Here is a 67674-nt window from a genome sequence, read left to right as displayed (position 1 = left end):
ACGGCCTGCTCAGAGAGGAGGTGTGACAGAGAGATGGGAGCCATCCTGGAGGTTAGGGTCAGGGTAGGGGTTAGGGTCATGGTGGGGGTTAAGGTCAGGGTGGGGGTTAAGGTCAGGGTGGGGGTTCGGGTCAGGGTGAGGGTTAGGGTCAGGGTGGGGGTTAAGGTCAGGGTGGGGGTTAGGGTCAGGGTGGGGGTTAGGGTTAGGGTCATGGTGGGGGTTAAGGTCAGGGTGGGGGTTAGGGTCAGGGTGGGGGTTAGGGTCAGGGTGGGGGTTTGGGTCAGGGTCAGGGTGGGGGGTTAAGGTCAGGGTGGGGGTTAGGGTCAGGGTGGGGGTTAGGGTCAGGGTCAGGGTGGGGGGTTAAGGTCAGGGTGGGGGTTAGGGTCAGGGTGGGGGTTAGGGTCAGGGTGGGGGTTAAGGTTAGGGTGGGGGTTAGGGTCAGGGTGGGGGTGTCCTCCATGCTGTGTGGGTGGTGTTCCCAGCTGTTTAGGTCCACACCGGAACTCACAGTTCAACATGATTTTGTGATGTTTTTCACAGGTTTGACATCAGGTGAGCTAGTCGTGTCTGTGGAAAGTACCGTGGATGTGTCATCAGCCTGTGTCCCAAGTCATGGGCAGGGCTGTTCTCTGGATACCCAGGTGAATTCCACTCACACAGTGGGCAGGGCTGTTCTCTGGATACCCAGGTGAATTCCACTCACACAGTGGGGAGGGTTGGTGTGTGGGCTGAGGGCATGACATCAGTCTCTCTCTCTCCAACCTCCCCCGCTTTACTTATCAAAGTATGAAAACAATGTTTGATTATACTGACACTAACAACTCTAACATAGAGCACCACCATGAATCTGAACTCTGTCAGAGAACTCACAACTGATGCTACAGGACACAGGGGTCTACATGACACAGGGTCTACAGGACACAGGGTCTACAGGGGTCTACAGAACACAAGGTCTACAGGGGTCTACAGGACACAGGGTCTACAGGACACAGGGTCTACAGGACACAAGGTCTACAGGGGTCTACAGGACACAGGGGTCTACAGGACACAGGGTTTACAGGACACAGGGTCTACAGGACACAGGGTCTACAGGACACAAGGTCTACAGGGGTCTACAGGACACAGGGGTCTACAGGACACAGGGTCTACAGGACACAGGGTCTACAGGACACAGGGGTCTACAGGACACAGGGTCTACAGGGGTCTACAGGACACAGGGGTCTACAGGACTGACAGTGTCAGTCTCACTCTGATGCTACAGTCTTAGGACTGACACAGAGGTCTGTCTCACTCTGACCTCCAACTCAAAGTCCCTGTGCTGGTTAGACCCCAGTCCCCCCCCCTCTCCACCCTCACCCCCACCCCCCCCCCCCCCCATCCCGCAGTGTGTAGAACAGCATAGACTGTGTGTGTGGAACATGTGCCCTTTGCCCTGACGTGTACTGATCCCATGACAAAGCTGCTCTTTCACACACATACACACACACACGTTAAAGACAGAGCACAGTGGAGCACAGTGGAGCACAGTGGAGCACAGTGGAGACAATATGAGCCCAGGTGCAGTCATCGTTATGATCATCCTTTCAAAAGATGATCAGAGAAGAAAGGAGGAATTCAGGTGTCGTTTCAAATGGAGCCTGAGGCTACTCCTCAATCCTTCATCCTCCCTCCCCCTATCCTCCATCCTTCCTCCCTCTATCCTCCATCCCTCCATCCCTCCATCCCACTATCCTCCATCCCTCCATCCCTCTATCCTCCATCCTTCTATCCTCCATCCCTCTATCTTCCCTCCCTCCTCTGTGTTCCGGTAACTTCTCTGGGGGCCCAGGAGGCGATGTGTCAAGGGCCTAGCATGCCAGGCATTCCAGCGCAGACAGAGGATACTTTATGACATCTCCCAAGCCCGGGGTGGGGGGGACAGAGAGTGGTGTGTGTAAGAAAGGTTAGATGATCAGCGTGTGTGTGTGTGTGTGTGTGTGAGAGAAAGGTTAGCTGATCAGTGTGTGTGTGTGTGTGTGGTGGTGGTGGGGGGGGGGAGGCAGTCATGAGCACAGCCTTTCTCCTAGTCTGACATCTTGGTTAAGAAAAGGGGTGAAGGGGTGGTAGGATCATATTTTCAGGAGGGCTTGTATCTGTGGGTTATTATTTTGGAACACATTTATAGCAACAATCGGATCATCTCTTGGGTAAGGCTTTAAGAACACATTTCCTAGGCCATGCTTAAAGACATAAATGAGGACTGAGTGCAATGTGTCTTACTTAGTCACATGAAGAAAAAAAACATGTAAAGATTTATACTATTTGGAAACAGTTTACACTCAGCATTGTGTGGTTACTGATCTCAACGGTTTGAGATTTTCCCATAATACACGATAGAACTTCAACATCTACTGAGGTACATGAGAAGAAGCACTGGTCAGATGGCTGAGTGGTTAGGGAGTCAGGCTATTAATCAGAAGGTTGTTGGTTCGATTCCCGGCCGTACAAAATGACATTGTGTCCTTGGGCAAGGCACTTCACCTGTGGAAGAAATTGCGATTTCCTGTGTGCTTACATTATTCACTAATCAATAGAACTAGTCATTGGATACTAGTTAGTATGTTCTCATGTAAGCTTGCTATTAATAAGAGTAGATTGTGTCTATGTGTCAGGGTTAATAGATGTTCGGGGTCAGGAGAAAGTGCTGGCTAAATGTTCCTTGTTATGGCTACAAGGAGAGCTCCAACTATGAACTCTCTAGGCTGAGTGGTCATGTGTTGGGAGCTGTGAATCTTTTCCTCTGAGACTGTTGTAACGTCATTACTGCCTGACTGTCACTATCTATGTTTACATTCTTGTGCCCTATAAAAGATGGTCCTCCAGCCTTCAGGGCTGAGAGAGACATGATTGAGACCTAAGCCTGGTGTTGTGTTGTCATTTATGGTCAGAGGTCCGATTTTCTCTCCCAATCTGCAGATTGATAATACTTATTGAAATCCAGAACTCAACTGAACTTAGTCACTCCGTTTATGAAGAGACGGACAAAACACTTTCTTCATCACACCCTTCTTGCCTTGGGGAGAATGTACCTGTACTTACTGTAAGTCACTCTGGATAAGTGTCTGCTAAATGTAAGAATTAGCTCAATGGAACTGATTGTCAAATTGTGGCACAATCTTGACAAGCTGAACAGAACGACTAAGTTTTACGAAATTACAGAGACCTACAAACATGCACGTTGTTATCGTCACAGAATGAGTGATCGTCCTGAGTTTCAGCATAGTATGCTAATTTACAACCACTACTATACCTACCGCATCAAAACGCAAGCTATCACAACTGTTTGAAAGTCGTAAAGTGTTATCGGTGAAAAGTGATAAACTGCTCTCTTTCCCCGTCCAGTCGCTACCACTGCCGTGACTGACGGGATGAGGGGAGGTTGGGGGTCTTCCAGAGGGCGGAGAAACGTCAGGAAGGTTTGTGTGATTGGACGTGGCTCCCAGACCACGCCCGTGGGTGGTCTCCCGGCTGTCTAGAAGCGTCGCGGCCGCTACGTGGTCCACAACGACGGATCATCCTGCTGGGGCGACACGCTCAACTACCGGACCAGCCAAACTAACAGTTAGCTAGCCACTCATTCTCTGAGGGGTCAGAAGCCTAAATTCAGCCTCTTTCACCGTTGGATACACACCGTTGGATACATACCGTGGAGCTGGATTAACTTCAAACTACCTTTGCAGTTTTCCTTTTCAATTTTTAAAACCCTCAATAAAAGACGATGGGATCCCAGACGTCCAAGGGAGGAGTAGCTGTGGAGGCGAACGCGGCTGCCGCGGATGCTGCCGCTGTCAAAACTAATGGACAGGTATGTTTACGCTCACTTCAATATTTTCTAACTCAAACAGAAAAGAATAAGTAGTTTGGTTTTAATTGTGTGTCTGATAATTTGTTATTATTGAGGACGTTGTTTACTTTTGTCGGTAAACGCTGTAGTAGCCTAGACGTAGAGGTGTGGGGTTGTTTGGGGTGAGTGATAGCCACGCTATCCACGAGAGGATTAAATCACATCAAGCGTAGTATTGCGAATCAAATGTATTGATTATAAATGTTGTAAGTAGTAGATATTTAGTCATGTCGAAGCTAAACAGGATGACTGGCTAGCCGCTGAGGTGACCGCGGTTGAAGTCTGCCCGGGTGCAGAAGCCCCAGACACGCCGGTCAACACGCTCTGAGGGGACAGGTGTCCCCGCTTAAGACCCAGGACGGATGCATACACAATCATTATGCATTTGAAGTGTCCAATTGTGAAATTAGTTTATCATAGTTAGTAATTAAAACGGATTAGACTTCGAATTCAAGCAAGTGTAGATTGCAGCCACACCCCTTTTTATCCATCGAGTCTAGACAGATGTCTAGCATTGGTAACGCACGTCTCATCACAACCAAGACATGCATTGTATAAACAGATTTTTTATTTAGCTCATACAGCGGTTGAAAGTTCCCAATTGAAAGTACCGTCGTTTTCATTAAGAATTGTGAAGTAAAACACAGCTTTGCGTCGTCGCCTTTGTTGAGAGATCATGATGCTCCGTCTGTCTGGAAGCCGCTTCACACGTGCTCATGTGGAGTGATCGCCGCCAGTCGGTTGACCGTGGTGCTGCAAGGCGTCACCGTCGAAGGAGACGGTGGTTAATTGATGAGCGCGACGATGTTCTGACGGATTTAGATTGATCTAGAGATTCGACTAAAGTCCCTAAATGTATAAAATCAGTGTAACCTACACTTTGAATGTGAGGAATATTTTTCACCGTTCTTATTATAACATGTTGACAGTTGGTAATTTGGTGCCATTTTCTCTCCAACGTTTTTCCAGGAGAACGGCCATGTTAAGACCAACGGAGACGTTTCTGCCAAGCCAGACAGCGACACCGCAGCCACCAACGGTTCTGCCGAGGCAGCCAAGGATCCGGAGGTGGGAGCGGGCGGTGACGCCATCGAGCCAGCGCCCGCGGCGGACGGAGAGGCCAAGCCCAAGGAGGTCGCCAAGGAAACCCCCAAGAAGAAGAAGAAGAAGTTCTCCCTGAAGAAGACTTTCAACTTCAAAGGCCTGAAGAAGAGCAAGAAGTCTGGTGGGGAGGTGAAGGAGGAGAAGGAGGGGGTGGAGGAGGCAAAGAAGGAGGAGGTGAAGGAGGCGGCTCCTGCTGCTGAAGCTCCCAAGACGGAAGAGGAGCCTGCCAAGGAGGAGGCGCCGGCTGCTGTGAAGGAGGAGGTGAAGGAGGAGGTGAAGGAGGAGGTGAAGGAGGCCGCCCCAGAGGCCTCAAACCCTACAGAGGAGAGCAGCTCGACCCCGGCGCCCTCTGAACAGAAGGAGTGATGCTCCCTTCAGCTCACAACAAACTGCCTGAACTGTTTTTCATGAGAGAGAGATAGAGTATATATATATATTTATATATATGTGTATATGTATACATATGTATGGATATATGTATATGTACATATATACACGTCATGTGAGACTCCTCAACGTGCCACTTTCGTCATGGTAACAAGACGACAGACTAGATTCACTAGTTCACTTCCCTGGTTACACCTCGACATCTGGACCTTTCGAGTATTATGGGCTGGCCACTGTGGAGCTCAGTGAACGGAGACGGAGGAAATAACAACAGCTTTGGACTGAATGATGAATTTAGACCCTAAACATCACATCCACGCGTCTGAACAGAGATAGATAGATCACCACCACCTGAACTGACTGTTAGATTATTAAAAAATCTATCTGAAATTTAAAAGAGACTTGCCAACTTTTTACACTCCTATATTCTAACCCAAATTTGAAGTATTTTGTGGTGTATAATAGAGACCCATCTTAATGATTCAGAGAAGCTATGTTTTGTTTGTAAAAAAAAAAAAAAGAGAAAAAGGCAATGTTTGGTTTTTATCTTGGCTATTAAAAAAGAGAAGTCATGAGCTTGCTACGTTCACTGTTGAGGTTTGAAATGAAGTTGTTTGTCCTGTCAGCCTCGATCTGCTTATGGCTCTGTAAATACATTGGACTGATTTATGTTCATTATTTTGCTAATGTTGACAGATGTTACTGGTTTTATTGTAAAGTTGATAATGATAAATAAATGTTGGTTACCTGCCTGTTGATGCGTAAATATAGTTATTTACAGAACACCACTCAATGATGCATGTATAACACAATAATAGACATTCATATCATCATATCATCATCACTTTATGGAGTTTAATAAAACTAATACACCACCACGGTAACACCTAGAGTCATTTACTTAATTCAACAAATCTACTATAAAATGTATGATAGGAATTATAGATACACATACAAATTTTGTGATCTTGAGTTGTAACATCAAAATGCAAACCTTTGATAATAAAAAAGTACATCTGGAGAATGTTCTGTGTAAGATTATAATGAGCTCAATCTGCAGTGTCGATCACAGCAACATGTAGGCTTTCCTTCCCACAACTCTGGAACACATGACAACGCCTGGTGGTTTGAAACAACTTGACCTCAGGGAAGGGGAGGCATGCATAATCTGTCTTTTAGCTACCTCATGCTATCCATCTACTCTTTAGGATGATTACATTACAACACTCTTTAGGAGGACAAACTATGAAAGAGAAGAAAATGGAGCACCCCTCTTGGTATTATGATGAACCCTGGCCATGTGGCCTCTGGCTTTGCATGAGTACCCCTTCAGACCAGGAACATCTGATCAGTACCCCTCAGACCAGGAACATCTGATCAGTACCCCTCAGATCAGGAACATCTGTGTGTTTATACATCCTAGTTCTCCTGTTCTGGACATGGGGTAATGTTATGTTTATAAAGTTATCCTGATCCTGTGGAATCCAGATCAAGAACAGGCTGATCTGGATGAAATTGAGAAGATGCTTGACCTGGTTCCTATGGTGATACGCTGAGTTAAGATCAGAGCTTTTTTTAGATTCAGCCTTCCAACAATATACATTATTTAAACAAGGCCTGAAGCTCTCGGTTGGGGTGAGAGAGGAAATGTAATAAAAATGCTCTTTCATATAAAATGCTGAACTATTTTAATGAAATACTAAAAACAAGTACTGATTGTCCGTCTCTATGAGTGTATATTTATTATGATCGAAACATTTCTAAACATCCCAATATTGTTCAGAGGTGTGGTAGGTCCAAATGAATCAGACACAATTATGGGATGGGAAACGCGTATGGTCTAATTATTTATTGTTCAAAGGTGAAGTAACCTTCGATGAGGGGGGGGGGGGGGTGTTCCCCATCATGCACGTCCGCAGCAGCCGGCGGTCACAGCAGACGAGGACTGGTTTAAAATGGCGCTGTCTTCTGCTCAAGGAACAAAGAAGAAAGTTTGCTATTATTATGATGGTAAGTGATAGACTCAATAGACTTGCATTTTGGTATCAGATGTATGGTGTATTAGTGCACGTCGTGGGCTCACAACAATTGTATGTATTCTAGTTTTAAAAGGGGTGTTGAACATGGAAGTTTGGCTAGCGCTAACGTTAGCCAGACAGCGGTTAAATACTACTAGCAAGCAAGCTAGTCTAGCAATTCAACTAACAAGCTAGCAAGCTAGGGTGCAATCAAGAAATGGTTGTCCCGATTACTGTAATAAGTTAGCTAGGCTAGCAGTTGTGATTATTGCTACAGTCAACATGCATATGATCAAGATGTTTTGATATAAATAATAGACTAGTTTTTGCTTCTATATAACGCGGTCTAAGTCAATTTTTTGTACGATTATTTCACAAGACAAATAGCAGGATGGCATTAACGTCGTTAGCTAATTTGCTAGGTTAGTTCCACTATATTGGTGATCTAGTTTCACTAACACTGTCTGGGTAACGATGGACACAAGTTCGACTCGTGTGAATCCTGCCTGTCAGCTGCTGTGATGGTGTGTGTTATCACCTCTGTCCTCCTCCTAATCCAGGAGATGTAGGGAACTACTACTACGGCCAGGGACACCCTATGAAGCCGCACAGAATTCGCATGACACACAACTTGCTGCTAAACTATGGACTGTATAGAAAGATGGAGATCTACGTGAGTAGACAACAGGACTGGGATGGGATTAAATAATGTGTCATTATATCACTGAGGGAATTGGGAGGATACTGGATTCTTTATTCTGCATAAATACTACTAACTCATCTTCAACCCGTATTTGTCAAAACCAAGATGTCATCATGTTGCTAGGTAGATTTGTAAACCCAGGTTTATTCTTTCCTCTCCTCCCATTGGCTGTTGCGTGTGTTACCTGGGACTGCAGAGACCTCACAAGGCCAGTGGAGAGGAGATGACCAAGTACCACAGTGATGACTACATTAAGTTCCTCAGGTCCATCCGGCCAGACAACATGTCTGAGTACAGCAAACAGATGCAGAGATGTGAGTTAGATGAGCCCTTCTGCACTCTCATCACTGGACTCATGTCATGGGAGTCATTTGATTGTAGGAATCACAGGGAACTCAATAGATCACAGGTCTTTCATACTGGGGGGGTGTTATTGGATGTGTGTGTATGACAGCTGCAGTAACATGACTTCTGGGTTGTGACCTCATCATGCTTTCCTCCCTCAGTCAACGTAGGAGAAGACTGTCCTGTGTTTGACGGCCTGTTTGAGTTCTGTCAGCTCTCAACAGGGGGCTCTGTCGGTAAGTCTCTCTTTCCCTCTCTCTCCACTCCCCCCTCTTTCTCCCCCACCCTCTTTCTCCCTCTCTTTGTTTCTCTCACTCCCCCTCTTCACTCTCTCCTCCTCACCTCTCTTGAGCTGTTAGCACCAGTAACAGCCCTGTCTCCTGGCCTCTCTCCTGTAGCGGGGGCAGTGAAGCTGAACAAGCAGCAGACTGACATTGCCATCAACTGGGCCGGAGGACTCCACCACGCCAAGAAATCGGAGGCATCCGGCTTCTGCTACGTCAACGACATCGTCCTAGCTATCCTGGAGCTTCTCAAGTAACAACACTGTCTGTGTTTCAGCCTGTCTGTGTTTCAGCCTGTCTGCCTGTCTGCCTGTGTTTCAGCCTGTCTGTGTTTCAGCATGTCTGCCTGTGTGTTTCAGCCTGTCTGCTAGCCTGTCTTCCTGCCTGTCGGTCCTACAGTGTGTGTGTGTATCAGTCTGGTTGAGCATGCTCAGTAGAAGCTGTCCTGCTGTTCCCTGCAGGTACCACCAGAGGGTACTCTACATAGACATCGACATTCACCATGGCGACGGGGTAGAGGAGGCCTTCTATACCACAGACAGAGTCATGACGGTGTCCTTCCACAAGTACGGAGAGTATTTCCCCGGGACAGGAGATTTGCGGGTGAGAGAGACAGAGAGAGGTGTGTGTGTGTGTGTTTCAGGATATCTGAAGGTGTGTGTGTTTCAGGATATCTGAAGGTGTGTGTGTGTTTCAGGATATCGGAGCAGGGAAGGGGAAGTACTATGCTGTAAACTATCCCCTGAGGGACGGCATCGAAGATGAGTCCTATGAAGCCATCTTCAGACCGGTGAGTCTCCCAGGACCAGCACTGAGTTTCCCTGCCCTTTTGATGCTGGGGGGGCCATGTCTCCTAACAAGTTCAGTGAAACATGAACAACATGACCTCGTCAGGCCCCTTTGCTGGGCCAAAGCAGAGGGGTTAGAATTAAGGTTAGGGTTTAGTGGTTAAAGATAACATCATTTTTAATGGGAGTGAATTGTTAGGATCTTTATGATAGAGACACAAACCTGTGTGTGTGTGTCAGATCATGGCTAAGGTGATGGAACCTGTGTGTGTGTGTGTCAGATCATGGCTAAGGTGATGGAGATGTACCAGCCCAGTGCCGTGGTGCTGCAGTGTGGAGCTGACTCTCTGTCTGGGGACAGACTGGGCTGTTTCAACCTCACCATTAAAGGTACTCACACACACACATGCATTCACACACCTATCTTGCTCCTTTCAGAACAGTGTTAACGTGTGTGTGTCTGGTGGTGTGTGTCCAGGCCACGCCAAGTGTGTGGAGTACATGAAGAGCTTCAACCTGCCCCTGCTGATGCTCGGTGGAGGGGGCTACACCATCAGGAACGTGGCCCGCTGCTGGACCTTTGAGACGGCTGTGGCTCTGGACAGCAGTATTCCTAACGAACTGCCCTACAACGACTACTTTGAGTACTTTGGGCCGGACTTCAAGCTGCACATTAGCCCGTCCAACATGACCAACCAGAACAGCAGCGAGTACCTTGACAAGATCAAGCAGCGTCTGTTTGAGAACCTGCGCATGCTGCCCCACGCCCCTGGAGTCCAGATGCAGCCCGTCCCTGACGATGCCCCACACCCTGACAGTGGAGATGAGGAGGACGACCCCGACACGCGCATCTCCAGTACGCACACACTCTCACACACAAATGCTAATGTGTCGTCACCAGGCCTAGCCTAGTGTGACATCACCAGGCCTAGTCTAATGTGACATCTCAAGGCCTAGCCTAGTGTGACGTCACCAGGCCTTGTCTAATGTGACAAACAGGCCTAGTCTAGTGTGACATCACCAGGCCGTTTGTGTTTTCAGTCCGCGCCCACGACAAGAGGATCGCGTGTGACGAGGAATTCTCAGACTCCGAGGACGAGGGTCAGGGGGGTGGGCGCAGGAACGCAGCCAATCACAAGAAGACCAAACGAGTGAAGAAGGAGGAGGAGAAGGAAGGGGAGAAAAAAGGTGAGGTCTCCATACACACACACGCTCATTCATTAATGGTTCACTGAATGATCACTTGCTTTTGCCAGATGTGAAAGAGGAGAAGGAGGATGAGGAGGAGAAGATGGATACTTCAGGGTAAGAGAAGCTGCTGACTGGAAGAAGCAACTTAACCTTTGACTCTTCTCACTACGGTGTCTGTGGTGGTGTTCTAACTGACAGTTCTTTCTGTCAGGCCAAAAGAAGAGGTTAAAACCACCTGAGATACGAGCAAGACGTCTGAAAGGAGGGCTGGTCGGTTCCGACAGATGTGCGATGCTTGAGGACTAACTTATTTCCCACTGATGTTCATGTCTAGATTCCTGGATAAAGCTGTGAAGTTAAGAGTTCATGTTCCTGTAGCGCCTCAGATAGCCAGGGTCAGAGGTCAGCCAGGGTCAGAGGTCAGCCAGACCGCGGACACCAGCTTATTCTTCTGTTTGGTACTTTTTCATTTTTTATGATGTATGCTCAGATGTTTCCAGTATTTCGGCACACTGAGGGATTGCGCAATGTTTAAATGTTTTGTTTAAATGCAGATGTTTTTCTGACCTGTGTGTGCTAGGTCAGAGGGTGTTGCTGGGTCAGTAAGACCTTGTTTTAGACTTGATATTTTGTACTGTTCTCCACTGACAGGAGACACCTCCAGCTGTATGGGAGTGTCAGGTGGTTGTAAATGTGCGTCTAACTTTGGTTACAAAAATAAAGATGTTTACTGTCTGCACTTACTGTTTCACTGGGTAACGTGAAAGTTATTCAATATGTTACTTCAAACCTGTCTCTATACAGAATGAAGGAGCACATTGTTTCTGCAGTGTACAGGGTTCCCATGCTTGACTTGAAAAATCATTCCATGCTACCTCCAGATTTTCCAGGGATCATATTAAGTGATGATCTATATGCCCCTGAAGCTTTCCTCCCCCATTCGCACCCCCCTCCCCTCACACACACACACACAACCCCCTAGGACACCTGATTACTTTAAAATATGTGCCAGTCATAGATTTTCTTATTAGGTGTGCGTGTGCTCAAACCTTCGGCGAGAGCACAACCTTTGTTCTCTCACATATCTTGATATTCTTTTTGCCCGCCCTAAGAGTCAGTCAACATTTGGACTACATAGACATCGTCAGTGTCAAAAGTTTCGTCTTGGTAGAGATTGAGTTGCTTGTAATTTTATTTACGTTCCGTTGCACGGTTTAGGCTGAACAAAAGTTTTTGTTTTTGTGGCAAAAAGTGCCTTGTGTCAACAAAGTCACCGTCGGCACATGTTAGCAACGACGTAGTATTAATGCATAGAATCAGTCTGGTTATGATCAATGATTTTTCAAAAATGTCTCACCCAATGTCTCATGTTCCTAGTAGTAGGGGCATATAATTTTTTTAAAGAAAAATAAAATAAAATCACAAAATGGCTAAAAGTAGATATAACAAAAAATGTTACAAAATTGATCAAGACTAGACTGGTCATGTCAACTAGAATAGACGTATCTAATGTCAGACTTAATGTCACATCCTAATGTGAAAATGTATTGGTAGTTAGCTAGCATCGCAAGCTAGCCAACACTAGCTAGTTAGTTAGTAGCCTAAGCTGAATGTTAACTGAACGCTAGCTAGCAAGTTGCAGCTAGCTAGTTAGCAAGATTGCACTGGTTACTAACTAACGTTGATAAACCCAGGTTTACCACAGTTAAACACAGCTACTTACATTTGAGGATAAACTTGCACATTAAGTTTCAATGTAGGTGTCAAGGCTCTCGTGTTGGCTGGGAAGTGCATGTACTTGACCCTTCTCGAGATCGCGAGTAACGTTTCTCGTTTATTATTCCCAACATCCACCAATCCGAAACTACAGGCCTACTTTTAAAGTCCATATCACCAGGTTGCCTGCATCAAATTCCAACATCCAATATACCAGATATGATGCAAAGAGCATGCTCTACAACATGGGATCATTTATATCTACAGTAAAAGCTGTTCACATGTAAAGGGGTTTTATAAACTCATCTTCTAAAACTGGTTGTTCCCATCCTTGATTGTGATTGGCTATATCGCGTTCAATGCCGTTGTAAAATCCAGCATAACCTCACAGGTTGTCCTCATAACATTCTTTAACATTCCATATTACTGCGCATCGAATATTTCAAATTGAAAAAGACGGCAAAGATGTCCATCTGGCTGTTGCGTGGCAACGATTTATGTAGGAACTATATTTTGTAGTAGCGGAAGAATGACGGTTTATTATTAAACTATTTGTTTCTAATTGTTTTTATTGATGAAACCATATCAAATATTTGTAGTAACAGTTTTAGAAAAGCGATAAACCCAGCGAGTCCGTGGTTTACGCTGATTTTAGAACAGGTAAGGGGGTTTTCGGCACTCAGCTTCGCGAACAACTCCCCTTACCTGTTCTAAAATCATCGTAAACCACGGCCTGTTGGGGCTTATTGCTTAATTAATTCTGTGCTCGATAGTTTCATTTTATAACTTTTTTACCCTAGCCTGGCTGCCAGCCCAACTTCGCCCCGCCCACAAAAAAAATTGGTCGGGAAGTTGGGTCTGGAGGGTCTCGTATTGGGAACAACTATATAAAACCAGGATCTGGGCGGACCAATGAAATTGCCAGGGCGGGGTTTATATGATGGACAGATGATCAACAGTAACGTAATCAACAACGTCACGAAAGAGCCCTTGGGTTGAATTCGTTTTCAACAAACAACATATTACGTTGCTCTGATTGGTTGTAGGTCTATCCAATTGAGCGAAGAGGCATTTGTTTTACAAGTTCGGTTGAAAGACGCCCCATAGTCACAGCCCAACGGAGTTTTCAGACTCATTCTGACTAGAATTATGAGTATGACAACGTCAGGCTAATTTTACACATCATCCAATAACATTTTCCAGGACAACCGTTTCAATTTCCATGTAAGTGTTCACTTTTTCTCAGTTTCCATGATTTGGAACCTGCAAAATGGAAAATGAAAAAATAAATTCCATGTTTTGGAGGTACCGTGGGAACCCTGATGTAGCGTCAGGGCGGCAGACACCATCCTGACTGACGTGCGAGTGATCTTAAATGTTTACCTCATGAACACAAACCTAAAACTCAATCTGAATTCAAATTCCATTTTATTCAGATTAAATACACTAATCCTTGGGTGTTGAGTTATGCGAGTCATTTAAATTGAATACAAAATATTTATTTCATGCTGTCAAGGAAAAGTGCCACTGTAGAGGAGAACCTTGGTGCAGGGGCCAGTCCACCTGCAGCTCCTCTGACTAACCCTAACCAGGCTCTGGAACACCTGGGCAGGTGACAACATCATGTTCTGTTCAGCTGTGTGTTTAGATTAGAGGAGGAGACTAGGGAGGCTCCTGGGTTGTCAGGGTTACTGGGTCTGGTGGTGAGTTGATGTTGGAATGGTACGTTTTTTCCTCAAGCCTCCAGCTCAAAGTCAAAGTAATGTGGGTCGAAGTAGTGAATCCTTGTGTATCCATCCTCTCCCCCACTGCTGTAACTGGAGACATTAACCAGGGAGGGAGGGCAGAGAAAGAATCATGTGAAGACTTGGTTTCATATAAAAGATGTTTTAGTTTGTTTGAAGTGTGTCTTTGCATCTGTCATCTCTTACCTTTTGCCATCAGGGTGGAAGGCTACACAGTTGATTGGGCCAAAGTGACCTTTGACCCTGCCAAACTCCTCCTCATAGGCCGCGTGGAAGAACCTAGAGGAAGAGTCGGGGGGCGTTGGGTCAGAAACGAACATCTCAGACCATGTACCAACATCTCCCCTCAGACAATGGTTAAACGAAGGGAACACGTACCTCGCTTCAAACTTGCCAATCCTGGTGGAGGTGGTGGTGACCTCCATAGCCTCCTGTCCTCCTCCCATCACCACCTGGAGACGCGCGGGGAGCGGGGGATAAACGTTAGCCAGTGCTAAGTACACAGAGAGAGAGGAGCATGCACAGGGGCCCTTACGTGGTCCATGATGGGCGAGATGGCAGCAGAGTTCACAGGTCTCTCAGTCTTGAAGGTCTTTATGTGATCCAGAGATGTGGAGTCAAACAGCTGTCAGGACACACACGTACGTACATTAAAACCCAGCAGCTGGTGGTTGGTTGACTGACAGATAAGTGGTCAGTAGGGAAGTGAGGGCTGTGAGCCCCCTGTTGGCATGGTTACCTTGGCATGGTTGTCCTTGGAGGCGGTGATGACCATGGTGAGATCCACAGACGTCTGAATGTCGTTAATCTGCTTGGTGTGCTCCTTCACCTTCTTCAGGACCTCCCCCGACTGCAGGCACACAGAAACACTTTATACCACAACCTGACCACACCCTGAACAAGCTAACCATCAACACCACACCCTGAACAAGGTAACCATCTACACCACACCCTGAACAAGCTAACCATCAACACCACACCCTGAACAAGCTAACCATCAACACCACACCCTGAACAAGCTAACCATCAACACCACACCCTGAACAAGCTAACCATCCACACCACACCCTGAACAAGCTAACCATCCACACCACACCCTGAACAAGCTAACCATCCGCACCACACCCTGAACAAGCTAACCATCCGCACCACACCCTGAACAAGCTAACCATCCACACCACACCCTGAACAAGCTAACCATCTACACCACACCCTGAACAAGCTAACCATCTACACCACACCCTGAACAAGCTAACCATCAACACCACACCCTGAACAAGCTAACCATCAACACCACACCCTGAACAAGCCAACCATCCACACCACACCCTAAACAAGCCAACCATCCACACCACACCCTGAACAAGCTAACCATCCACACCACACCCTGAACAAGCTAACCATCCACACCACACCCTGAACAAGCTAACCATCCACACCACACCCTGAACAAGCTAACCATCCACACCACACCCTGAACAAGCCAACCTGTCCTTTCACCCTTCTTAGTTCCCTGTGCTCTGAGAGGTGGCTGGTTGGCTGGCATACCTTGGCACTGAACTGGTTGATCTCTCCGCTCTCATGTCCTGCGATGACGTACTCCCCCAGCGGTCCCCACACAGCGCTGGTGATCTTGGACTCGCTGCAGGGCACGGTCAGGTAGGGCTGGTTGTCCTCTACAGCCCAGGAGGACAAGACACACGTCAGCCAGACAACAAGCAGCTTCTGAGGCTCACTCAAGAGCCCTGATCCACAGGACTGCCTACCTATCTGCTGAGGGTCTCTCAGGTCAAAGTAGTTGAGAAAGCACTGGTAGCCCATCTGCTTGTCTGTGGAAAACATGATGATGTTGCCACTGAAGTCGAAGCCACATGTCCTGACAGCAGAGCTGGTCTGCAGCAGAGCCAGCTGTTTACCTGGGACAGGAAGGGAGATCATTAACCTCTGTTCAACCAGAAGGGGCCCTCAAATAAATATCCTCCCAGTGAAATTGAAATGTAAAGTATGCTAGTGACTGGACTTGACAGGGGCAGAGAAAGAGAGCGGGGGGGGGGGGGGGGGAGAGGTAACATGGGGTGACGGGCAGCACTGCAGGTAATGACCAGACACCCAGTGGGTCTCTAGAATCTTCTGTGCCCTCACCAGTCTCACAGTCCCACAGTCGACAGCTGTTGTCTGCGGATCCAGTCAACACATTCTTTGTGTCCCCTGAGAGCACCGTTAAGGAAAGACAAACACACACACACTCCGTGTTCAAGACAACATACACTGTGTTCAAGAGACAGAACACATCATTGACGTGGTTCGCTATGACTGAGAAGGATACAGTCACAGTCGACGCACCACACAGCCCCCGTGTGGCCATTGTAAGTACCAAGTCTTTCCCCGTTCACCGAGTACCACACATTGGCAACCTGAACGTAAAATAACAAGAACAAGCATATAAACAAAGATCAATATTAACGTGAGTCTTGTAGAATACATAACCGCTTACACGCCACCTATATCACGTCACCTATATCCGTTTCCCTTTAAGCCAATGTAAGATTAATTTAGACTTTACGTGAATGGTGCTTTATATGTAACATAACCAGCATGACAAAGATCCTCTTCATGTACATGCGATAGGCATATTATCACGTCACTCACTGTGTCTTTAGCAACGGAGAAGAGCAGGTCTCCTTCGCGGTTATATTTGATCTGGGTGATGGATCTCTCGTGGCCCTGCAGTAAGATGGGTTTCTGAAAAGCACAATCGTCGTTATCTGAAAGGCCCAATGTGTACGCTTGTTACCAGCATACATCCGACAGGATTCATTCATATGTTCATAGTCAACTTATTAAAAATGATAGGGTACTAGTTTATAGTATAGTGGAACAACTGAACAAACCAATATTTGCATCAGTCCCTTAACGCTAGGCTAGAGCTACATTAGCCAAGCTTAGCGAGCCAGCTAACGTTAGCCAGCTGGAGCCGGATAGTTGGTTCAGTTACTTAGCAGTTCATTTATTTGTTGTTCTGGCAGAGGAATGGATATTGTTGATACATCCCAACTAATAAACTTACCATTGTCGAAACTTCACCACTGCCAGTGTATGCCTTTTAATATTTTTCTCCCAAACGAGAAAGGGTGTTCACTCGTGTTAGGAAGCGCCGGAGTACAGGAGGAAGAGAAAGATGTATTTCCTGTTTATAGCGATGACTCTGAAATCAAAGCACGCCCTCTGCTGGCAGAGCGAGCACAGTGCTTCCCTGCAACAATCCCCAGTCTTGGACAATAACAATGAACAACAACGTTTGAACAAACAAATCATTTCCAAATACATTTTCATTCGATAGTTTATTTAGCAAGAAACCAGTTTACTGGGCCAGAAAAAAGGCAATCAAAAACAAATTAGAGGACAGAATCTTTGGTTCCCAATCAATTTTGATAAATCTCTAAACCCGTCAAGTATGTCAAGATAAAGACTGAGTCTGGCTTTCTGGGGAATAGTGAGAAAAGTTTAACATTTGTGGTCCTTGAAAACCTCTGCTGTTGATCCTGTACCACAGACTTATACAGAAGTCAAATTGAATGTAAAGGAACAAACAACACTGGTTCTCAAGCCACTCAAAGGTGAGACAAGATCCAGGAGTGTTACTGTGTTACACATGTAGACATCCATGACAGCATTAACAGAACTGAGGTCCAGTCTCAGCTGGTCCTCATCCACCTCATCCAGAGAGAGAGAGGGGGGGAGAGAGAGAGAGGGGAGAGAAAGCTTTTAAACTGAGACTGGTACCACTGAGAGAGAGGGAGGGAGAGAAGGAGGGAGAGAGAGAAGGAGGGAGAGGTGGGGAGAGAGAGGAGGGAGAGGTGGGGAGAGAGAGGGGTTGCATAGAAATATATTTAACATTTGATCACCTCACTTGATTCAAAACTTTACTAGTAGAACTAGGAGGTAATGACAATTGGTTCGCACAATCATGCACATCCACTCTTAGACACATGGATGGAATAGTGAATCTCCCCTTGGATGTGTCAGTGGCCAGCACACAGCCAGCATGGTCCCAAAGAGCTCAAGATAGAAAGAAAGCCAACATGAAAAGAAGAAGCTAGGTGACATGTGTAGAATCTAATCCAACACATTTACAGAAAACCAGGAAATACCAAATTTGGTCACAGGAAACAAATGTTGATTTAAGAAAAATAGATTTATATATATAGTGGTGTTATAGATTTATATATATATATAGTGGTGTTTTTTTTTTAGATACTCAAGTGTCCAAATAACTCTTAGATATTTGAAATAAATATATCCTGCAAAATCAGAAGCATTGTGCAACAAAACAACACTGTGTTGTGTCATGTAGAGCAGCACATATCATAAATGAACACAACTTTCACCCCCAAACAGGGTTCACAAGCGTCTATGCAGGCTGACAGACTTTGTGGGTCTCAACATTATCAGTATTTATTCTAGTCATTTATCGATGGTCTAGCTGTGTGGTCAGTGGAGTTTGTAATGAAAACAAAGGAATAAAATAAGGAATGCATGAGTATGTCCTGCTGCAGAGGGAGCGGAGTACCAGCCCAGTGTGCTGTGGGAGGAGCTATCCTGCTGTGGGAGGAGCTATCCTGCTGTGGGAGGAGCTAGCCTGCTGTGGGAGGAGCTAGCCTGCTGTCGGAGGAGCTATCCTGCTGTGGGAGGAGCTTCCGTCACCATTCTGGAATGTACTCTATGTGGTCAGTCTGCAGTCTTCGGCAGGCTGGGAAGAGATCAGCAGGATACGGCGTCTTGGTACAGCAGAGAAGCTCAGCATCTCACACAGGAAGATACAGCCATGTTGCGGAGACGTTCTAGCACGCAAGTGTACACGTATACGCATCCAGGATAATGTAGAACAGTTTAAAGAACAACAAGAGAAACCAAAAACACTAGAAGAACCTTCTGGAAGGCACAATCTTCCCATCAACATGATCATGAACCCTCCCAAGAGACCAGACAGAGGGGGAGGCGGTCAGTGCTAACGACAGGTGAAGGATCAGATGCTCGGAGTAACAGACAAGGCTAATCTGGTCCTGGATCAGTAATCAGCTCCAACATCCTCCAGCTCTGGAGCCCTCAGACACACTGCAGCAGCAGTGACCTGCAGGTCGGCTGGTCGGTGGGGGTCGGGGGGGGGGGGTCGGGGGAGCCTGTGAGCAGCACTCCCCAGCTGAGAGTCTTCACTCCTGGGCAGGGAGAGGCAGAGAGCAGGCCTGGCTCTCAGAGTCCAGCTCAGGACCACAGTGGCAAGCGTGAGGGCCTGGGGAGCAGGGGCCATGGGAAGGAGGGCTGTCTGGGTGTGGGCAGGCCTCCAGGGAGTCTGCAGGGGGTGTTGGGGAGCCCGGGGCGTCTGGGCTGGGCTCCTGGACCCTCTTGCTGAGCTGGTTGCGTTCCTGCTGCAGTGCCCTGCACAGCTTCTCCAGCTTCTGTACCTTTCCCTGAAGCCCGTCACACTCCCTGTCCCTCAGGGTCTTCTGCGCACACACAAACACAACAAGTTTTTAAATGTGTTTTTCCAACCTTTCAAAACTTGTTTTCGTAAAACTTCTTTAGAAAACATTTATTCAACATTTTTTATTCAAAAAATTTTTCCCCTACGTTGAAGTAGTGAGTCTTTTAGTAGCTGGTCTAAAAGGCTGCACTCAGGTCGGATCTAACAGGCTGGTCTCAATTCAGATTTTTTTAATCTTTAGAAACTTTTTCCAAATATTTTTTCAAGGTTTAAAAATGTTTGGTCTCAACGTTTGACCTGGTCTCAGGTCAGATCTAACAGGCTGGTCTCAGGTCAGATCTAACAGGCTGGTCTCAGGTCAGATCTAACAGGCTGGTCTCAGGTCAGATATAACAGGCTGGTCTCAGGTAAAGCTGCTCCTTCTGTGCAATACTGATCATGAGGTGTTAAATGCGTTAAAGTTCCACAGTAATTTTATGCTGTGCCTGGTGTGTGGTGGTGGTGTGGTGGAGGTGTGTGGTAGAGGTGTGTGGTGGTGGTGTGTGGTAGAGGTGTGTGGTAGAGGTGTAAGGTTGAGGTGTAAGGTTGAGGTGTGTGGTGATGGTGTGTGGTAGAGGTGTGTGGTGGTGGTGCGTGGTAGAGGTGTGTGCTGGTGGTGTGTGCTGGTGGTGTGTGGTAGAGGTGTGTGGTGATGGTGTGTGGTAGAGGTGTGTGGTGGTGGTGTGTGGTAGAGGTGTGTGGTAGAGTTGTGTGGTGATGGTGTGTGGTGGAGGTGTGTGGTGATGGTGTGTGGTAGAAGTGTGTGGTAGAGGTGTGTGGTGGTGTGTGGTGGTGGTGTGTGGTAGAAGTGTGGTAGAGGTGTGTGGTGATGGTGTGTGGTAGAGGTGTGTGGTGGTGGTGTGTACCTCCTCAGCCATATCCAGCAGTGCTTTGTTACTGCTCTCCCAGCGGGAGCGATACATCACCGTCTCCTTCTCCAGCTTCTTGATCTTCTTAGTCATCTGGAGACACACAAACGTCAATGCGTGGACCCAATGGATGGACCAGACTCTCATCTCCCTCTCTCCCTCACCTTGTCCATCTCTTGCTTGAAGGTGGTGAAGACCTCGTTGCTCTTGGACAGGGTGCTCTGAAATTCCTCAAACTTCTCTGTGTACAACGACAGCTGGACCAGAACACCAGGAGACACCAGGGTGGTTAGAGGAAGACTGAGATCATCACAAACATCTCTCTACTCACTCACACACACCTGTTGTTTTAGGTGAACCTCCTGCTGTTTCATCAGCTCACACATCCTCTGGGACTCTACTGCCTCTTTCAGGAGCTGGAGGAGAAGAGGAGAGAGAGGTGAGGAGAGAGAGGTGAGGAGAGAGAGGTGAGGAGAGAGAGGTGAGGAGAGAGAGGTGAGGAGAGAGAGGTGAGGAGAGAGAGGTGAGGAGAGAGAGGTGAGGAGAGAGAGGTGATGAGAGAGCGGTGATGAGAGAGACGTGAGGATGAAACATTGCTGGCTTCAACCATCTCACATCTCTGGCAGTCTGGCTGTGTTGGTTGAGCAGAAAGTTAGTTCAGTATGAGTCTGTGTTCAGTCTAAGTGTGTATGTGTTGAGCAGAGAGAGTTCAGGGTGCGTGCTTACAAATTCTTTCTCTCTGTGATGGCGTTCTTCTGACTCCTTGAGCAGCTCCTGTGCCTGGTGCAGCTTAGCATCTACCAGCTGCTGCTGTAGGTCCTTATGCTTGAACACCTTGTCTATGTGCTGAGGGAGGAGGGGGAGAGAATGTGGGTTAGGGTGCGTCTCTCTCTGTGTCTCTCTGTGTCTCTCTGTGTCTCTCTGTGTCTCTCTGTGTCTCTCTGTGTCTCTCTGTGTCTCTCTGTGTCTCTCTCTCTTCCCTCACCTCCTCTCTGAGCTCATACTGCTGCAGAAGCTTCTTCAGCTTGTCAGCCAGCTGGCTGTTCTCCTGCCTCAGCCCGGCGTTCCTCTCGTTGTGCTGCTCCATCTGGGCCTGGATGTCGTTCAGTGTCACCTGGAAGTGACACGTCACCTCCTTCCTCTTCTCCTCCTCCACCCGCGCACGCTGCACACCATCCTCCTGGGGACAAACAAGCGCAGAGGTTCAAATCCCACCTGTACTGTACACCTGGATGAAAGCGTCTGCTGAGTGTGTATTACAGCTCTATTAAATATAGTGTTCTAATGAGTAGATGTCTCTCTGCTGTCTCAGCTGGCACAGTTGATAGGTGGTTGAGAGGTGTCTGGTGTGGTTGTGGTCACCTTGAGCGTGCGGTTGTGTCTCTGCAGCTCTCGACAGAGACTCTCCAGCTTGCTGCGGGCCAAGACGGCCTTGCTGTGCTCGCTTCTCAGAACGTCCTTCTCCTGAAGCAGCTGTTTCTGCTTGTTCTGCAGCGCCCGCATCTGCTTCTGAGAGCCACGCTGTTCCTCAAGCTAACACACACATACACACACACAGAGGTGAGGTCTGCACTGCGTCACTTGATGTGTGTGTAACATAGATCTCTGCATCAGCAATTGATCCATAAGCTGGCGGTATGTCAACATGCGCCCCAACAGCCCTGCTGGCTGAATGATGGCCCAGGCTGACCTGAGCAGTAGGAAGCAGACACTCACCAGTTCAGCATACTTCTTGCAGAGGCCGGCCAACTTCTCCTCTGGGGTGCTCAGCGTGTTCAGGGTCTGCATCAGCAGGGTGATCTCTTTACCTTCACACACACAGGCAACACAACAGCTTATATAAAGAATATTTAGACTGGAAACAAATATTCAGACTTGAAACAATTACTATGAGAGGCTCCACACATCTCGGCTCCAACCCCAACAGCCAGAGAGGATAGAGTGGTGTGTTCCCTAAAGAGGTTAGCATTATCTAGAGAGGTTAGGGGTTAGCATTATCTAGAGACGTTAGGGGTTAACATTACCTAAAGACGTTAGGGGTTAGCATTATCTAGAGAGGTTAGGGGTTAGCATTACCTAAAGACGTTAGGGGTTAGCATTACCTAAAGACGTTAGGGGTTAGCATTACCTAAAGACGTTAGGGGTTAGCATTATCTAGAGAGGTTAGGGGTTAGCATTACCTAAAGACGTTAGGGGTTAGCATTATCTAGAGAGGTTAGGGGTTAGCATTACCTAAAGACGTTAGGGGTTAGCATTATCTAGAGAGGTTAGGGGTTAGCATTACCTAAAGACGTTAGGGGTTAGCATTACCTAAAGAGGTTAGGGGTTAGCATTACCTAAAGAGGTTAGGGGTTAGCATTACCTAAAGACGTTAGGGGTTAGCATTACCTAAAGAGGTTAGGGGTTAGCATTACCTAAAGACGTTAGGGGTTAGCATTACCTAAAGAGGTTAGGGGTTAGCATTACCTAAAGACGTTAGGGGTTAGCATTACCTAAAGACGTTAGGGGTTAGCATTACCTAAAGAGGTTAGGGGTTAGCATTACCTAAAGAGGTTAGGGGTTAGCATAAGCTAGAGAGGTTAAGGGTTAGCATTAGCTAGAGAGGATAGGGTAAGCATTAGCTAGAGAGGTTAGGGTTAGCATTAGCTAGAGAGGATAGGGTAAGCATTAGCTAGAGAGGTTAGGGTTAGCATTAGCTAGAGAGGATAGGGTTAGCATTAGCTGGAGAGGTTAGGGCTAGCATTAGCTAGAGAGGATAGGGTTAGCATTAGCTAGAGAGGATAGGGTTAGCATTACCTAGTCCTTTCACTTTTTTTTTGTCCTGTATCTTCTTCTGATCTTTCTCGGCACCGCCTCTTCCGCCTCCGTTCACTTTCACTTCCTCTGGCTTGCTGTCCTCCCTCTCATTGGCCAGGCCGTTGAGCTCAGGTCCATGTGATTGGCCGTTGGGGATAGGCGCTCCGTCCTCACCGCTGTCCTCCAAGCAGTAGGTGTTCAGAATGTCCTCCAGCTGCCGGCTCAGCTCATCAGCCACATCAGGAGCCAGGCTGGGGAGCGATGCAGCCTCAGCCACCCCCTCTGGCTCAGCTAGATACGGGGACACAGTGATGGGTTAAGGCGGGCTAGTTACGTAACATGGAATAGTTCCAAGTTGTGTGCAGTGGCGTGGGATGGGTGGTGGGTGGTGCTAATGGTGCTAATGGTTCTGCAGCACCCCCTAGCTGCAGGACGGAAAAAATAAATAAATGTGTCAGTCATTTTTTTATATTACATATACATAAATATTACATATACATACATATATATATATATATATATATATATATATATATATATATATATATATATATATGTATATTAAAACGATTTAATAAATAATTTTGCTTTGGGGAAGAACATAGACGTGGGAAAATATGTTTGCTAGTTTTTAGCTCTCACAGGCATGCTGGAGATCTTGCTATATGGGGTTCACGGGTTCACGGAAGTTGTTACTTGCTAACGGATAAAGAAGAACGTGAACAAAGGGGCGGATCTACCAGGGTGGCATGGAGTGGCAACTGCCACCCTGAAAATAGTCTTGCCACCCCAGCTGCCACCCCAGTAGGCAGCTTTGAAAACAAAGAGAAGTTGTGGCTTATCGGACATTTGCGAGAGCAAATTTCTAATATCCGACTGCAAGTGAATGCAGCATGAGACAACTCCACCCCCACTCCCCACTCCACTAAGTTGGACATTTGCAAGAGCAAATTTCTTTGTTTTCCTGGGGGAGCGGGGGGCAGAACACCTCCCGGAAATGAGTCTCTGCAGGTTGGGATGTCTGCCCTAGAGAAGGGTTTAAGACATACTGATGCAAAGACAAATTCATTCATAGTAGGAGGCTTTTGTAACTGGTGTAAAGCCACCACAAAATTTTGCCAGCACTGTGTGTTGACAATTTTGTTGAAGGGAGATGAAATGTTTAGCACTGCCATAAGAAGGACTTGTATTATGAAATGCTTAAGCAGGACTTGTATTATTTACATTTTAGTCATTTAGCAGACGCTCTTATCCAGAGCGACTTACAGTAAGTACAGGGACATTCCCCCCGAGGCAAGTAGGGTGAAGTGCCTTGCCCAAGGACACAACGTCATTTGGCACGGCGGGGAATCGATCCAACAACCTTCTGATTACTAGCCTGACTCCCTCACCGATCAACCACCTGACTCCCTGATTAATAAATGCTTTTGAACCGGAAACCTGTAGATTGTACCATGCACGGCATGAGAAATAAAGCACTCAAATGAACTCGGACATTGCGTATACCTGGTGATTATTATAGACAAGTACAAGTCAGAACACTTGATGTAGGCCTATTGGATATGACATATTAGGCTATCGGGTGTTGTGGAAAAAGAAGGTGTTAGTTTGCAACCGATTTATAGGCCAATTAGCACCCGAGTGTTCATTTTCATGTCCAAGTTTTTATTTTCCATATGTAACAAGTAGCATATATATATGTTTTTTTCCCCCCATGCGAATACTGTAGCCTAGATTATAGACAGTACTTCAGAACCCCCACTCAAAATACCTTTCTGCGCGCCTGGTTGTGTGTTATAAGCCTCGATAACCAGTACAGCACTGACTGCTCGAGTTACCTTCACTTTCGACACCGTCGCCTTGTGGAGGTGTGTCTGCAGGCGGGGTCTCTGTGTTTGCGAGGTTGGAAGTGTCTGTAACGGCTTTGACCACCTCGGGTCCCTCCGTCTCGCCCGCGCTAGGTAGCGCCTCGTCAGCTGACAGCGTGACGGAATCCTCGGTGTCCTGGTTCTTCATCTTAAGTCACCCACGGACTGAAATCAGTAGTATGAAACTATTGCAAAAGTGTAACCATAAGAACCATCTCAAAACTATTCGTGATTAAACTTTTGAGTCCAAAAGTTACCATTTCTAGCTAGCTAGAAAGCCAACTCCATAGTCCCACCGTCATTAGCAAGTTAGTTAGCTAGCAAGTTAGCTACATCATGGCAACTTAACGCATTCGTACATTACGGCTTTTGTTGGCTAGCTAGCTACATACGATAGCAACGTTAGCTAGACGGTGCTAATAGTGGTTTTATATTAGTAACAATTGTCTCTACCATAGCTTTGATTGGTAACTTGGTTTCATGTCACACCATTCGACAACACCCCCCCCCCCCTCTTAATGCTAAGGTGAAACAAGTTTTTCAACAACGGCAGCTAACAAGTGACGGTAAAAAGGAAGGAACTTGGGCTAACCATGTTAGCTTCTCCTGTACAGTACCTAATGGTTAGCCTTTACGCTCAAGTTAGCTAGAATTTATGCTGGCTGTCAGTTTGCCTTTTAGGCTGCATTGGAGTATCGCCTAAAGAAAATCGTCACATACTATTCACTTGTTATTCATACATGTTATCATCTCTACATCTGTACAGAAAACAAAATATCAGTATTTACCTTTTTGAACGGATTGAGCGATTATTATGTGATGCAGGTTTTCCAACTGACTGTGTCAAGTAGTGTGACGCCAGCCGCAATAAGAAATCTTATTTCCGGTTCATTTCTAAAAAATAAAATAAAGAGCAAGTCTTCTTTTTGGTCAATATGAATGATGCATTCTGAAGGTCTAGCTATACTTTTTTGAACGTTTTATTTTTTATTTTAAATTAACTATTATAAGTTGTAATGATACAACCACAACTCGCACTGCACCACCACATTAACATGATTTGGCACAACTCAGGCTATGCCCGTATTCTGAAAGCAAATTTACCAAAACTGGAAACGCGAAAGAAGACATTCAAGTGACGAAACGGAAATGGTTTTGCCTTTAAAAGCGGATCTGACTTTTTCACTCGATAGATTTAAACTTTCCAATGGAACGAGGATGAACGTGTTGGACGCAATCAGAAATAATCTTATGTTGATATTTAGCTTTTAACCGTTATATTTTCTTTCGATAGTTTAGTTGTAAACGACGTATGGTTTCCAGCACATATCGAATTGCTGAACATTCGTAGATTAATCGCGTAATTCAAACAAAGTTCCGTTCTGATTGCAGAATGGAATTTCACGCTGCCGCGTGGATGCACAGAATCAACGTGATGAAGGTAGGTTTTCACATTTAACAAAATGTTGCATTTGGTCAAATGTCATAGTATTTCCCATGAGTTTTAAAACAGATTATATATGCCGACAAACCCACGTGACGATGAGGTTAGCCCATGTGGAGACCGTACAGTAAAATGCAATGATCATATGTCTTGAAAGATTCAACCAATTGTTTTGTTTCTTCCTTTAGAAACAAACTGCGCCACTCCGACTGCGACCGGTCGAAAAATTGCGAAATGTAGGACTGAGTCTGACCTGAAGTGGTGTAAAATCCACGAGGTAGGCCCATACCCTTCAGCGTGTGTCGTGCAGGCCTGTTCAGCGAGGCAGAGCCTGCAGTGGCTCTGGTCTTTCCTGTAGTGTCTGCTAGAGAGACCTGGGGCCGTTTGAGGCCCTGCTGTGTATCTCCATGGCAGGGTTATAGGTAAACCCCGGACATTTTAAACATGTATAACTGCTTTTCACATGGATCCTTACTGAGTTCTATTTAGTATACCAGCTATGACTGAAAGTATTTTTTGTGTAGCTGTAACCACCTGTTGATGTGAGAAACCATGATGAGTTACTTACCCAGGACTGGAACAGCTCTCTACGAAATCATCCAAACAATGAAGGTATGAACCTTCACTTGTTGTAAAGCCTATGTTCCCTGTTGCTATTACACCCAGAAGATTTATGTGGATTTTTCATATACAGTGTGTTAGTGAATAAGTGTGTTGGTAAATGTGTTAGTGACTTTTAGAACGTGTTATTAGCCGTGCAGGCCTGTTCAGCGAGGCAGAGCCTGCAGTGGCTCTGGTCTTTCCTGTAGTGTCTGCTAGAGAGACCTGGGGCTGTTTGAGGCCCTGCTGTGTATCTCCATGGCAGGGTTATAGGTAAACCCCAGACATTTATAACTGCTTCTCATGTGGATCCTTACTCTGCATTCTAATTAGTATACCAGCTGTTACCGAATCTATTTCATGTTTAGATGAAGCTTACCAAAGATGCTAGCAAAAGGCCTGCAGTTCCTGAGTGTGGTGAGACAGGTGCTGATGTTGTCATGGTGAGACAGGAGCTGTCGTCATGGCTACATGTTCATCCTGAAGGTAGGTTCCTAGAACTGAACTGGGTCACACCAGGTGCTAATGCAAGCATGACTGCAGCCATCATTAGTGGGTAGTCACATTTAGACGCGTGTGTTAGTGAATGTGCAGGGCTCAAAATTGTGACCATTTTGGTTGAATATTTTCTCAATTCTGTGCGACCTAAAAGTATATGTGGGGGCATTTGAGAGTGCAAATACTCATTATGGTGCAACCCGTTTCAATTTCTTTGCAAAACACTTGCTAATTGGCTGCACATTGGTATTTGCCTGCGGTGAGCTGATGCAGTGACCTGTGTACTGGTCTATCCAACATTACATAACCAGTTCAACGTTCTTAACTTTAATGCAGATTTTAGATTGACAGCTAATTTGAACCAGTCACTCCTTGTCACTGTTCTGTCATGTGACAGGGATCAAGCTAGCACTCAATTTGAAGAGCTGAACAGACCATTATGAACTTCAGTGGGTACTCCTAATTTTTTTTACTGCTGCTCATAGTTCAACATTTCATTTTTAAAACTGAGCCCTGTTGTGCTTGTGTGAATGTGTTGTAAGACATGTGCAGGCCTGTTCAGCGAGCCAGAGCCTGCAGTGGCTCTGGTCTTTCCTGTAGTGTCTGCTAGAGAGACCTGGGGCTGTTTGAGGCCCTGCTGTGTATCTCCATGGCAGGGTTATAGGTAAACCCCAGACAAGCTTGAGCAACCGTGTATTAGACAGAATTATAAACATTGTTAAATGAGTACCTTGTTTAAACTGAATCAAAGTATATTTAAGTGATTTGTTCTCTTTGCACAGATCTCTTGCCTGGTCTGGGAATGACACCATGAAGGAGTTCCAGGGAGTGAAACCATATTTCTACTTGTGGCAGAGTTTTCTTGTGCGAGTGGTGTTGTGGTATATTCTATATTGACTCCTTTTTGGGGACTAGCTAGTGCCGTTATTTATTACAACACCTACCATTTTGTACATGTGTTGACCCTCCAAGAAATGATTCTGAAATAAATGACCAACGAAGTTCAAGTTCACTTCTTTATTGACTGCCCTTTTGTAATCCACATTTGCTTTGTGTAACAACGCCCACAACATTGAACATGTTAATGTCCGTCATTTGTGTTGGTTAAATATATGTTCGATAACCGAGGCAAAATAGCGCATCCTTTGTAGGCCATGCACATCTAGACTACGCAGATAATGTTGCGGTGACTTGCACGCAGAACCACGCTGTGGCCTTTGAACCAAGTCTCTTTCACTTTCGATATTGACGAAATGCGAAGGATTATTCAAGCTGAAATAAAGTAAAGGGTAAGCATTTAACCAGTGTTGCATTTCTAGGAACTATAACCTGAAGTCTGTTTGTTTTAAACTAAGGTTATAGAACGCGTACATTTACTCGTCGGTGCTGGGATACAAAGTTTAAGATTCTGTGAAGTAGTGGAAAGTATCGACTTCGTTAACCTACAACTGAAAATGTACTTTTATTTCAGTGTTTGTTGACCATGCTGCTTTTATTCTATGCTATGGCAAATCTCTCCCAGAATATTGCTGTGTGAAAACGAGTTTTCCGACATTTCAATATCCTCCCTCAGCGTCTGGCAATACCAGGGCGCCATGTCTGGAACGTCTGTTGAGGTAACAGGAGTCCCAAACATCCTCTCGGATGACCGGATGGAAGATAAACTCACAATACATTTTCTTCGACCAAGAAACGGAGGTGGAGAGGTGAAGAGGGTGCTTTTCCCGTCCTACCGTCCAGGACAGGCATTTGTCATATTCGAGGAAGCAGCGGGTAAGATTGTTATAGCTACTTTAAGTCAGATTTATTTAATAAACAAACTTTCAAGTTGTTGGATACAGGCTAAAACGTACAATATACTAAATCCACAAAAAATGTAACCGATTGTAAGTTAACTGATATACTGTATACGTCTTATGTAGGCTATTTTTATATTGGCCCTAATCGATCAATTTCTGTGGAATAAATTTACTGCAGTGGTTGCCCGTGTTCTGAAGCGTAGCCATGTACTGGAATTCGACAACCACGCATTTACACTCCAAGTTAAGGCAGCGGACAGACCCGAGGTAGCCGCTAACTTTTTACCTAAATCCATATTCAATGTAGATTTTTTTTTCTTTGTTTCTTTCTTTTTTCAATGGGACCAGGTAGAAAAACGTGTGTGTGTGTGATTGTGTGGCAGGTGGACCTGCCGGCGGAGGCCAGTCTGAACATGAGGTTGTTCAGCAGTGAGAGGGACGTGCTGCGCCTCCTCAGGGCGCATGGTCTGCGTGTGACGGAGAAGCTCCAGGGTGAGGTGCGTGTTCAGGGCTCCTTCCTGGGGCTCAGAAACGTGAAGGCCCAGCTCCAGCTGTTGGTGAAGGACGCCCAGCCGCCCACGCGTAACCCCAGCATAAACGGCCATGAACAGTCTCTGGGTGCCTTTGCCAAGTCCACCAACAGGGGGCGTGATGTCTCTTGCAGTCCCTCGGTGTTTAACAGCCATGCAGCAGTGAACGGTGATCGGTCTGCGTTCTCGCCGTCTCTACCCTCCAGCCCTTTGTCAGAGTTCCTGTATGGCCAGCCCAGCCCACCAGGGCACGGAGCGAGGTCCTCTTCCAGAGACACCTCTTCCTCATGGCCACCCGCCTCCTTCATGGCAGATCCAGATCTGCTCAGGTTTGCTCGGTCCTTCATGCAGAAAGACATTGACTTGATCCTGAAGAACCACAAGGTGACAATGGATGTGAAGGGGACTGAGGGTGCCGATGTCTCCAGCGTGGCCCTGCAGGGGAGGGATGCCCAGGCAGCGATGGAGAAGCTGCAGGGACTCCTGAGCATGCTCGCCCCAACCATCCGCACCCAACAAATACAGCTGGAGTCTCTTGATCACAACGTTCAAGTTGAAGTTGGTAAACGAATTCAGATGTATAAGGATGATTTTCATTCAGTGATGATCCGTCAGGTCGGAGACACGATTCGTCTGGTGGGGCCGTCCAGGGACAGTTATGAGCTGAAGCAAAGGATTCTGGGAGAGCTTGTAGACCTGTCCCCTGCACCACTGAGAGGGAGACCCCAGAGCAGAGACCCCAGCAGCCGCAGGTCCTCCTCTCTGCCTCGACAGCTCCACAAGAGAGACTCCAGTTCCTCCGCACTGGAACGGGATCCCATCCCTGACCTAGCGGCTCGAGGTCAAGGTTCCTCGAGGGACCAGGGAGGTTCACGTTCTGCTGGTTCTGCTGGAGGGACTCTGGAGGCGGGGGGTGTCCCTGCTGCCAGGAGGGGGGGCCGGCAGAGGAGCTCTTCTGAGTCCTGGGGGAAGAAGCAGGAGCAGAAGGAGATGACGCAGCTGGATAGGGCAGAGCCAGCGCCATCTAGTGGACCCATATCACCACGGAGGAAAATGCCATCATTATTGCAGAAGATTCCTACTATTAAAGAAGATTTTAAGAAGGCATTTAGCAAAAAGAAGTCCCAAAGTCCCAAGAAGCCTTGAGGATTTCTGGAAGTTGATGTCAATTATTTGGGGGTGGTAATACAGATCAAGAGATCACAGGTTCATATCCCCCTGCCGTAGTCGCTTTGGATAAAAGTATCAGCTACATGAATACATAATGAGCACACAGCATCTGCTGGATGAAGACATTATATGCTGACTCTGGTTTTGGTTCAGGGTGGAGGAGAATATGCACTAATGAGAGCCACTATACACTTGATGATTTTTCTATTAATGTGATTATATATTGAGACATGTAACACAATGAACTGCATCCTAAATTGTTTTAGAGTTGGTTAGCACCTCAGTTGATTGACTTGATTTAATCAAAATCTTTTATTTACTGTAATTACAGTCAGTTTAGTTTTGATCTTTGCACATATTATGCACACGTTTGACCTCAATTGATCATCTGTATATCAAGTTGTCAGGATTTCAGTGCCTTTGTGTGTGTTTATACCAGGTTCATTTTAACGGCTGCTGTCTCGATGGAAACATGATCAGTTTCTTTGGTTTGTTAATCAGAAGGTACTGTACAAACTCAATATTTACAGTATACTCAATAAACAATCAACCAATGGATGATAAGAGCATTAAGAGGAAATCCTTTAAAGTGTAACAGACAGGAAGTGCACTCCGCGCCTCAGATCTCACCCATGACACAGGAAGTGAGGCGTAGCCTGCAGTCTCCCAGAGGAAGTGATCATCTGAGATGAACAGTTTAGGTTGGGTGTCAAGCAGCTGAGAGCAGTAAAGAGCATAACACATAGTAAAGTCAGGATGTGATGTCACACCTTCAGGCAAGCTCTTTCAAAGTACGATGGTGAGAATTTGATAACGGCAGCCAACTAAGGTTCAATGGCTAAGCAGCGTGTTAATTCTGATGAAATGTGCTAGAAATATGAGCCCATGTGTTTGCACTGCAAGCCCTGGAGATAAAGGACATTGCTTCATATCAGTTCCCTTATTTTGCTCAGCTGGAAGGAAACTAACGTTTTTGCTAATGCAGAAGTGCAAGGAAGTGATAGAAACGGACTCAGTATCAAACACAACTATGTTTTATCAACACCTAACTCCTGTTTATCATCCTGTGACTTGTAAGACCCTGCTCTGATTGAGACACACCAGGGCGGGTGACCTGTGCTGGCTTCTGCCTCGTTGTGAAACCCTGCTTGTCTTTGGGTTGCTCTCCAGCCAAGTTAAACACACTCCCCAGTATGCCAAAATGACATTGTGACAGGAAGCATCTCGATCCTTCCCAGGAGATAAGTGTGTTCTGTCCCCAGTTAGAGGGTTAATGACTGGATGTAGATAAAGTGTCTAAGTTGCTAGTTGTATTTATTTGTCTAAAGAGGGAATGAGGTTGAGTAGATGGACAGATAAATATAGCTGGCAGAGTGGAGACGGGGAGGGAGAGAGAGACAGACTGGACTAGGAGCAGGGCTGTGAGACAGGAGGATTCCCCGGTGCTTTGCAGAAACCTGGAGGCCTCAACATCGGTGTCAGAAGAGATAGAAGGATGTAGTGCTCCTAATCATGTCTCTCCCTTAACCGGCTCTGTATGCACACACACATACACACACATACACTCACACACACACATACACACACACATATACAGGATGACGTACTGCAGCCAGCAGACCACAGCCCTTGACTAAATACACCCCAGAATCCAGTAAAGAACTGACTTACACCACACCCACAACACACAAACACAGGCAGCCTCTGCTCTCTTTCCCTCCCGCCATTCTGCTTCCGCTCATCCATCTCTACGTCTCTCTCTCTTGTGTGTGTGGTGTGTGTGTGGAACCGTCTGCTGGCATGGCGGAGCTGGAGGGTCTGGAGTTTGGCAAGTCGGACTTTGTCCTTTTGGACGAGGTGAAGATGGAGCAGTTCATGGAGAACCTGAAGCTGAGGTAGGACCGGAAGCTTCCAGCGGGTGTGGGGGGAGACAGGGCTACGTATGGTTACACTGTCATGGTTACGCTGTCATGGTTACCCTACACAGTAACATGGGGTTTGTCAAGTCAAAAATGGGCACTGAGTTTGTGTGCTAAAAGGGGGTTTGTGGTTTGATCTAAAAGTTGTGTCATGTGAAGTATTTCCCCTCACAAACTCTGTCACTTAGTTCTTAAGAGTAACTTCGAAACGTTGCAATGAAGCTGTTAAGGGAAGGAGGGGGGAGGGGAAGGGAGTGCAGAGAGGAAAAGATAAAAGATGAGTGACAGATGCTTCGTTCTTAGCCATTCGTTGTTACTGGTTTCCGTATGAGTTTGAAATCCTCATGTGCTGTGATCACCATAGAAACCTAAAGCCACAGATGAACACGTACATGTAGTGCGTCAGCATCCGATTCGCTGAAACCATGCTGGTTTCTCTGCTTACTAGTTTCTGTTTTAGGCAGTGACACATTTGGGTTTGACTTAATCGACTTTACGTGACAACATTACGTAATCTATTTTAGACTCAGCCTTAGAGCATCTGTTAAAATAGTTTCTTTGCATCGCTCAGTCTCTTTCACTTATTCCAACACGCAGCTCTCAAATGATTCCCCCACCCCCTTTTCACCTCAGTGTGACAAGCCAGACACATTTGAACCACTTGCAAATTGCTGAAGTTTGAACTAGTGACTTGACTGTCGCTTTTGCTTCTCTGTGAAACTGTCTGTGAGCCGTCACTCCCCCAGACTCCAGTGGTTTCACATCTCCTCCCAGCAGTGTCTGCTTTTAACACTGCAACTGTCATCATGGCTGACATGACTCCAGTGTCTGCTTTTAACACTGCAACTGTCATCATGGCTGACATGACTCCAGTGTCTGCTTTTAACACTGCAACTGTCATCATGGCTGACATGACTCCAGTGTCTGCTTTTAACACTGCAACTGTCATCATGGCTGACATGACTCCAGTGTCTGCTTTTAACACTGCAACTGTCATCATGGCTGACATGACTCCAGTGTCCCTCCTGCAAACACTAGTCATCACGTACTGTCTGAGCAGACCTAGACACAGCAAGCTGGACAGACTAGTCTGGTACAGCACATGTTACAAGAGGAAGCTGTAAAATGAGCTCCCCTGTGATACGGCCCAGCATGCACTTCTGCTGACCAGGTGCACTACCTTCTCACACAGCAGACAGATTAGTTTGGAGGATTGTTCAGTTTTTACATTGTTATCCAGGGACCAGTAAGTCACCTCGAGATTACAGGTTGAGGAAGTGACACCACCTTCTACTTCCTGTTCTTACTACTTTGCCTCTCACTTCCTGTCCTTGTGGGTGTCACTAAGTTGGAGGTTTGACTTATTTCTTCTGGGATGTGGTAAATATCTATTTAAATGTAAACCCAACATGTGGCCTCTACATTTAGTTAGATGAAACTTAATAATTCACTTGTATATAAGTAAAGGAAAAATATTTTATTATACAGTTCTTTGTTAGGAACTGCCAGGAGTTTGTCAATGTTAATATGGCAAAGTTCTCTGTTACAATTAAAAACCTAGAATTAAAACTTTTACATAGACAAGATGCTGAACTGACAGAATGAATGTGCTGTGTGTGTGTGTGTGTGTGTGTGCAGGTTTGAGAAGGGCCGTATCTACACCTTCATAGGAGAGGTGGTAGTGTCAGTCAACCCCTACAGACTCATGGACGTCTACGGCCAGGATGTCATCGACGCCTACCGCGGCCGCGAGCTCTATGAGAACCCTCCTCACCTGTACGCCGTGGCTGACGCAGCCTACAAAGCCATGAAGAGGCAGGCCAAAGATACCTGCATCGTCATATCTGGTCAGGAGCACCTCACTGTCTTCTTTTTCATTTTGATAGATTTTGATGTTGACTGTTCGTCTCTCTGAAGATCAATACCTCACCTGCTCTGAGTTGAGATCAGTGGTGATACAGTATATCTAAACCTTCAGATGAATACTCTCAGATGGTCAGGTTGTGTATATGATATCCATACATGATGTGTATCAGTATTGTGTGTGTGTGTGTACAGGTGAGAGTGGAGCAGGAAAGACAGAGGCCAGTAAGTATATCATGCAGTATATTGCAGCCATCACCAACCCCCACCAGAGAGCAGATGTTGAGAGGTGAGAGGTTATACTCCTCATTAGAAGTCCTGTCATCTCTGCACCTTTCACCCTCCGGTCACATCCTTTTACCCTCCGTTCCAATCCTTTCACCCTCCGGTTACATCCTTTCACCCTCCGGTCACATCCTTTTACCCTCCGGTCACATCCTTTTACCCTCCGGTCACATCCTTTTACCCTCCGGTCACATCCTTTTACCCTCCGGTCACATCCTTTCACCCTCCGGTCACATCCTTTCACCCTCCGGTCACATCCTTTTACCCTCCGGTCACATCCTTTCACCCTCCGGTCACATCCTTTTACCCTCCGTTCCAATCCTTTCACCCTCCGGTCACATCCTTTCACCCTCCGGTCACATCCTTTTACCCTCCGTTCCAATCCTTTCACCCTCCGGTCACATCCTTTTACCCTCCGGTCACATCCTTTCACCCTCCGGTCACATCCTTTTACCCTCCGTTCCAATCCTTTCACCCTCCGGTCACATCCTTTTACCCTCGGGTCACATCCTTTTACCCTCCGGTCACATCCTTTCACCCTCCGGTCACATCCTTTCACCCTCCGGTCACATCCTTTTACCCTCCGTTCCAATCCTTTCACCCTCCGGTCACATCCTTTCACCCTCCGGTCACATCCTTTTACCCTCCGTTCCAATCCTTTCACCCTCCGGTCACATCCTTTCACCCTCCGGTCACATCCTTTTACCCTCCGTTCCAATCCTTTCACCCTCCGGTCACATCCTTTCACCCTCCGGTTACATCCTTTCACCCTCCGGTCACATCCTTTCACCCTCCGGTCACATCCTTTTACCCTCCGGTCACATCCTTTCACCCTCCGGTCACATCCTTTCACCCTCCGGTCACATCCTTTTACCCTCCGGTTACATCCTTTCACCCTCCGGTCACATCCTTTTACCCTCCGGTCACATCCTTTCACCCTCCGGTCACATCCTTGTCATCCTGTCCCCCAGTGTGAAAAATGTGTTGCTGAAGTCCAACTGTGTTCTGGAGGCGTTTGGAAATGCCAAGACCAACCGCAACGACAACTCCAGCCGCTTCGGCAAATACATGGACATCAACTTCAACTTCAATGGCGACCCCACAGGAGGCCATATCAACAATTACCTGCTGGAGAAGGTGAGAACAGAAACAGGTGAACAAAATAAAAAGAAAAGAAAATGACTGAATTAATTGATGAATTTGTGAAGGTTTCACTGTAAAGACTTCATTAGAAATAACCACTTTTACACTGTGTCACTGTGAGCATTCTCTCCATCCAGTCTCTGGTTTGGAGTTCAGGTGTTCTGGTATCTCCTCACCTGTATAGTCTCAGAAGGTCTCTCTCTCTCTCCTCTCTCTCTCCAGTCCAGGGTGGTTCTGCAGCAGCAGGGAGAGAGGAACTTCCACTCCTTCTACCAGGTACACCTGTTACACCTGCACCAGTCTGGTTTAGAGACGTTTGTGATGCCTAGGTGAGTGGAGCAGAGATGGTGATGTCTCCTGCTGATGTTTGTTTATTCAGCTACTCCGTGGCTCCTCTGAGGATGTGAGGAGGTCTCTGCACCTGAAGAACGACCCTGCTGACTACCTGTACACCAGAGAGGGGGCCGGGTCTGTGGTGAGTTACCTCATGCTAATGCTACTACCAATGCTCCATAGTGCTTCGCTAACAGCTGGGTCTGTTTTGAGTTAGCTTAGAATCATGCTAATGCTAATACTGATGTCTCAGGCCGCAACACCAGTAAGTATTGTCTTCCTGACCTCTCTTCACCACCTGTCGTCACCAGACGTTCATCAACGACCGCTGCAGCCACAAGGCTGTGCTGAGCGCCCTAAAGGTGATTGGCTTCTCAGAGGAGGAGATCAGCTCCATCTACAGGATCCTAGCTGCCATCCTCCTGCTGGTGAGTCACTGTCACTACCCTGTCCTGTCAGCTGCCTGTGGAGCACAGCGCTACCGTCAACACCACTTATCAACAGTTGTGATAGGTTATATTATTGTTAATAATCAAACTACCTACAGTACAAAATTAATCGCTAACACCATTCTGAAACAGTCAACCAGTGAATGTCATGAGGCTTGATCATATGCGTCTCGTAACTCTGAAATCTGTCGCCCTGTGGCCGAAGGGCAACATGCGGTTTGAGAGTGACGGTGAGAGCGTGCGGGTGCTGGGCGTGGACACGCTCGACCACTTGGCTGAGCTGACCGGCACCGAGACAGCCGATGTGAGCCGGAGCTTGCTGTACCGTGCTGTGGCCACCGGGGGCAGGGAGGTCATCCTGAAGGGACACTCCCAGACGGATGCCTGCTTCGGCAGGGACGCTTTTGCGAAAGTAGGCTGCCCCTCGTCTCCAGACGATGTGTTTACAGTAAAGGCATGGATGTAGCAGAGGGTCTTTCTCACACTATCACTTCTCTCTCTCTCTGTCGCACAGTCCCTGTATGAGCGTCTGTTTGGGTGGATCGTAGGCCGCATCAACACTGTTATAGAGGTAAAGGACTACGACCCAGTGCTTCATGGGAAAAACACAGTGATAGGAGTGCTGGATATTTACGGCTTCGAGATCTTTGACAACAACAGGTGAAGCTTTTATCAAAGCAGCTGCTATGATTATGAAAATCAAGGAATTGTGAATTATGAAATCCAGAAATATTCAGGATGATGACTGTGATACAGGCTGACACATTTCTTCTGATGTTGATGATGATGATGTTGTTGATGATGTTGTTGATGATGTTGATGATGATGTTGTTGATGTTGTTGTCCAGCTTTGAACAGTTCTGTATCAACTACTGTAACGAGAAGCTGCAGCAGCTGTTCATAGAGCTGATCCTCCGCCAGGAGCAGGAGGAGTACGAGAGAGAAGGAGTCACCTGGCAGCACGTGAGCACACACACACACTAGCACACACACTAGCACACACACACACTAGCACACACGCACACTAGCACACACGCACACTAGCACACACACACACTAGCACACACACACACTAGCACACACACACACTAGCACACACACACACTAGCACACACACACACTAGCACACACGACTCGAATGGTCCTGTACTTGTGTGGCATGGTATGGCATACACACCTCACAGATCTCCTCCCCCTGCCCAGATCGACTACTTCAACAACCAGATCATCGTGGACCTGGTGGAGCAGGCTCATAAAGGCATCATGTCCATCTTGGATGAGGCCTGTCTGGGGGTGGGCTCCATCACCGACACTGTCTGCCTGGAGAGCATGAACACCAAGCTGGCACACCACCCCCACTACACCTCCCGCAAGGTACCACCCCCACTACACCTCCCGCAAGGTACCACCCCCACTACACCTCCCGCAAGGTACCACCCCCACTACACCTCCCGCAAGGTACCACCCCCACTACACCTCCCGCAAGGTACCACCCCCACTACACCTCCCGCAAGGTACCACCCTCACTACACCTCCCAAAGGTACCACCCCCACTACACCTCCCGCAAGGTACCACCCCCACTACACCTCCCGCAAGGTACCACCCCCACTACACCTCCCGCAAGGTACCACCCCCACTACACCTCCCGCAAGGTACCACCCTCACTACACCTCCCAAAGGTACCACCCCCACTACACCTCCCGCAAGGTACCACCCCCACTACACCTCCCGCAAGGTACCACCCCCACTACACCTCCCAAAGGTACCACCCCCACTACACCTCTACCATGTGGTCAGTAGAAGGCATGGTTTTTATAGCTCTTAGTTCGTCTCACCACAGTGTCTACTCAGAGTAGCTAACACTAACCCTAACCCCTAACCCTAACCCTAACCCCTAACCCTAACTCAGAGGTCATAGCTGCATGGCGGTGGGTCTACAAACCTCAACGGCTGCATCTGTCCATTTATATCTCTCATGCTCAGTCTGAACTCTCACATAGTTGTTATGTATTTGGATGCTGATGTTTACCTGGAGGCTAATGTTTACCTGCTGACGTTTACCTGGAGGACGTATCTCTGTTCCTCTGGTGTAGCTGAGCCCCACAGACAAATCCATGGAGTTCCATCGGCACTTCCGTATCCGCCACTACGCAGGAGACGTCACGTAAGTCTGTCTGTGTTTGTCTGTCTGTGTGTCTGTGTGTCTGTCTCTGTCTGTATGCCTGTCTGACTGTCTGTCTGTGTGTGTGTGTGTGTGTGTGTGTGTGTGCCTGCCTGCCTGCCTGCCTGCCTGCCTGCCTGCCTGCCTGCCTGCCTGCCTGCCTGCCTGCCTGCCTGCCTGCCTGCCTGTCTGTGTGTGTCTGTCTGTCTGTCTGTGTGTGTGTGTGTCACCCATCCTCTCCCCAGCTTCATATACCCTAGCCTTTCTCTGTCTCACTCACACTCCACCAGCATTACACAGGCTCTGACCTACTTTGATTCCTAGCTCTCCCTTCTGCTGCTGCTCTCTTCCTCCTCCTCTGTTCCTCCTCCTCTGTTCCTCCTCCTCTCTTCCTCCTCCTCTCTTCCTCCTCCCCTCTTCCTCCTCCTCTCTTCCTCCTCCCTCTGTTCCTCCTCCCTCTGTTCCTCCTCCCTCTCTTCCTCCTCCCTCTCTTCCTCCTCCTCTCTTCCTCCTCCCTCTCTTCCTCCTCCCTCTCTTCCTCCTCCCTCTCTTCCTCCTCCTCTCTTCCTCCTCCCTCTCTTCCTCCTCCCTCTGTTCCTCCTCCTCTCTTCCTCCTCCTCTGTTCCTCCTCCTCTCTTCCTCCTCCCTCTGTTCCTCCTCCTCTCTTCCTCCTCCTCTCTTCCTCCTCCTCTCTTCCTCCTCCCTCTCTTCCTCCTCCCTCTCTTCCTCCTCCCTCTCTTCTTCCTCCTCTCTTCCTCCTCCCTCTGTTCCTCCTCCTCTCTTCCTCCTCCTCTCTTCCTCCTCCCTCTGTTCCTCCTCCTCTCTTCCTCCTCCTCTCTTCCTCCTCTCTCTCTGGCTCTTTACCTGTAAAATCACTAGTGTACCTCAACTACTACACAAAGATGGGAAGTAACAAAGTACAAATACTTGTTGCTGTACTTTGTACAACTACATTTTTATGGTATGAGTACAGCTGTGGCCAAAAGTATTGGGAGCAACATACATTTTGTGTTTGCAAAGCTTGCTGGGTGGGGGTGTGTCCAGTATATAAAAGTGAACTGAAGTTTTAAAGTCTCTCTCTCTCTCTCTCTCTCTCTCTCTCTCTCTCTCTCTCTCTCTCTCTCTCTCTCTCTCTCTCTCTCTGTCTCTCTCTCTCTCTCTCTCTCTCTGTCTCTCTCTCTCTCTCTCTGTCTCTCTCTCTCTCTCTCTGTCTCTCTCTCTCTCTCTGTCTCTGACTCTTTCTCTCTCTCTCTCTCTCTCTCTCTCTCTCTCTCTCTCTCTCTCTCTCTCTCTCTCTCTCTCTCTCTCTCTCTCTCTCTCTCTCTCTCTCTCTCTCTCTCTCTCTCTCTCTCTCTCTCTCTCTCTCTCTCTCTCTCTCTCTCTCTCTCTCTCTCAGATACTCCATTGAGGGCTTTTTGGACAAGAACAAGGATCCTCTCTTCCAGGATTTCAAGCGGCTCATGTATAACAGGTGTGTGGTGCTGCACTCCCTCAGATCACAGCAGGAAGTTCTACACAGCTGGGGAACTGGCTTACTCTTTCGAATGAGTTTCCACCACATCACTTGTCACAGTCCTTACTTCTCTCTTAAACAACTTAATCTTTCCCCCACCTCTCACTCTCTCTCATACTCTTTCTCTCTCACTATCTCTTTCTTTTCACTCTTCCTCCCTCTCTCTCTCTCTCTCTCTCTCTCTCTCTCTCTCTCTCTGTCTCTCTCTGTCTGTCTCTGTCTGTCTCTGTCTGTCTCTGTCTGTCTCTCTCTCTCTGTCTCTCTCTCTCTCTCTCTCTCTCTCTCTCTCTCTCTCTCTCTCTCTCTGTCTCTTTCTCAGTGCTGACCCAGTGCTTAGAGAGATGTGGCCTGATGGTCAGATGAGCATCACCGAGGTGACCAAGAGGCCCCTGACCGCAGCCTGCCTGTTTAAGACCTCCATTGTGGCCCTGGTGGATAACCTGGCCTGCAAGGTGAGGTCTGAGGATGCCCTAGCCCTAGCCCTAGCCCTAGCCCTAGCCCTAGCCCTAGCCCTAGCCCTAGCCCTAGCCCTAGCCCTAGCCCTAGCCCTAGCCCTAGCCCTAGCCCTAGCCCTGCTACTAAGCTGGAGGTAAACACACACAGACAGGACAGTCGCATCCTTAGTTTGGATGTTTTTATAAAACAATAAAGATCTGCATTGATCTGGAGATAAAGAACTCCAGACCACACTGTTTTGGAGAAATTTAACTTCTGGCTTTTTTGAAGTAAATCCACAAATCTGCTATTTATGTATCTTCCTTTTATTTCAAAGGGGGTAAATGAGATAAATCCTTGGTGCCTGGCAACGGCTGTCAAATGAAGGCTGCTTGTGTCTCCTTCCTGGTGTACAGCCAATCAGTGTTCAGCTGTGACCCACTTCCTCCCTGCCCCCTCCCCTCCACCACCAGCCAATCAGTGTTCAGCTGTGACCCACTTCCTCCCTGTCCCCTCCCCTCCACCACCAGCCAATCAGTGTTCAGCTGTGACCCACTTCCTCCCTGCCCCCTCCCCTCCACCACCAGCCAATCAGTGTTCAGCTGTGACCCACTTCCTCCCTGCCCCCTCCCCTCCACCACCAGCCAATCAGTGTTCAGCTGTGACCCACTTCCTCCCTGCCCACTCCCCTCCACCACCAGCCAATCAGTGTTCAGCTGTGACCCACTTCCTCCCTGTCCCCTCCCCTCCACCACCAGCCAATCAGTGTTCAGCTGTGACCCACTTCCTCCCTGCCCCCTCCCCTCCACCACCAGCCAATCAGTGTTCAGCTGTGACCCACTTCCTCCCTGCTCCCTCCACCGCTCACTGCTGTCTGAACTTGCCTCGTTTCACCCTGCTGCAGAACCACAACTGCTCTTTAGGGGTCTGTCACTAATCACAGTGACAGGTCTCTCTCTGTGTGTCTCACCCCTCCAGGTCTCTGTGTGTCTCACCCCTCCAGGTCTCTCTGTGTCTCACCCCTGGTCTCAGCTGTCTTACTATGATCTGACATTTCCTGCTGTTATTTTGGGATGACCCTGTCTGTCTCTCTCTTCTCTCTTTCTCTGGGTTGAGTTTGGGGTTGGGGTTGGGGCTGGGGCTGGGGTTGGGGTTGGGGTTGGGGCTGGGGCTGGGGTTGGGATTGGGGCTGGGTTGGGGTTGGGGTTGGGGTTGGGGTTGGGGCTGGGTTGGGGTTGGGGTTGGGATTGGGATTGGGGCTGGGTTGGGTTGGGGCTGGGGTTGGGGGCTGGAGCTGGGGCTGGGGCCTGTAGGAAGCTGTAGGAAGCCCTCAGGGACAGGACTGAAACAGACAGGACTGTTTATCTGGGTCATGTTGAAGGACTGGCTGCCCTCCTCCTCGGCCTGTTGGGACACCTGTGCTGAATCAGGACAACCCCCTGTCCTCTCTCCCTCCTCCCCCTGTCCCCTCCCCCTCTCCCTCCTCCCCCCAGTCTGAATGTCCTGTGATTGGTTCTGTGTGTGTTTAGGTGCCGTACTACGTGCGCTGCATCAAGCCTAATGACATGAAGTCCCCGGTGCTGTTTGACGCGGCGCGATGTCAACACCAGGTGGCGTACCTGGGCCTGCTGGAGAACGTCCGGGTCCGCAGAGCTGGCTTCGCCTACCGCCAGCCCTACGCTCGCTTCCTGCAGAGGTACCGCACACACACACACACCTGATCCTCTAGCCCTACGCTCGCTTCCTGCAGAGGTACCGCACACACACACCCCCCCCCCCTGATGTTTCCCAGGTACAAGATGACCTGTGAGTACACCTGGCCCAACCACCTGATGGGCTCCGACCGCCTGGCAGTGGAGGCCATCATCACGCAGCACGGTTTCCATGACGACGTAGCCTACGGACACACCAAGCTGTTTGTGCGGACGCCCCGCTCTCTCTTCACCCTGGAGCAGGAGAGAGCGGCCCTCATCCCCATCCTGGTGCTGTTCCTGCAGAAGGTAGCGCAACCTAGGAGTCGGGGTGGTCAGGACGGCAGGTTGACAACAGGCAGGGCTGCTGTTAGACAAGCCTAGACCTGTGGAGATGGATCCAAAGTGTCCATCTGGAAAGCCCTGCATCATTCACATGCTACTCAGACCTCTTCATCAGAAAGGAAGTTTTTAGTTTCTTCTGTCTAGTCAGGAGAGGAGAGCTACAGTAATGAAGCTGCTGAAAACCGCTCAGCTCTCTTGACCCACTTTTGATGAACTCTCAGCTGGCTAAACTGAAGCATCACTCTGGACCCTGAACCAGAGATCGCAAACATCTCTACCTTCTCTGTCCTTGTCTATACCTCCTCTATACCTCCTCTATACCTTTATACCTCCTCTATACCTCCTCTATACCTGTCTACTGTATACCTGTCTGTTCTTGTCTGTAGCTGTCTTCACATGTATTCATTGCCCCTCCCCTCCCCTCCCCTCCCCTCCCCTCCCCTCCCCTCCCCTCCCCTCCCCTCCCCTCCCCTCCCCTCCCCTCCCCTCCCCTCCCCTCCCCTCCCCTCCCCTCCCCTCCCCTCCCCTCCCCTCCCCTCCCCTCCCCTCCCCTCCCCTCCCCTCCCCTCCCCTCCCCTCCCCTCCCCTCCCCTCTGCCCTCCCCTCTCTCCAGGTGTGGCGTGGTGCTCTGGCCCGGAGGCGGTGCAGGTGTATGAGAGCTGTCTACTCCATCATGGGCTGCTACCGGCGCTATAAGGTGAAGGCCCACTTCTGGGAGGTGGAGCGTCGCTTCGCTGGCGTGCGCAGCATGCCTGACTACGGAGGGGGCGTGGAGTGGCCCTCACCCCCTGCCACCCTCGCCTGCTTCCACTCCATCACCAAGACTCTGCATCGCAGGTCCGTCACCCGGGTTACCTCACCAGAAGGCGCCTATCACTTCCCCTCTTCAGGTCTCCACATGGTGACATGGTGTGTGTGGGTGTGTGTCCAGGTGGAGGGCTCGACAGATGGTGAAGAACATTGCTCCGTCAGACATGGCGGAGGTGCGGGCCAAGGTGGCGGCGCTGACGGTGCTGGGGGGGGTGAGGAAGGACTGGGGGTGTGGACACATCTGGGAGAGGGACTACCTGGGCAGCGTGAGTCAGACACTTACTAATCCTCCTACTAACACAACTAGTTATTACACACCATATCCACAGAGCCAAACGTTACACAACAGGGATGAGCAGGATTTCTGAGTTCCACCAATCAGATGCCTGGGAATAGTTCTGAGAGAGTCTGGAGGAGACTTCAGTGTGACACACAACAGCTCTCCCCAGCTTCCCCCCTGCTTCCTCCTACCCAACCGCCCCCCCCTCTCCCCAGCCCTCTCCTCATCCTTGCCCATCCTGGTCCATCTCTCTGCCCCCCCCTCTCCTCACGAGGCAGGCCTGGGGTTGTGACCACACCATCCACAAAACGTCAGCTGCAGTAATGTTCCAGCAAGCAGAGCCCATGTGACTGATGTGACTCCAGGAGTCTTCAGCAAGCAGAGCCCATGTGACTGATGTGACTCCAGGAGTCTTCAGCAAGCAGAGCCCATGTGACTGATGTGACTCCTGGAGTCTTCCTCCCGGCGTCTAATTAGTGTAATTACTGAGGAGTCATTACTGGGGAGATACTGGAGAGTTACCTGGTCATAACCAGGTCGTTACCTGGTCATTACTGGGGAGTTACTGGGGCGTTGGAGAGGGTATATCCTGTGGTGTCAGTAGGCAGGTTCAGCCGTCTCCGTCGGTAACAGCTGGTTGTGTCTCAGGTGAGGGACTCCCCCCAGAGCAGCTGTGACTTCCTGCGAGTGTCCAAGGAGCTGCGGGCCAGAGACCAGTTCAGCCAGGTCCTGTTCTCCGGAAGATGTCGGAAGGTAGACTAAGATCTGAACATCACGCTGTCTGCTTCTCTCCTCTCCATGTGCTCTCTCCGCTGTTCCTCCCCTGCTCTACCCCTCCCCCTCTTCCCTCCCCCTCTTCCCTCCTCCCCTCCTCCTCTTCCCCTCCTCCTCTTCCCTCCTCCCCTCCTACTCTTCCCCTTCTTCCCTCCCCCTCTTCCCTCCTCCCCTCCTCCTCTTCCCCTTCTCCCCTCCCCTCCTCCTCTTCCCCTCCTCCCCTCCCCTCCTCCTCTTCCCTCCTCCCCTCCTCCTCTTCCCCTTCTCCCCTCCTCCTCTTCCCTCCTCCTCTTCCCTCCTCCCCTCCTCCTCTTCCCCTTCTCCCCTCCCCTTCTCCTCTTCCCCTCCTCCCCTCCCCTCCTCCTCTTCCCTCCTCCCCTTCCCTCTTTCCCTCCCCTCTCCTCCTCCCTGGTGTTAAATGAAGGCTTCGACATGTTAGTTTGGTTTCATCTGAAGCTGATGTGCAGGAGGTTTGGTATGAAGGGTGACAGCGTGTGGTGAGGAACCTCTTTCTGTCTCAGGTGAACAGGTTCCATAAGAACACAGAGCGCTGTCTACTCATGACAGACACACACATCTACAAACTGGACCAAAAGAAGCAGTTCAAAGTGTTGAAGAAGGTTCCTCTAGACGATGTGAGTACTGACTCACACACACTCCTACACTCATTTGATCACACACTCCTACACACACACTCACACATATGGACCACTCTGAGATCTTCATTCTTACCGTTTGAGTGAGTGCACCTGTGTTATGGGCAGGAAGACTGGTATGAGGAGGAGGAGGAGGAGGAGGAGGAGGAGGAGGAAAGGGGAAGACGAGAGGGGGAAGAGAAGTGTTTGACCTAAATTCCCTGGTTCCGGTGAGGGAGCGGAGTGGTACTGCTCAGTGCTGTGCGTGTGTCTGTGTGCGTGTGTCTGTGTGCGTGTGTCTGTGTGCGTGTGTCTGTGTGCGTGTGTCTGTGTGAGTGTGTCTGTGTGAGTGTGTCTGTGTGAGTGTGTCTTCAGTCACACTGCGGCACTGTCTGCAGTCTGGTGGCTGATCTGAGAAACTGGATCAGAGATCTCAGAGCCGCAGAACCGCAGAGAGAGGATTGAGAGAGGGAAGGAGGGATGGAGAGAGGGAAGGAGGGGAAGGAGAGAGGGAGGGAGGGGAAGGAGAGAGGGAGGGAGGGATGGAGAGAGGGAAGGAGGGGAAATACAGAGGGAGGGAGGGATGGAGAGAGGGAAGGAGGGATGGAGAGAGGGAAGGAGGGGAAAGAGAGAGGGAGGGAGGGATGGAGAGAGGGAAGGAGGGATGGAGAGAGGGAAGGAGGGGAAAGAGAGAGGGAGGGAGGGATGGAGAGAGGGAAGGAGGGATGGAGAGAGGGAAGGAGGGGAAAGAGAGAGGGAGGGAGGGATGGAGAGAGGGAAGGAGGGATGGAGAGAGGGAAGGAGGGGAAAGAGAGAGGGAGGGAGGTCGAGGGGCTAGAAAAGGGTAGAATGAAAAGTGGGATGGGTGCAAGTTGTAGACAGAAAGATGTAGTGGATGAAGGGTTAGAAGAGGTCTGTGTTTTAGATAGCCTGTACTGTGTTAGCCTGTACTGTGTTAGCCTGTACTGTGTTAGCCTGTACTGTGTTAGCCTGTACTGTGTTAGCCTGTACTGTGTTAGCCTGTACTGTGTTAGCCTGTACTGTGTTAGCCTGTACTGTGTGGTACATATCTGAGGAAAACAGATGAAGCAGGCCTTATGTAAACACGGCCATCAGGGCATCCTGGAGGGATTTAGAACAGAACACAAACAAGCCATGAGGAACAGCACACATCACACTGCCCTAGCAAAACCCAGCCCCCAGCCTCTACACCCAGCCCCCAGCCTCTACACCCAGCCCCCAGCCTCTACACCCAGCCCCCAGCCCCCAGCCTCTACACCCAGCCCCCAGCCTCTACACCCAGCCCCCAGCCTCTACACCCAGCCCCCAGCCTCTACACCCAGCCCCCCAGCCCCCCAGCCCCCAGCCTCTACACCCAGCCCCCAGCCTCTACACCCAGCCTCTACACCCAGCCCCCAGCCTCTACACCCAGCCCACCAGCCCCCAGCCTCTACACCCAGCCCCAAGCCTCTACACCCAGCCTCTACACCCAGCCCCCAGCCTCTACACCCAGCCCCCAGCCTCTACACCCAGCCCCCAGCCTCTACACCCAGCCCCCCAGCCCCCAGCCTCTACACCCAGCCCCCCAGCCCCCAGCCTCTACACCCAGCCCCCAGCCTCTACACCCAGCCCCCCAGCCCCCAGCCTCTACACCCAGCCTCTACACCCAGCCCCCAGCCTCTACACCCAGCCCCCCAGCCCCCAGCCTCTACACCCAGCCCCCCAGCCCCCAGCCTCTACACCCAGCCTCTACACCCAGCCCCCAGCCTCTAAACCCAGCCCCCAGCCTCTACCCCATGCCCCACAACCCCCAGCCTCTACACCCAGCCTTTAAACCCAGCCCCCAGCCCCCAGCCTCTACACCCAGCCCCACAACCCCCAGCCTCTACACCCAGCCTCCCAGCCCCCAGCCTCTACACCCAGCCTCTACACCCAGCCCCCGGCCTCTACACCCAGCCCCCAGCCTCTACACCCAGCCTCTACACCCAGCCCCCACCCCCCAGCCTCTACACCCAGCCCTCCAGCACCCCAGCGCCCCAGCCCCCAGATCCCCAGCCTCTACACCCAGCCCCCCAGCCCCCCAGCCCCCAGCACTCACACCCAGCCCACACACCAGCGCTTTCTAGACCTCAGCTCTGACACCACACAGAAAGGACAGGGTCCCATGTTGGGGCAGGATTAACCTGGGTTCATCCTCACAGCTGTAAGAGGCTTAGTACCCAGTCAGCTCTCTCTGTCTCTGACTCTCTCTCTAACTGTCTCTCTCTGACTGTTTCTCTCTGTTTATCAGTCTGTCTGTCTGTCTGCCTGTTTCTCTCTCTCTCTCTCTCTCTCTCTCTCTCTCTGTCTCTCTCTCTCTCTCTCTCTCTCTCTCTCTCTCTCTCTGTCTCTCTCTGTCTCTGACTCTTTCTCTCTCTCTCTCTCTCTCTCTGTCTCTGACTCTTTCTCTCTCTCTCTCTCTCTCTCTGTCTCTGACTCTTTCTCTCTCTCTCTCTCTCTCTCTCTCTCTCTCTCTCTCTCTCTCTCTCTCTCTCTCTCTCTCTCTCTCTCTCTCTCCCTCTCTCTCTCTCTCTCTCTCTCTCTCTCTCTCTCTCTCTCTCTCTCTCTCTCTCTCTCTCTCTCTCTCTCTCTCTCTCTCTCTCTCTCTCTCTCTCTCTCTCTCTCTCTCTCTCTCTCTCTCTCTCTCTCTCTCTCTCTCTCTCTCTCTCTCTCTCTCTCTCTCTCTCTCTCTCTCTCTCTCTCTCTCTCTCTCTCTCTCTCTCTCTCTCTCTGTCACAGCTGGGACATAATGAGCCACCAAGCCATTACTCGTGACCCCACACCCAACATACACACACGCATCAGAATTACATACACATCAGACAGAACTAATCCTCTGACGTCATTCCTATCCTACATCTTCTTCTGGGTGGTGCATGGACATGTGTAATCATAGTCACTCAGACACACAATCAGTGTTGGGGGATATCAGTAACGATATTACTATTATAGGTAACGAAGTAAAGCGAAGTAAAAACGCATTACGCATTATTGGTAACTACACGACTTTACTAGACCTCAGGAACGTGCTTTCCTGCGTTACCCAAGCCATTTTTGTTCTCTTTTAGTGGCGCTTGCATGCTTGCCTGTGTGTTTGCTTGTCTGGGCACCGTTGCCACAAAGACCAATTTGAGTGATTTGAGTGACGTAGCTGCTGGTGCGTAGACATTAGGTGTGTTTGACTTCATGCAGCGCCGGCGGGGCCGACAGTCGGCTGCCTTGAAGCTGAGAATGCCATTGGCTGCTTCAAGTCAGCCGGGCTGCAGGCGGCTGCAGACGACGCCTGCGTTGCATGAAGTCGAACGCACCTATTGACAACCCAGTATCACATGATGCTAGGTTGGCGTAGAAGGAGGGAAGCGGGAAAATGGATGAGACGGAGACAGGAGGGTTCAGCCAGTGGCGATATTCTCATTATTTTAACTTTGTTGCTCGAAAGGACAAACATATTACAGTAAAATGCACTCTATGTCCAGGCGAGAAGTGTCTTTCAACTGCTGTCAACTCAATGAGATTTTAAAGTGAGGCATATTTCTTTGGTCAGACAGTGTGGACAGGGTTAATGTTCGTTCAAGTGAATGGCTGAGTTTTATATGCCATTTTGTGTTACATGTTTACAATTACAATACACTATGTGGAAAGGCTAAGAGATGCCCTTTATTGAAAATTGAAAAATAAAGTGATGAAAGGGCCATGATGTTTGTCCATGTATCTTTGTGGTAAATTTGGACATTTGCTTAAAAAAAAAAGGAAAAAAAATCAGAAGTAATTAGTAACTTGTAACTAGTTACTTTTTCTGAGTAACTACCCCAACACTGCACACAATATATGTTACTATTTCTCTCAAGCACATTTTGTTTAGACCTTAAACTATATGTTAACCCAATTATACAATATAGATACTGTATATACGCTCACAACTGTACACATCCAATACACATAAGTAATAATGATAATAAGTAATAGTAATCAGTAATGAACCCTAAACTATATGGCAATCCAGTTGCACTATATATTCATATTAACCTTTATAAATATACACATTGACATATGTCAATCACTGTCAGCTGTGTGTGTGTGTATATTAACCAGGTTACCAGACTGAGTGTGTGTGTATATTAACCAGGTTACCAGACTGAGTGTGTGTGTGTATATTAACCAGGTTACCAGACTGAGTGTGTGTGTTTATGTATCACCCAGGTTACCAGACTGAGTGTGTGTGTTTATGTATCACCCAGGTTACCAGACTGAGTGTGTGTGTTTATGTATCACCCAGGTTACCAGACTGAGTGTGTGTGTTTATGTATCACCCAGGTTACCAGACTGAGTGTGTGTGTTTATGTACCACCCAGGTTACCAGACTGAGTGTGTGTGTGTATGTATCACCCAGGTTACCAGACTGAGTGTGTGTGTATGTATCACCCAGGTTACCAGACTGAGTGTGTGTGTTTATGTATCACCCAGGTTAGCGGCGTGAGCGTGACCAGTGGGGCTGACCAGATGGTGGCGCTCCACACCTCCTCCCAGGACGATGTGCTGCTGTGTCTACAGGGGGGAGAGCTCCGCCCCCTCCACGACCGCGTCGGAGAGCTGGTGGGAACACTGGTCGACCACTTTACACGGTCAGTACTGGTTAGGGTTAGGGTTTGAAGGGTTAGGGTTAGGGTGTGAAGTGATTCAGTCTGGTGACATTTATCACTGCCTCATATGAATTGGAGTCTTCCTGCATGTGGATCTGAAACACAACATTGATCACTGACACCACAATTTGGACAACTAGGCCCACTAGTGTGGGCGTGGGTGTTTAACCAGCCTGGTTCTGAGCTCCGGTCCTGATCTTCAGATCCAGTCAGGACCATGAGGGTTAGGGTTACCAGAACAGAGGCAATCATCAGGTGGAACAGTGCTCAACAGCTTGATATCTGTTTGGCTGACATGTAGGGCTGGGCGATATATTGAATATTAGCGATAACATCACAATATTTTGACAACGTTGTCAAATGTGAAAATATCATTTTTTTGTTTTTTTTGCTGGTCCTTGTGTTGCTTGTGTTTTAAGATCACCGTCTGGCTCCTCTGTGTTCACACACACACACACACACAGACACACACACACACACACACACACACACACACACACACACTCACACAAACTGCAAATTGCACTTGCTCAGGCTTTCTCTCCTGCTCTCTCATTGGCTGTCACATAAGGACCTCTGCATGAATTGTTCCATGTGAGGTCCATCTTGTCAAGAGATATCAATTTGTTGTATATATAGCCCAGCCCTACTGACATGTACAGTACTTTCTGTATAAGTCACAGGTGGTTTCCAGGTTAGTTTCCACGGTGACTGACGACAGTGTGGTGCAGGTCAGAGGCATGTCTGGTGTGCAGCATGCTCTCACAGCCCAGCGCCCCCCTGGGGAGCAGGCGCCCCCCTGGGGAGCAGGCGCCCCCCTGGGGAGCAGGGGGTGGGGCTCAGGCAGGCAGCAGCTGGGCTGGGGTATCTATCCTTGCTTCTCCTCCCCCCTCTTTGTGGAGCCATCTGGGGTGAATGTTAATGCCGTGAGCAGCTCTCAGACAAAGTCTTGGGTTAGGGGTGCAAGTGTGTGTGAGGGGGGTAGGGAGGGGGTGGGCGGATGACAACACACACACTCTCCCCCTGCCTCCACCTGCTCTGACTCTCCAGAAAGGGGAGTAGGACAGTGTTCACATGCAGCCGTCAAGACAGTCCGGTTTGGAACTCAATGGAGTTATTGTAGAACTCTGCCTGCCCATTTTCCTCTGTCCCTCCCTCCCTTTCTCCCTTTCTGTCTCTCTCTCTCTCTCTCTCTCTCTCTCTCTCTCTCTCTATCTCTCTCTCTCTCCCTGTCTCACCCTATCACCCTCTCTTTCTCCCTGTCTCTCGCTCTCTCCCTGTCACTCCTTCCCTTCCTCTCCTTCCCTCTCCCTGTCTCTCCCTCCCTCTCCTTCCCTCCCTCTCCCTCCCTCCCTCCCTCCCTCCCTCCCTCCCTCCCTCCCTCCCTCCCTCCCTCCCTCCCTCCCTCCCTCCCTCCCTCCCTCCCTCCCTCCCTCCCTCCCTCCCTCCCTCCCTCCCTCCCTCCCTCTCTCCCTCCCTCCCTCCCTCTGTCTCCCTGTCTCTCTCTCTCCCTCTCTCTCTCCCTTCCTCTCCCTGGTGTGCTATGTTCATGGCTGACTGCCTCAATTCTGACCAGTGGTGGAAGAGGAATCTCTGCTCTGCTCAAGGTCAGTCAGTAACAGATTGGAAACTCTTTTCTTTTCTGAACTCCCTTTACTTTTTAGGTTGTGAAAGGCGTCATCCGCCTAAAATAGCCTCTCCTCTCCTCCTCTCCTCCTCTCCTCCTCTCCTCCTCCTCCTCTCTACTGCTCCCTGAGTGGCTGTCCTTGATGCACTTTTCTCTGCGTTGTGGGGGCCGGCTGTGGAACCACTAGGACCCTAACCCTGACCCTGACTAACCCTAACCAACCCTAACCCTGCAGAACAGGAAAAGCTTTCCTCACCACTCCTCTCTTCATTGTCCCTCTTTATCTGTCTCCCTCTTTCTATCGTCCAGTCACTTTCCTATTCTGCTTTTCTCTTCTTCCCTCTGTCTCTCCCACTTCCTATTTTTACGGTTATGGTTAGTAGGGGATAGAAGAGTGGAAGGCCTCTAACTGCCTCTCCCCTCCGCACCACACTAACTGCCTCTCCCCTCCGCACCACACTAACTGCCTCTCCCCTCCGCACCACACTAACTGCCTCTCCCCTCCGCACCACACTAACTGCCTCTCCCCTCCGCACCACACTAACTGCCTCTCCCCTCCGCACCACACTAACTGCCTCTCCCCTCCGCACCACACTGGGAAGGCACAGATGCTGCCGTTGCCCCAACGATGGTTGCCAGGCAGCGGAGGAAGTGCTAATTAACATTGCAGGGCAAATTGTAAGCTTTGGAGGTGGTGGTGTTGGAGGGGGGTGGTGGATTGTGGGGCCAGGCAGGGAGGAGTCCTGAGGATGTAAAGGTGTCGACAGAGAGATTGTGTCAGACTGCTGATGAGTGAGAATGAGTTCTGCACCCTGGGTGATGTTCTCCTGGAGCTCTGACAGGTTTGAGTTTTAGTTTCCTGTTCTTGCTGCTGAGTCTCTGTTTCAGATTAGTTACATGATCCAGAACATGTGAGAAGTCTATTATCTCTATATTCTCAAAACTTTTGTTTCCTACCATCGAAGTGAAGTTTTGCTCAGGACACAGTTTGTCATCCATGGTGTTGGTCCTTTCTTGTGTCTCTGTGTGTGGGGGTGGACAGCTGTAGCATGGCCAGGGTGGTCCCACAATACCTAATAACTCTGTCTCTATTAGTCAGGTTCTTCTTAACTGACTTTCCAGAGTGTGCTCTCTCTCTCTCTCTCTCTCTCTCTCTCTCTCTCTCTCTCTCTCTCTCTCTCTCTCTCTCTCTCTCTCTCTCTCTCTCTCTCTCTCTCTCTCTCTCTCTCTCTCTCTCTCTCTCTCTCTCTCTCTCTCTCTCTCTCTCTCTCTCTCTCTCTCTCTCTCTCTCTCTCTCTCTCTCTCTCTCTCTCTCGTACACACACACACACACACAGACAAATGGTGTCAGTGTCAACATATTTTCTCTGCAGATCCTCTTCTCCCCACTCCCCTTACCGCCCCTGCTCCTCCCCCTCCTCTAAGCATGCTGCACTTTTCCACACTGAAGTTGCCCCCGCATTGGGTTGCATTGGCCTTTTGCTGTGGATTAGCTCCAGGGGGGCGGGGGGCACAGCTGTCAGGGTGTCAGCTGAGGGATGCTGTCACATCCCTGTGAAGAACACAATAAACAAGGTCACCTGAACCCTATCACCTCCGACCTCCATGACACACAGACACAAGGTCACCTGAACCCTATCACCTCCGACCTCCATGACACACAGACACAAGGTCACCTGAGCCCTGTCACCTCCGACCTCCATGACACACAGACACAAGGTCATCTGAACCCTGTCACCTCCGACTTGTCTGACAGGGTGTGTGTGCGTGTTACCAGGGTTACCAGGGACAGGGTGTGTGTGCGTGTTACCAGGGTTACCAGGGACAGGGTGTGTGTGCGTGTTACCAGGGTTACTAGGGACAGGGTGTGTGTGCGTGTTACCAGGGTTACCAGGGACAGGGTGTGTGTGCGTGTTACCAGGGTTACTAGGGACAGGGTGTGTGTGCATGTTACCAGGGTTACCAGGGACAGGGTGTGTGTGCGTGTTACCAGGGTTACTAGGGACAGGGTGTGTGTGCGTGTTACCAGGGTTACCAGGGACAGGGTGTGTGTGCGTGTTACCAGGGTTACCAGGGACAGGGTGTGTGTGCGTGTTACCAGGGTTACCAGGGACAGGGTGTGTGTGCGTGTTACCAGGGTTACCAGGGACAGGGTGTGTGTGCGTGTTACCAGGGTTACCAGGGACAGGGTGTGTGTGCGTGTTACCAGGGTTACCAGGGACAGGGTGTGTGTTTACTGTACCCCTCAGACAAGCAGATGTCTCTCATCCCCTCTGGAGCGATTGACCTAATGACCTTGGGTTGGCTTGTCAGTGTTGTTCTGCTGCTGTTTAAACTACTGCCATTATGCTTACATATTTTGTGTTCGTGTGTGTGTGTGTGTGTGTGTGCGTGTGTGTGCGTGTGTGTGTGTGTGTGTGTGCAGGGGGAGGAACACTACTCTGCCAGTGAAGGTGTGCAGCTCTGTGCTGCAGGTGCACATGAGGGGCAAGCCCAAGAGTGTTACCGTGGAGACCAGGGCCGGCCAGACACACCCTGAGTTCCGCAAGAGCCGAGACGGATTCATCCTCCTCATCCCCTCCACCTGACCACCCTCACCTGACCACCTGACCACCCTCACCTGACCACCTGACCACCCTCACCTGACCACCCTCATCCCTTCACCTGACCACCCTCACCTGACCACCTGACCACCCTCACCTGACCACCCTCACCTGACCACCCTCACCTGACCACCCTCACCCCCCCCACCTGACCACCCTCACCTGACCACCTGACCACCCTCACCTGACCACCTGACCACCCTCACCTGACCACCCTCATCCCTTCACCTGACCACCCTCACCTGACCACCTGACCACCCTCACCTGACCACCCTCATCCCTTCACCTGACCACCCTCACCTGACCACCTGACCACCCTCACCTGACCACCCTCACCTGACCACCCTCACCTGACCACCCTCACCCCCCCCACCTGACCACCCTCACCTGACCACCCTCACCCCCCCCACCTGACCACCCTCACCCCCCCCTCACCCTCCACCTGACCACCCTCACCCTCCACCTGACCACCCTCACCTGACCACCCTCACCTGACCACCCTCACCTGACCACCCTCACCCCCCCCACCTGACCACCCTCACCTGACCACCCTCACCCCCCCCACCTGACCACCCTCACCCCCCCCTCACCCTCCACCTGACCACCCTCACCCTCCACCTGACCACCCTCACCTGACCACCCTCACCCCCCCCACCTGACCACCCTCACCCTCCACCTGACCACCCTCACCCTCCACCTGACCACCCTCACCCCCTCACCTGACCACCCTCACCCTCCACCTGACCACCCTCACCCTCCACCTGACCACCCTCACCCTCCACCTGACCACCCTCACCCCCTCCACCTGACCACCCTCACCCCCCCACCTGACCACCCTCAATTTAAATGTAAAATTGAATTTTATCATATATTTAGCAGAGAGATGTTTGTCATCCTAATGAAGCATAGCGGAAGTTCAGTCAGGCAAGACCGATCCCTGCACTCGGGCATACTCGATAATGTCCACTACTCACTCCTCCTGCTAAGAGCGCTCTACTTCCTCTGTTCCTATGTCGGGCTTTCATTCGGGTTCATTTCGAGTTGCCTCCCGTCTATCAATGAACGCTGTCACATGATCCCGTGCCTTTTAAATACGAGTCTCTCCCTGTGTAGTTTGTCCATTCTATCAAGTGCGCGACCCTCCACCCCGTCGCCACCCGGTTCCTCGTCTGCTCTTCGACTCGTTGGTCGTCGGCTGCCGCCACCGCCACCAGTGTCTGGACTCCATGGGGGATTCTTCTTCGGATGTTGGGCAGGCGCCCGTTGATCTATAATCCCCCGGGGTCTAAGCGCCAAACACTGTAGTACATTTATCATTCTGTAATAAACATCTTTCAATCCCAGGTCTCTCCTGATTAAAATGAGAGCATGCATTTTAAACTAAACTAGGTTAGGGTTAGGAGTAGACCTTAAGATTTATCTGAAGACAATATAAAATAAACTATAAAACCTCACATTTATGAACACATTGTCTACTTTAATTTACTTTGGGCAATATTCTGTACATTATTTATGACACTTTTATAAGCTGGGGTACAGGGTGATAAACGCACAGCCTTTTAGAGCACTGGGTTTCCCTCCTTCATGTTACTCTCTCTCTCGCTGTGTCTCTCTCTGTGTCTCTCTCTGTGTCTCTCTCTGTGTCTCTCTCTGTGTCTCTCTCTCTCTGTCACTCTGTCTCTCTCTCTGTCTCTCTCTCTCTGTCTCTCTCTCTCTGTCTCTCTCTCTCTCTCTTTGTGTCTCTCTCTCTCTCTCTCTCTCTCTCTGTGTCTCTCTCTCTGCTTCCACACTGACAGGCTCCCTGGTGGGTCTCCTGTCCTTCACCCTCTCAGCTCTCTGTATGTATGTGTGGGTGTGTCGGAGTGTGGGTGTTTGTGTGGGTGTGTGTGTGTGTGTGTGTGTGGGGGGTGTGTGTGGGGGGTGTGTGTGTGTGGGTGTGTGTGTGTGGGGGGGGGGTGTGTGCGTGGGTGTGTGTGTGTGTGTGTGTGTGTGTGTGTGTGGGGTGTGTGTGTGTGTGTGTGGGGTGTGTGTGTGGGTGTGTGTGTGTGGGGGGGGGCTCTCAGTAACCACATCATCAGACGAGGACACAGCACAACAGGCTGCAGCACGGCACCCAGACCAGCTCCCACAATGCCTTGCTCTTTATGGTCATTTATGGTCATTGACATAGTCACTGATCTGCAATTTTGCATTATTGTACTGTACTCCACTTAGGTTAGAATAAGTTATAGGGTTGAAATAGGTTCTATGTGCATTTAGGGTTAGTATAGTGTATTATTTATTGTTATCTGTAATTTAGGAAGTTTTAGTGTTAGGGTTAGTATGGTCGATTATTTATTGCTACCTGTATATTTAGGAAGTTTCACTTATTTAAGCTCAGCATAGATGTAAATTATGTTCTGTGTACTTCCAGTATATGTCATGTTATGCCAGGTGCTTGCGTTGTCTTGTCTTAAGAATTTCAGTGCCCAGTCTAACCTTGTGTTGTTCTGTGTACCTGACAAATAAAAGACTTGAACTTGAGCTCTCCCAGAGGTGACCTGCTGATCCGAGTCACCAGGCTCCTTTTCTGCTCCAGTCGCTCTGGAACACTTGTTTTCACATCTCGTTACTCACGATGGGTACAAACAAACTTAAAGTTCAATGTCATACTTAAAAAGTGAAAATCCCTTATGGACTATGTTTGAAAGTCTCCCAAATACTAATAATAGCCGAAACTCGAATATCCTGAGGACAGCAAGTGAAGTTTAAATTAAAGTGTTTCTTTTCTCCAGAACAACGGGACTTCTGTGGTCCTGTATGGCCACAGGCTGTCTCTCACCAAGTCATAATGTTTTGAGGTAATCACTAGTATCTCCATCTAAGACACACTGCGCACACACTAACAAACACCCACACACACAAACACTCCTTTCCCCACCAATGACGGACCTGACCTAGTGACAGCTCCTCCAATCAGACGCATCCCTTAGTGATGTATCATCCAATAATATCCACTTCTCAGTTAAGCTGGTTGTCATGTTCCGTAGTCATGTTCTCTGTAATCAGTCAACAAGCTGAGAGTCGGCTGGTTTTCCTTTTAATGATGACATCTGTCAGATATAGAAACCCTAACCCTAATGATGACATCTGTCAGATGTCTGCATTGATCAAAAGAGTCTGTTGCTTTATGTAATTTATTTTTTCATACAGTTCTGTTAGGGGGACTGACGAGATCTACAGCAGGCTTGTCTCTCTCAACCGCTGGTTGGCTCGCTTTTGCTCAGAACAGGGTTTAGGATTTGTAGATAATTGGTCTCGTTTCTGGGCCAAACCTGGCTTGTTGAAAAGTGACGGGCTCCATCCTAGCTGGAGAGGTGCTTTTCTTTTGTCTAGGAATATTGAAGCTATTTTAGAGCAGGCCTGACACTCACTAGAACAAGCCGGGCCACAGTCTCTTAGAGAGTCTGATAGATATGTTGATAGGCATGTTGTGAGCTGTTGGGGGCCCGATAGCTCAGCTTGTAGTGTAGCCAGCGTGGATGCTGATGTTGTTTCTCCCATTGAGACGGTGTCTGTCCCCCGCCATTTTTCCAAATTCCGGCCCTCAATTATTAGGAATTATACCAATTTGATATGTATTCAGCCTTGCTCCCCCGTTGCTCTTCCTACTAAGTTCTCTGATAGCAGTGCCACCTTTTCAGAAGGATTACCTACGTCTAAAGCTGCCAAAAACCCATACTGGAATGTTGGGCTCCTAAACATCAGATCTCTATCCCCAAAGGCAGTTTTGATTAATGATCTGATGTCTGAATGCAACCTGGACCTGATTGGACTCACTGAAACCTGGTTAAAACCTGAAGAATATTCCTCCCTGAATGAAGCATCGCCTCCGGATTTTGCGTACTCACACATCCCTCGTGTCTCAAAGAAAGGTGGCGGTGTTGCTATGATATATAAAGCTAGCTTCAACCTTAGCCTAAAATCCGTAAATACCTTTAAATCATTTGAGATAATTTGCATGAAACCACCAACTACTCTAAAAAGGACTAATTCTTCTACTATTGCCCCCCCTCCCTCATTTAGTTTAGTTACTCTATACCGGCCCCCCGGCCCGTATTCCCTCTTCCTAGAGGAATTTGCAGATTTTAGTGCTGATCTTGTGACATATACTGATAATGTCTTAATTATGGGTGATTTTAACATCCATGTGGATGACCCAAAAGATCCTCTAAGTAAGGCCTTTACTGCTCTATTGGATTCCACAGGTCTCACTCAGGTGGTTTCTAAACCTACCCATCTTCACTCGCATACATTGGATTTAGTTCTCACACGGGGAATCAAGATTAGTGACATCATTGTCCACCCCCACAATCCTATATTATCAGACCACTGCCTGGTTACCTTTAAAATGGATCTCTGCCAGAGCCTTGGAGGCACCCAGAATATTTCTACTAGCCGCTGCATAACCCCAAACACAGCTATGGAACTGGCTAATATTCTACCTGCTGCACTAGAAGCACTGGACGTCCCAAATAAATCATTAAATGCTAAAACAAGGGATCTGAATTTGGTTCTTCAGTTATCCCTAGATTCTGTTGCCCCACTCAAACCAAGGAAAAGAAAAGACAAGAAAATGGCTCCATGGTATTCAGAGGAAAGCCGCACTCTCAAGAGGTCCACTCGAAAATTAGAGCATAAGTGGCGTACCACTAAATTGGAGGTTTTCCGCCTGGCCTGGAAGGACAGCCAAATTGAGTACAAGCAAGTCCTCATCAGGTCCAGATCAGAATATTTCTCGAAATTGATTAGTAAGAACAAACACAACACAAAGTTCCTATTTGATACTGTTGCAAAACTCACTAAGAAAAGTACACTCTGCGTTAGTTCAGATCTCTCTCCCAATGATTTCTTAGATTTCTTTGACCAAAAAATCTATGCAATAAGGGACAAACTACAGACTAGGCCTGGAGGAGTGGCCATCAACACAGAATTTGACTCTATACCCAGCATGCTGCATGTTGAGGCTCTTACCCACTTTAACCCTATTTCTATGGAAGCGTTCATCGAGCTGGTAGATTCCTCGAAACCCATCAGCTGCCTTCTTGATCCCCTCCCTGCCAAACTTTGTAGGGAACTTCTCCCTATTATTGGACCTTCCATGCTTAGTATTATTAATGAATCTATTGTAACTGGACAAATCCCTGACAATTTCAAACAAGCTATTATTAAGCCCCTTCTTAAAAAACCAAACCTGGATCCAGGTTGTATTAGCAACTATAGGCCAATTTCAAATTTGCCATTTCTCTCCAAAATTTTAGAAAAAGCTGTGGCACAACAGCTAACTGAGCACCTCTCCTCAAATCAGCTTTATGAACCTCTCCAGTCTGGATTTCGTCTTCACCACAGCACTGAAACTGCATTAGCTAAGGTAGTCAATGATCTATTATTAGCCTCTGACGCGGGCTCTATCTCTGTTCTGGTTCTTCTAGACCTTAGTGCAGCATTTGACACTGTGGATCATGAGATTCTCCTGGAGCGTATGGAGAACTATGTTGGGATCTCTGGTACTTCACTTCAGTGGTTTAGATCGTATCTATCTGATAGATCACAATATGTCCACTATGATGGTTGCTCATCCAGGAGCACTACTGTAAAATACGGAGTACCACAGGGTTCAGTTCTAGGCCCTCTGTTATTTTCACTCTATATGTTGCCTTTAGGAAACATAATTAGAAGCTCTGGGGTAAATTTTCACTGTTATGCAGATGATACTCAGCTATACATGTCCATAAAGCCTGGAGAATTTCCACATGCTATGGAAAAATGTGTTTCCGGGTTGAGAACTTGGATGACAGCAAATTTCCTTCTTCTAAATTCGGATAAAACCGAGGTTCAAATTTTCGGCCCTAAAAAATACAGAAATAATTTATCCAATCTGACCTTAAACTTAGATGGTGTCAAAGTATCTCAAAGCCAGTTGGTAAAAAATTTAGGAGTCACATTGGACCCAGACCTTTCGTTTGAGTACCATATTAAACAAATCACCAGAACTGCATTTTTCCATCTACGTAATATTGCCAAAATACGAAAATTCCTCTCAAAGGATGATGCTGAAAAACTAATACATGCTTTTGTTACGTCCCGATTGGACTACTGCAATGTGTTGTTCTCTGGCCTCCCAATTACCTACTTGAAAAATTTACAGCGGGTACAAAATGCTGCTGCTAGACTATTGACAAAAACAAGAAAGTTTGATCATATAACATCTACTCTTATCTCTTTACACTGGCTCCCTATCCAAGCCAGAGCTGATTTCAAAGTTTTACTACTAACTTACAAATCTCTACATGGATTGGCACCACTGTACCTCTCCGGTCTCCTTGCACCCTATTGCCCCGCAAGGACTCTAAGATCTCAAGATGCCGGCTATCTGGTAATACCCCAAATTAAGAAAAAAACTGCTGGAGGTAGGGCGTTCTCATATAGAGCACCTCTTCTCTGGAACAAATTACCTGTCTCAATTAGGGAGGCTGATACTGTTTCGACATTTAAAACTAGATTAAAAACGTTCCTGTTTAGTCAATCCTATGATTGTTAAATGTGTGTACTTTCTATGTAAACCTGGGGTGTGCGTTTGCCTATGTGTGTATCACATGTAACTTTTAAATTGTAATTTTAGCTTATGTTCACACTGCCCATTTAAATGTTACAAATAAAGTAAACCTGTTATTGTATATTGTTACTGTAATAGTTCCGTTGCTGTATATTTTAATTGTTATAGTTTACTAGTTGGAGACAACGGGGGGCTGGTTGTTTTCATCCTTATTCGTATAAATATAACCTATTTTAGAGTTGTTTCCCCTGGAACAGATTTCATGTTCCAACCAAGGGGGGCTGTCGCTGTCTTGGTGTGTGGGGCTGCATCACATACCCTCTTAGCTTTGTTAAATTGCTGCACTAGTCCACACTTGACCGGTGGGGATCTCATTCTATTACGACTGAAACTGTTAGCTGCTCCTGGCATTCTCTAATCCCTGTTCTCCTCTCTGTCCCCCCTACACATCCCTTGTGGTGTGGGGGGTCTGAGCTGTCAGGACCTGCCTGGTTGTCGGTCTACCAACGCTGGACCAGGTCGTCAACCGGAAACCAGCCTCCATGACGGTCAACAGCGAGTTTCCAGGTCCCATCCAACGTCTATAAAGCCGAACAATGGATTTTTGGTGTTTTAAAACCCATTGACACTGTATGACTATGTTTAGCTTGTGTTCTGCTCCTCTCTCTTGCCAACCGTCTCTGGAGGAGGGGATCCCTCTCTGAATTGCTCCTCCCAAGGTTTCTTCCATTTTTTCTCCCGTTGGGAGTTTTTCTGGGAGTTTTTCCTTGTCTTCCTTGAGGGTTTAGGTTGGTTGAGGGGCAGTTCTATGGGCGTATGTGAAGCCCTCTGTGACATGCTTGCGTGTAAAAAGGGCTATACAAATAAATTTGATTTGATTTGATTTGAGTTCAGAGATGCCGATATCTTCTGGAAAACAGAGCAATGTTGGGCAGAGAAAGAACATTCCTATCTCTGTGTGTCACTACTGTCTCAGTGCCGGTTCCCCCTGTCACTACTGTCTCAGTGCCGGTTCCCCCTGTCACTACTGTCTCAGTGCCGGTTCCCCCTGTCACTACTGTCTCAGTGCCGGTTCCCCCTGTCACTACTGTCTCAGTGCCGGTTCCCCCTGTCACTACTGTCTCAGTGCCGGTTCCCCCTGTCACTACTGTCTCGGTGCCGGTTCCTCCTGTCACTACTGTCTCAGTGCCGGTCCCCCCTGTCACTACTGTCTCAGTGCCGGTTCCCCCTGTCACTACTGTCTCAGTGTGCCGGTTCCCCCTGTCACTACTGTCTCGGTGTGCCGGTCCAAGCACATTGTGCGCCCAGGGCGACTTTATCACTTGCACCCCCCCCTGCCCCTGCCTAAAACCGCCCTGGGCGGAATTGTTTTTCTGAAACTGCAAATTTCTGAAATAGCACCAGGGAATGTTTATGCCGGAACACGCTGCCTTATTTCACTAAACCACCCCCGGGAGCGCAGAGTCACTCCCTAATTTACCGACGTGCTGCTGTGGAGGGAAAAGTCCGCTCTGCAAACTAGGAATGATACTTGCGTCGTCGACAAAGTCAATTGCGCTGGGTGCAAGATAGGGCCCACTGTCCCCTTGACAGTGTGTTTAAGTCAGTATAAACTCGTCCAGTCTGATGCCTTTCTCTGTGACAGAGGTACAAGGTAGGCCTGGGTTGTCCCCTTCAGGAAGGTTTGGTTTTTAAGAGTTTGATCTTGAAAGCACTTTGCAGAGTTTCCTACAATATAAGGATTTCATAGGGGGGGATGATGGTGATTCAGACAATGCTGTTGATCTTCTTTCAGTATCTGTTAACTAAGAGGATTATGAGTCGTATTTGGATCTAATCTAATCTATAGGGACTGGTCATTTTAACGCAATCACTCAAATGGTACAATTCCATTACTACCCCCCCCCCCCCCTTCAGAGATTAGGGCCCACAGTAGGAAGAGGTCATACGTGTGGGAGGGGTCATACGTGAATGGAGCCCTGTCTTGTTTCTCTCCCCCTAAATCTGCTGAAGGCATCTTCAACATCACCCTCTCTCATAACACATGTCCTGTCCCTCCCTCCCTCCCCCCCTCCCTCCCCCCCTCCCTCCCCCCTCCCCCCCTCCCCCCTCCCCCCTCCCTCCCCCCCTCCCTCCCCCCTCCCTCCCTCCCCCCCTCCCCCCTCCCTCCCTCCCTCCCTCCCCCCTCCCTCCCTCCCCCCCTCCCCCCCGCCCTCCCTCCCTCCCTCCCCCCTGTGTCCTGAGGCTGTCCCCAGCCTTGGCCAGTGACCCTGTCTCAGGATGAGGCCATATGGCTCTCCTCTGTTCTACTGTGAGTCAGTCATTGTATCTAGATACAAAAAGGCCATTAAAGTCTTTTCTTACAGACAGTTCCACCCTGACTACAGAATAATTAGATGTCCCGAAGATTTGACCACCTTACACTGTTTTGGATGTCCTACATCTGTTACCAAATAACCAAAGAGGATTCTCATCTCTTAGCCCATATCCTGTTTTTGGATTCGACTTCCATTCCTGACTTTTGATTTTACTCATGCAGATGTTCCTGAAACCCAGGTGATGTGGTCCATTGGAGTGAATGGGGAACTTCTGTTTATCAGCAGCTGCAACCACACTAACCATAACCCTAACCCTGGGAGAAACAGGAGAGAGATATCTTACTTCTGCTCTGGGCACAGGTCAACTACATCCTTTATACACTATATATCTTCATGCCCCCCCCCCCCTCTCTCACAGTGCATGAGCACATACTATACACACACACCCTACACAGGCACATGCTGACTAGACATGCTCTGTGGAATAAAGCAAAGACACATGCCCCACCTATACACCCCCTACAATAGCCGTTTGCAGCTGATGTAGCGCAGAGCTATTGATCTGAGCACACCCAGCCTGCGTCCTGGTGCTCCTGTGTCCAGGCTGGGCTGGGCGGTGTTGGAGGCTGGGCGGTGATGGAGGCTGGGCGGTGATGGAGGCTGGGCGGTGATAGAGGCTGGGCTGGGCGGTGATGGAGGCAGGGCGGTGATGGAGGCTGGGCTGGGTGGTGATGGAGGCTGGGCTATGATGGAGGCTGGGCTGGGCGGTGATGGAGGCTGGGCTGGGCGGTGATGGAGGCTGGGCGGTGATGGAGGCTGGGCGGTGATGGAGGCTGGGCTGTGATGGAGGCTGGGCTGGGATGTGATGGAGGCTGGGCGGTGATGGAGGCAGGGCGGTGATGGAGGCTGGGCTGGGTGGTGATGGAGGCTGGGCTATGATGGAGGCTGGGCTGGGCGGTGATGGAGGCTGGGCTGGGCGGTGATGGAGGCTGGGCAGTGATGGAGGCTGGGCTGTGATGGAGGCTGGGCTGGGATGTGATGGAGGCTGGGCTGTGATGGAGGCTGGGCTGGGCTGTGATGGAGGCTGGGCTGGGATGTGATGGAGGCTGGGCGGTGATGGAGGCTGGGCTGGGCGGTGATGGAGGGCCAGCCTGGACAGTGAGAGACATCTGTCCCGCCTGCGAGCAGCAGTAAGCTTCTTCATGTCCTGCTGGATTTACTGCCGGCCGTGTGCAGACAGACTATATTACCACACGGGAAGACAAGACTGGTGAGAGGAGCTCACAGATGCTAAACAATGCTGGTGGGGTGTGTCTGGTGTGTGAGTGTATGTGTGTTTGTCTGGTCTAGTGAGTGTGTGAGAGCGAGCCACTACCCAACTTAAACAAATCACAATATGTGGATTTCACCTCAAAACTTTATTTAATAGTCATCTTCAACACCATGAAAACATTCTAACGCATGGAGAGAAAAAAAACAGTCACATTGTTCAAGTTTTTCCCAACAACAGTGTTGTCCATCCTGAGCTACAGACACTAAGGAAGTAGCTCTCCAGCCAGCCATGCTGCTGGTTCTCTGTCCTTCAGTAGGTTATGAGTGTAGCTCCGTGATAGAGCTCCTGTGTTGGACGTGGCTTACGTCTGCGACAGGACGGAGTTACTGTGAAGAGCAGGTTCCTACTTAGGACGTTTCTACATGATGTGACTAGCTACAGACAATGCTGCTTCTGTGATTTACAGTACGATCAAATGGAGCCTCCAGCGACATTTGATGGTCAAATCAGTCTGGCTCCCTCTCACCCTAACCCTCTCACCCTAACCCTCTCACTCTAACCCTCTCACCCTAACCCTCTCACCCTAACCCTCTCACTCTAACCCTCTCACCCTAACCCTCTCACCCTAACCCTCTCACCCTAACCCTCTCACCATCTGTTCCATTGTTGGGGGTCTCCATGGACCCCTGGTTCTGCGTTTGCCGTAAACACAGAGAATCAGCCTCCTGGGTCAGCAGGGTGGAGGGAGACCACCCCCCTCTCTGCCCCTGCACCACCCCCTCTCTGCCCCTGCACCACCCCCCTCTCTGCCCCTGCACCACCCCCTCTCTGCCCCTGCACCACCCCCCTCTCTGCCCCTGCACCACCCCCTCTCTGCCCCTGCACCACCCCCCTCTCTGCCCCAGCACCACCCCCCTCTCTGCCCCAGCACCACCCCCTCTCTGCCCCAGCACCACCCCCCCCCCCTCTCTGCCCCTGCACCACCCCCCTCTCTGCTCCTGCACCACCCCCTCTCTGCCCCTGCACCACCCCCCCCCCCTCTCTGCCCCAGCACCACCCCCCTCTCTGCCCCAGCACCACCCCCCTCTTTGCACCACCCCCCCCCCCCCTCTCTGCCCCAGCACCACCCCCCCCTCTCTGCAGAGAGAATGAAGGAGTGGTGAAGAGCAGCTCAAAGTAAACTGCCCCCCCACTCCTCTGCACCAGCTCCACCCTCAGTCACCCACAGAGACATCTGTCTACCATGTTAGTCCATGCTGAGGGCAGTCTTGTTTGTGTTTTCAGGACTAAGACAATTGCAGTAGCAACTCGGGTGCTTTGTTCATGAGTTCACATGTTGATTACAAAACATGAAATCAAATAAATAAATACATTAGAGCAGATAGGCAGTCCCTGTCCATTAGTATCATACACACCAAGGCAGTGATACTTCTAATTTATGCAGTTATATTTATAACAGTCACCAAACTTTAACATAATTACATACTAATACTGTTGGCATCAGATATTTCAAGACTAGAGCAATCTGATAATTGTTTAAGTTATCAAAGGAATTAACATAATCGAAAACACAGAAAAAAATACGAAAAAAAGCTATTCAAAGCCTAAATAAATTACGAAAAAACAAAATAATCTGTCCGGCATGCACAAATCATAGTAGCAAGACAGGTTTCTTTTTTGTATCGGTTTCATTTTGTTACACAGCAACATATTTACACCGTACGGTTCTCCTTCCTATAGTCTGCTTCCTGTCAGACTGAGTTCCTCACGAGACACACCAACGTAGCAGCTACATCACTGGAGAGAAGTCACAGCTCCCAGAGCAGTGCTGCCCTGGCAGGCGGACAGTCTCTGCAGCGTCTCACAGTCCTAACCCTAACCCACCCTGACACTGGAACAGCTATTTAGTTATTCGGAACAGTTTAGGGTCCTCCATGTTTTCCCATGTCCCAATCAGCAGAACAGAATCTAACCCTGGCTCCTTCCACTGCATGACTTCATTTCTGAGGTCCCGATGGACTCACTTGTCAGTTCGAAGGGTCTCTTCTTCCTCTCAGAGGAAGGCTCCAGATGTGTCTCTGTACTGTGGAGAAGTTCAATAATCCCAGCAGTCAAGCAGGATTCAGGCATCCTTTACATTTAGTCATCCTGTAGCTATTAGCTACAACAGGCTGAGTCAGGGCTCCTTTTGCAAAGTACGATTGGTTGAAAATAAATTTTCCAGCAGGCATTTGTTTGGATAAAAACATCTGATAGGATCTATCTTGAAGTCTGATTGGGTGGAGGTATAAAGGAACAGGAAGAGACAGCGGGCGAGGGCTGATATCACATATCACATCCAGAATCCCATCTGTGTGGCCTCTGGTCTAACCCCAGGTAAGACGGCTTTATCTTTACACACACATTAAACACGAGTGCTTCTTAATTTCAGTTTCATCTTCATAATGTATCAAACACATCACATCTGGGTCTGGAGTGGACATCCCGGTGTGGAAGTGACGCTTGTCCAACCCTCCCTCCCCCTCCCCTCCCCTCCACACTAAGCCCCACCCCCCCCATCGTGTCAGCTGTGAGTGCTCATGTGTGTGTAGCTGCAGCCAACAAACACTGGCTTTATATGTGATTTCTCCGCACAAAGGAGAATCTAATCACATGAAGCAGGGCTGAGAACAAAAGCAGAGTG

At 48.9% G+C, this 67674-nt stretch overlaps 6 protein-coding genes, 1 long non-coding RNA gene and 3 other non-coding genes across 20 annotated transcripts; 8 read left to right on the top strand and 2 right to left on the bottom strand.

The window, feature by feature from the left end:
- The first annotated feature begins 3395 nt into the window (after positions 1-3395).
- marcksl1b (MARCKS-like 1b) lies at positions 3396-6125 on the top strand. The gene is made up of 2 exons (XM_084697186.1): positions 3396-3844; positions 4853-6125. Exons 1-2 carry the CDS (start codon positions 3758-3760, stop codon positions 5351-5353), a joined length of 588 nt encoding a protein of 195 aa, XP_084553312.1. The 5' UTR covers positions 3396-3757; the 3' UTR covers positions 5354-6125.
- Positions 6126-7245: 1120 nt separating this feature from the next.
- On the top strand, positions 7246-11451 carry hdac1 (histone deacetylase 1). 2 transcript variants are annotated; one of them, XM_084697111.1, is made up of 12 exons: positions 7246-7384; positions 7953-8065; positions 8292-8409; positions 8602-8676; positions 8839-8977; positions 9186-9327; positions 9422-9514; positions 9794-9902; positions 9991-10368; positions 10554-10700; positions 10769-10817; positions 10915-11451. In XM_084697111.1, the coding sequence occupies exons 1-12, from the start codon at positions 7330-7332 to the stop codon at positions 10940-10942; spliced, it is 1446 nt and encodes a 481-aa protein (XP_084553237.1). In that variant the 5' UTR covers positions 7246-7329; the 3' UTR covers positions 10943-11451. The 2 variants fall into 2 exon arrangements, with proteins under 2 accessions (XP_084553237.1, XP_084553238.1); XM_084697112.1 differs by lacking the exon at positions 10769-10817 and having other exon boundaries at positions 11038-11201.
- A 2379-nt stretch (positions 11452-13830) lies between these two features.
- On the bottom strand, positions 13831-17359 carry eif3i (eukaryotic translation initiation factor 3, subunit I). The gene is made up of 11 exons (XM_084697110.1): positions 17232-17359; positions 16814-16906; positions 16491-16578; positions 16307-16372; positions 15931-16080; positions 15713-15840; positions 14904-15014; positions 14700-14789; positions 14543-14616; positions 14351-14443; positions 13831-14236 (listed from the first exon to the last, which is right to left on the bottom strand). The coding sequence occupies exons 1-11, from the start codon at positions 17232-17234 to the stop codon at positions 14155-14157; spliced, it is 978 nt and encodes a 325-aa protein (XP_084553236.1). The 5' UTR covers positions 17235-17359; the 3' UTR covers positions 13831-14154.
- A 1962-nt stretch (positions 17360-19321) lies between these two features.
- On the bottom strand, positions 19322-26142 carry txlna (taxilin alpha). 2 transcript variants are annotated; one of them, XM_084697107.1, is made up of 11 exons: positions 26007-26142; positions 25189-25383; positions 23351-23641; positions 22271-22362; positions 21917-22087; positions 21540-21734; positions 21281-21400; positions 20896-20970; positions 20719-20811; positions 20552-20647; positions 19322-19668 (listed from the first exon to the last, which is right to left on the bottom strand). In XM_084697107.1, the coding sequence occupies exons 2-11, from the start codon at positions 25364-25366 to the stop codon at positions 19375-19377; spliced, it is 1605 nt and encodes a 534-aa protein (XP_084553233.1). In that variant the 5' UTR covers positions 25367-25383; positions 26007-26142; the 3' UTR covers positions 19322-19374. The 2 variants fall into 2 exon arrangements, with proteins under 2 accessions (XP_084553233.1, XP_084553234.1); XM_084697108.1 differs by having other exon boundaries at positions 25189-25403; positions 26007-26131.
- A 265-nt stretch (positions 26143-26407) lies between these two features.
- LOC146295885 (uncharacterized) lies at positions 26408-28767 on the top strand. 6 transcript variants are annotated; one of them, XR_014753349.1, is made up of 7 exons: positions 26408-26659; positions 26851-27084; positions 27187-27274; positions 27416-27535; positions 27631-27748; positions 28097-28424; positions 28543-28767. It is a non-coding gene; the product is annotated as an uncharacterized LOC146295885 (long non-coding RNA). The 6 variants fall into 6 exon arrangements; XR_014753347.1 differs by having other exon boundaries at positions 27416-27748; XR_014753345.1 differs by lacking the exon at positions 27416-27535 and having other exon boundaries at positions 26413-26659.
- LOC146295888 (small nucleolar RNA SNORA9) lies at positions 26967-27101 on the top strand. Its single transcript, XR_014754795.1, has one exon. It is a non-coding gene; the product is annotated as a small nucleolar RNA SNORA9 (small nucleolar RNA).
- On the top strand, positions 27418-27552 carry LOC146295887 (small nucleolar RNA SNORA9). The gene has a single exon (XR_014754794.1). It is a non-coding gene; the product is annotated as a small nucleolar RNA SNORA9 (small nucleolar RNA).
- On the top strand, positions 28307-28441 carry LOC146295886 (small nucleolar RNA SNORA9). The gene has a single exon (XR_014754796.1). It is a non-coding gene; the product is annotated as a small nucleolar RNA SNORA9 (small nucleolar RNA).
- A 172-nt stretch (positions 28768-28939) lies between the features above and the next one.
- Positions 28940-31817, top strand: rbm43 (RNA binding motif protein 43). Of its 4 annotated transcripts, XM_084697105.1 has the most exons (4): positions 28967-29049; positions 29334-29533; positions 29738-29826; positions 29943-31817. In XM_084697105.1, the coding sequence occupies exons 2-4, from the start codon at positions 29356-29358 to the stop codon at positions 31233-31235; spliced, it is 1560 nt and encodes a 519-aa protein (XP_084553231.1). In that variant the 5' UTR covers positions 28967-29049; positions 29334-29355; the 3' UTR covers positions 31236-31817. The 4 variants fall into 4 exon arrangements, with proteins under 4 accessions (XP_084553229.1, XP_084553230.1, XP_084553231.1 ...); XM_084697103.1 differs by having other exon boundaries at positions 28940-29533; XM_084697104.1 differs by lacking the exon at positions 29738-29826 and having other exon boundaries at positions 28940-29533; positions 29908-31817.
- Positions 31818-32960: 1143 nt separating this feature from the next.
- Positions 32961-56148, top strand: myo1g (myosin IG). Its single transcript, XM_084697101.1, has 23 exons — positions 32961-33154; positions 34817-35025; positions 35237-35330; positions 36298-36463; positions 36692-36745; positions 36849-36944; positions 37114-37230; positions 37457-37663; positions 37766-37911; positions 38100-38214; positions 38455-38625; positions 39346-39416; positions 40810-40884; positions 41246-41378; positions 42891-43057; positions 43154-43361; positions 44011-44234; positions 44329-44473; positions 45136-45240; positions 45783-45896; positions 50400-50557; positions 54628-54655; positions 55919-56148. Exons 1-23 carry the CDS (start codon positions 33060-33062, stop codon positions 56108-56110), a joined length of 3090 nt encoding a protein of 1029 aa, XP_084553227.1. The 5' UTR covers positions 32961-33059; the 3' UTR covers positions 56111-56148.
- The last annotated feature ends 11526 nt before the right edge of the window (positions 56149-67674 follow it).

The sequence above is a fragment of the Hypomesus nipponensis genome, chromosome 4 (genome assembly GCF_054491055.1).
Source record: "Hypomesus nipponensis isolate SF chromosome 4, ASM5449105v1, whole genome shotgun sequence".
Classification (NCBI taxonomy): Eukaryota; Metazoa; Chordata; class Actinopteri; order Osmeriformes; family Osmeridae; genus Hypomesus; species Hypomesus nipponensis.
This window is presented reverse-complemented; position numbering and strand designations above follow the sequence as displayed.

Excerpts from the sequence above, each read along its gene's own strand:
- marcksl1b (XM_084697186.1), top strand. The coding sequence starts at position 3,758 with ATGGGATCCCAGACGTCCAAGGGAGGAGTAGCTGTGGAGGCGAACGCG. Across the intron at positions 3,845-4,852 it reads CTGTCAAAACTAATGGACAG|GAGAACGGCCATGTTAAGAC; the intron begins GTATGTTTACGC and ends ACGTTTTTCCAG.
- hdac1 (XM_084697111.1), top strand. The coding sequence starts at position 7,330 with ATGGCGCTGTCTTCTGCTCAAGGAACAAAGAAGAAAGTTTGCTATTAT. Across the intron at positions 8,978-9,185 it reads GCTATCCTGGAGCTTCTCAA|GTACCACCAGAGGGTACTCT; the intron begins GTAACAACACTG and ends TGTTCCCTGCAG. Across the intron at positions 9,903-9,990 it reads TTTCAACCTCACCATTAAAG|GCCACGCCAAGTGTGTGGAG; the intron begins GTACTCACACAC and ends GTGTGTGTCCAG.
- eif3i (XM_084697110.1), bottom strand. Across the intron at positions 16,579-16,813 it reads TCTCCGTTGCTAAAGACACA|GTTGCCAATGTGTGGTACTC; the intron begins GTGAGTGACGTG and ends TTTTACGTTCAG. Across the intron at positions 14,237-14,350 it reads TTCCACCCTGATGGCAAAAG|TTACAGCAGTGGGGGAGAGG; the intron begins GTAAGAGATGAC and ends TAATGTCTCCAG.
- txlna (XM_084697107.1), bottom strand. The coding sequence starts at position 25,366 with ATGAAGAACCAGGACACCGAGGATTCCGTCACGCTGTCAGCTGACGAG. Across the intron at positions 22,088-22,270 it reads GCAAGAAGTATGCTGAACTG|CTTGAGGAACAGCGTGGCTC; the intron begins GTGAGTGTCTGC and ends TGTGTGTGTTAG. Across the intron at positions 20,648-20,718 it reads TCAAGCAAGAGATGGACAAG|ATGACTAAGAAGATCAAGAA; the intron begins GTGAGGGAGAGA and ends GTGTGTCTCCAG.
- rbm43 (XM_084697103.1), top strand. The coding sequence starts at position 29,260 with ATGCTATGGCAAATCTCTCCCAGAATATTGCTGTGTGAAAACGAGTTT. Across the intron at positions 29,534-29,737 it reads CATATTCGAGGAAGCAGCGG|TGGTTGCCCGTGTTCTGAAG; the intron begins GTAAGATTGTTA and ends AATTTACTGCAG. Across the intron at positions 29,827-29,942 it reads AGGCAGCGGACAGACCCGAG|GTGGACCTGCCGGCGGAGGC; the intron begins GTAGCCGCTAAC and ends ATTGTGTGGCAG.
- myo1g (XM_084697101.1), top strand. The coding sequence starts at position 33,060 with ATGGCGGAGCTGGAGGGTCTGGAGTTTGGCAAGTCGGACTTTGTCCTT. Across the intron at positions 36,945-37,113 it reads GAGAGGGGGCCGGGTCTGTG|ACGTTCATCAACGACCGCTG; the intron begins GTGAGTTACCTC and ends TGTCGTCACCAG. Across the intron at positions 41,379-42,890 it reads TGGATAACCTGGCCTGCAAG|GTGCCGTACTACGTGCGCTG; the intron begins GTGAGGTCTGAG and ends GTGTGTGTTTAG.